This window comes from Talpa europaea (genome assembly GCF_964194135.1).
Source record: "Talpa europaea genome assembly, chromosome: 5".
NCBI lineage: Eukaryota > Metazoa > Chordata > Mammalia > Eulipotyphla > Talpidae > Talpa > Talpa europaea.
Window position 1 is genome coordinate 30,265,573 of NC_140071.1, and position 72,089 is coordinate 30,337,661.

At 38.2% G+C, this 72,089-nt stretch overlaps 1 pseudogene across 1 annotated transcript; it reads left to right on the plus strand.

The window, feature by feature from the left end:
- Nucleotides 1-41,011: 41,011 nt before the first annotated feature.
- On the plus strand, nucleotides 41,012-47,271 carry LOC311171191 (large ribosomal subunit protein uL6-like; annotated as a pseudogene). The gene is made up of 3 exons: nucleotides 41,012-41,078; nucleotides 41,182-41,510; nucleotides 46,572-47,271. The product of its transcript is annotated as a large ribosomal subunit protein uL6-like (transcript).
- The last annotated feature ends 24,818 nt before the right edge of the window (nucleotides 47,272-72,089 follow it).

Sequence of the window (72,089 nt, forward strand, 5' to 3'; positions counted from 1 at the left end):
GCCCAAGCCTGATACTTTTTACCTTACCCTACACCATATCATTTTTTTTTAAGATTTATTTTATTTATACAAGAGCCGGGGTACAGGTCAGATGTCCGGGAGGGTGAGAGGATTCACCAGAGACAGAGCCGGGAACAGAACAGGCAGACCGATGAAATACACTGCTGAGGGGAGCAGCAAGCGAGACAGGAGAGGTCTGCTGCTCCATGTGGGACCTTCACTGGCCGGCCGAGATCCAACCGGCGCTACAGAGGCTGCAGATAGCTTCACAGTGCTGCACTCAACTGCCTGCTCCACCAGGGAGGCCCCCAAATCATTCTTTTCTGCCCTGCCCTCCATGAGACCACATTTCCCTACAAATTCCATTTGCACAGTATCTGATCACACTTGCACAAGATTAAGGCAAGAGAGAGCTTCAACAGGAAAGAGAATTAGGTCCTGAGGTCACTTTTGGATTATCTACAGATCAAATAGGTATAGAACTGGATTAATCATTATCCTTACTGCAAGATGCATGCATTGATCAACATATGCCCCACATTTATTATTAGGTTTCTTAAATAATATCATAAACACCCTCAAACCCATCACACAAAACCACTTAGGATATAGACAAAACCTATTGTGAACCATATGGTAACACCAAAATTTGTAGCCGGGACTTTTCCAGCCTGGTTAACCACCACCATTAATTCCTTATTTCTTTTTCATATAAGTCTGTACCTGTACATATTTGTGTATTTCTTAAAGTAGCACTTTTAAAGTCTAGGGTATTTTTGTTGCAGAGAAGCATTGCCATAAAATGGGCAAGTTCCATGTTCTTTGTCCCATCTCATGAGTTGTAGAATTGACTGGCCAAGTGAAGCTATTTAACACAGAAGGCTCGTAGGCTCAAGAGACAGAATGCTTGAACACCTTGAGGATTTGCAGAAGAGAGATAACGAAGGAAAAGCATGGAGTCAAGATATGCAGAAATATTTGAGAGATAGGAGGGTACATGTGACGAAGAAAGACACATGGAGAAGAAAGCCTTCCTTGCTTCTTGACCTTGGACTTGCACCAGGGACCTGAGGTACTTGGAGGAGATACATGGAGAAAAAGACATATAAAGGACAATGCACTTGTTTCTGGTCTTTGCAAATGAACCAGGAATTTGGGAGACATGGAAGGAGACACATGGCATTGAGACATGTGGAACTATATTACACAGTGTATTATGTTAGGGCACATAGTTAGTAATAGTACTAGTTAGTAATAGTACATAGTAATTAGTACTATATATTGATGATAATCACTTATAAACCAGGTGTCACTATGAATCAGTTGTAACTACTGTTCAATATTTTATTGCATGAATTTATTACATTTTTATTTTCTTTCTATTTCTATGAAAAGTAGCAATTTGAATATTCTTGTATATATTTTAGAAGTTTGCTTCTGGCATACACATTTTTGAAATGTGTGTATGTATTATTGGTATCGTGAATAGAGATCAAGTTATCTTATGGATATGGAGAAATTAGTAGAAACAATTATCCCTTGAAATCTACAAGGGTTCCTGATTGGTTCTAGGAAACCATAGATACCAAAATCTGCAGTCACTCAGGTCCTTATATAAAATGGTGTAGTATTTTCCTATGCCATCTGCATATCCCCCTCCCATATGTATATGGAAATCATCTGTAGGTTACTTATATATCTAATGCAAGTAAATTCTGTGTAAATAGTTGTTATATTTTATTGTTTACACAATGACAAAAATGTCTATATATATTCAGTACAGAGACAACCATCATAAATGTAACTCCATAATACATAATTTTGAATAGTAGATGATTGAATCCACAGATGCAGAACCAATGACTACAGAGGACCCACTGTACTATAAAATAGTATATAAAACTGATAGTACACAAACAATTTTTATTTTATCAAGAGTCCCAGGTTGGTTAAAAAATTCATAAAATATAATTCATCACATAAAAATTAAAGTGGAAACCATGTGTGATCTCAAAATGTTTGGTAAAATTCACTACCAAGCTGTTCTTTAAATAATAAAAAGCTCTATTTTAAGAAGAAAAACTTTACTTTTACCTTACAAGACACTGTAAAAAAAAACTTATAAAACCAAACAAATTTAGCTTTAACTATATTCTAAATATAGAAATTTTACAAACATTCCCTTTAATATCAAGAATAAAAGAAAATACTAGCTAAACCATTGAGAGTTTAGCATGCTGACTTGACTGCTTTCATGATCTTCTAGATGTACCTCCAGAGGGCATGTTAAATAATACTTTTCTATTATAATTCCCTTAGGGTCTTTTCTTTAATATGCTTTACCATCTGAGAACCCAGGCTCTATTCTCAGCTGTTCTTTTAATCATACATTTAAAATATTAATTGTTCTCCACTAATGTTCCAGACTCTATTACTGGGGAAAATCAAATATATTATTTGGTGCCATTCTTGGTACTGATACCCTCCTACATTAAAATTAATGCTTCCCAAAAAGTTTATTTGGCTCCTCAAGTAAATAGACCCTCACATAATCATCTAATTACTTCCTTAAGTGTAGATACATCTGTCCATTTCTAATTCACATTTAACAAAGCTTATCTTATACTGGACTCATTCTCTCTCTCCTCTTTCTCTCTCCATACACACACAGAGTTAAAATTTAAAGAGGTTTTAAGGAATAAAAGTTTTATTTTCCAGAAAAGAAAAAATTACAATACTGTGAAATGTTGTATAACAATACAAATGAGTTAAACCATGAAGATTCATATAGGAGATTAACATTAATGATTTGATGAGCAATGATTTGATCAGCAATTAATTCTAGTTTCTCTAAACTATATAAAATCTCTATGTAACTGAAAAACAATTGCAAAAGGAACAATCAAGATAACCAGTTCTCCTATAGAAATCATAAACTTTTTCTTATTATTTGTGCCATAACCATATGTAGGAAATATAACAATATTTCCAAAAATAGAAATGAGCATATTACAGGCAGCACAAATAATGCATCTTATTGTGTATCTTTAATACTTGACTAAAGACAATTAGGTAGCACAGCTTAAAATTTAAGTAAGAAGGATAAGTAGAATATCTAAAGAGCCAAATGCTGCTACACTTTCAACATATGCTATACATTTATAGGGCACAGAATTGATTAGATAGCTCAATGTTTTAATCAAGAAAGTCCTCTGATGTGTATGGCAAAATGAGTAACTGATTCAGGATAAGAAGCAGAATTACATTATTTTAAAATAACAGTGGCAATTTTAATCAAGTTTTTTGCCTAAATTTGTGAGCTAAGTGAATAACTGATTACATAATAATCAAAAAAGTAATCTTGTTAGATGGTGATGCCCAAGTTTTCATATGTCTAAAAATAATCACTTAAGTTTTCTTTCCAATTAGATCTACCCACATGTTAATGAAAAAAGGACAGATGTTTTCTTCAAAACTAATTCTTATCCATTGAAATTAATGATGCAAATGTGACTGCATTTATATAATTACACATTAACCTGAAAAGAATATTTTATTTTTTTTAAGAATTATCTGTTGGTTGACTCCTGTTACATAAAAAATTTCCCCATGATTGAGTTGTTTAAAGTAATATTTATTTGATATTTTAGAAGTCTGTGAGTGCCAGGGCAGTTCTAATGATCTGGGTAAGACTTGGCTGATTCACTCGTACAGGTAGTTGCTTGACTGCTCCTCCAGGAAAACCTCAGCTAGAATGATTTGGTTCTAGTTCACTTGGTCTTATATCTTCTTGATCTACGCTTATTTTTGGCAGTGACCAGAATCCAAATGTGTGAGCATAAGTGTGAAAGTTCTGTTAAGATCTAGGCTTAGGAATGAAATCTATTACTTTCAAAGTGGGCTATTTCCTAAAGCAGGATAAAGATTGCCTCAGAGAAAAAGGGAAAATATGTAACATCTGTGTCATGGAAGCAGTTGCAAAGACATACTGAAAGAAATATTGTAGGAGGAAGGGACAGAATTATGGTCATTTTTGCAATCAAATTGTTGTGTTTGGAATAAACAAGAAGTTTCACTGAAAACTGACACTTAAGTATCTGTGTGTGTATATATATATGTATATGTTGTTGGAAAGAGCTCTGAAGTTATCTTGGGAAAGATCATTCCCAGGAACATACTTGGATTATTAAAACAAAAAACAGGAGGTGATTTCATGTTTACCAAGTGAGGAAAGTAGAAGATCCTGTAACTCATGTCAAGGTATAAGTGGTAGTGAGGTTAGTGTTTTAATGATTTCAAAATTGAAAGCAGTAGTTTCATGATACAAAAAATGCATCTATCCTCCAGCTCTAGGTCAGAAAAAATATTTCTCATTTCCAAATTGAAAGAATATTAAAAGCAGTGGATTTCAAGCTGTTTTAAACAGCTTATCCATTTCAATACAATATTTTATGGAAATACGATATGTATAAATAAACAGAACTAATTTGTCTGAATGACACAAGAAAGGGCCATGTCCAGCCTCTGCTTTACCTTTGTTGTGTATACTTGGGGCTCTCAGAAACGGTTTTTAATATTAGACTCTATGATTTTTAAAATCCTGCCATAACTAAGGTTCTTTAAGTTAATAAAATGTCTCTATAACTGCCTAAGAGTCAGAAAATTGAGCAGTTAACTGATTCTTCATCCCTAGAAACTCCTTTAACAAGTATTGTACTCTGTCACAAATTTAAAAAGAAAAAAGTTGGGGCCTCCCTGGTGGTACAGGGGTCAAATTCTCAGCACTATCAAGCCTCACCAGCCACTAAGTCATGAGTTCAATCCCCAGCCAGGGAGCTGACCCACATGGCACAGCAGACCTTTCCTTTTTAGCCCGCTGCTCCCGTCAGCAGTGTATTTCAGTAGATCTGCCTGTTCTCTGTCTCTGGTGAAACCTCTCACCCTCTGCACCTCTGGCTAGGACCCCAGTTCTTGTATACATAAATAAATAAAATAAATCTTTAAAAAAAGTAAAAAGGAAAAAATCAGCTGTACAAACTCTTTATTTTTGTCTCTATATTAAAAAAATCCTTAAGCAGTATATAAATGATATATATATGCTTATTTCAGAATTTCTTCTAATTACTGTTTTATAAATTAAGACAATCTTTCCTACAACCATTTTCTAAGAACCTCAAATAATATGTTTCTGCTTATTTATGATTCGTTTAGCTCCTAAAAGGAAGAAAAACTATAACAAGTAGGAAAAATTACTCATTTTTAATATTATAAATTTATATTTTATAAATTATATAATAGTTTATTATCTGTGGGATAAGCTAAGAATTTTTAATTTTTGTTCCAATGCAAACTTTTATAAATACATTGGCATGGGATTCTTGACTATATTCACTCAGGGCTACAGGGGAGCTCATAGGGATTGTGATATTTTCTATTTCTCTATTTAGCCACTGGGTTCCATATATGTGTGTTACGTCACACATAAAATTATAGAGGAAAAACATGATAAGATCATGAGGCCTTCAAACATTTGCATATTAGTCATACAAGATTTACTTACATTATGGCCATAATGTCTTATTAAATTATTCAGTGCAGTCAGCATGTGATTTAGACAATATCTAAAAGTCGAGGTTTTTGCCAATCACATTTCTGTAAATATTAGCCATGTTATTGTATGTAATTAAAATATGCTTACAGCAAAAACATTATCATTACCTAAACATTTTCATGATTTCATTCCATGAACAGTTCACCTGAGGAGTGATCTCTCATGCCATACCCTATGTCAAATGCAATATAATGTGCTTTTGTAGCACAATGTCATTCTCATAGTAGTTAGCTGTTGTGCATTTATATTGTATAATTATCTCTGATAACTGGACACTACGCTGCATGAGAGTGGCCATAGCATCTGGTGTCTATACCATTTCCATTATTTGGTATAAAACTTGCACATCTTAAGTTTAAAGGTATTAATACATTAAAACATTCTAAGTTGACTAGTATATCTAACTCAATCATGCTTTAAAGATCATTTTTACATTATGCATCATGCTATAATTGTGATAAAACTTCCTATCCCCATTTATTCATATAATATAATGGGATGGTGCTGTAACTACGCTCCCATCATCTTGTCTTAAGATGACTTAGAAAATTAACCACACATTCTACCCAGAATAATGTTAACTTATTAATATAGCTTACTCTGAGATTATTGTCCCACTACTGAAATGAATATAAAGTATTATAAACTTAATTTAATGGATTCCTTGAATAAAAACCCACTATGTTGGGTAAAAAAGATTTTATTCTCAAGTCCCTGCCAACTATTCTTTGGATGACAACTTTATACTACATTTCTTTTGAATCTTAGTGCATATTATTCATGGGGTAGGGCTAAGGGTTAGTGAAAGAATTGCCAGAATGAAGTTAATTAGACTAATTTAGTACATCCTTTGTAATTACCCAGAATTCTCAGACTCCAGAAGCTTCACATATTATTTTAATAAATACTATTTTGGAGATGAGCTGAATTTTTTAAGTAGACAAGATTTCTTCTGTTCTATTACCTAACTCAAAATATTTTCTGCACCATTAACTACTTAAAAGAAAACAAAATTTAAAAAGCTTGGTGAAAAAACAGAAACAGTACTGTACCAAGAAATACCATGCAGTAGAACAAAATGCTTCACTACAGTGAACATGACTTGAAGTTTTAATGTAACTTACAAACAAGCAATTGGCTATTTGTTAAGAAGAATATTTTCTAAACTCTGCTCCTCTAGATGTATATGTGTACTAAATGAATAATATGTTATAACATTGAGGGCATTGCGTACACCAACAATGGTAAATGTAGATTTAGTAGCTGAATTATTTAATATTGTCCTTTGGAGGGGTTAAAGACAGCGCGATCAATTTATCACCAACTACTGCTTCATGAGTTTAATCCCAGGCCAGGGATCTATCCCACTTGGCACAGCAGACATCTCCTGCCTCGCCCACTGCTCCCCTCAGCAATATTTCTGTAGATCCACTTGTTCTGTCCCTCACTCCCCCTGGTGAATCCTCTCACCCTCCCTCACATCTGGTTTATAACCCAGTTTTTGTATGCATACATAAATAAAGCTTTAAAAAATATATTGTTTTTTAGAGTCACAAGTGGCCCTGGTCTGAGTCAGAGCAGGAAATCTAGTCTTCCCAGTGCATGTGTCCATCTCATTGAGCCATTAGATTTGTGTTGGAGCGTTGCTCTGGAGTAAATGCAACGCCCAGAACACTCTCTCAGAGCCTGACTGGGTTCTTTTTTTTTTTTTTTTTAAAGATTTATTTATTTACTTATACATACAAGCGCTGGGTATAGTCAGAAGTGCGGGAGGGTGAGAGAATTCACCAGAGCCAGAGTGGGGAGCAGAGCAGGCAGAAGGACCGAAGTACACTGCTGAGGGGAGTAGCAGGTGGCAGGATAGGTCTGCATGCCATGTGGGACCCTCCTCCAGTGGCCGGGGAGCAGCCGGGGATCGAACCAGCACTGCAGAGGCTGCAGGAAGCTTCGCAACCCAGCGCTCAACCGCTGCGCCACCGGGGAGGCTCCTGACTGGGTTCTTAATCTCTGTATTGGAGGCATGAAAGTTTTATTTTTAGTTGGGCAATAATTTATTGACTTGATTTAAATTTATATGCAAATATTAAACATCTTAATGCTCATAATGGCATTTATGATGTTTAATACAGTAAGGTTTGTGCATGTGGTTTAGAGCTCTGGCTACTTTCAGATACATTCATTTTCTCAGGTACATACAGAACAGACTATCTTTTGCTTAATTTATACTCACTGAAACAGAAATCTTTCCCAATTTATTTCAGATATCATAATGAATGCTGATGATAAAGCCATATGAAATCATAGACATGCATATGACTAAAATTTCCCTTTTATGTTTTTTTTGTCATTTTCAAATATTGCCACTATGTGTGCTTGAAATTTAATCAGAAGTACATAAGGAAAAAAAAAAAAGAAAGCTTCACATAATATCCTGTCTGCAAAATTAGTAAAACCTGGAAAGCAATTTTCATTTTAGTATGTGGATCAGGAGATAAGATACAATATTGGTTCATTTTCACTGTGGCAAAAGAAAGTGTAATTTTCAGTACTCTTCTAACTTCTATTATCCACACGGGAGCTGTTATTATCTGCATAATGTACTGAGGCATTTGCAATTAGGCTTACTGTTCAGATTAGTCTCCCTTGGTTTCAAGACACTTTCACTTGAAACGATAAAATTAAATTAGCAGTCTTACCCGGGTCAGTGTGAAGCTTCTCCCGATGGATTCTGTAAGCTATTGTTGCTCTGTTACAGTTTTAATATCATAATATTAGATGCAATTGGAACACAATTATTTTTGTCCCACTTGTATGGATTTTTTTTTTAAAAAAAAGCAATCTATAATTTTATTTAATTCCATTTCTTCCATTTAGCTTTTTCTGAAAGTTTAAGAGAGCAATAGAATGCTTTACTTTGGAGTTAATGATACACTTTTCTTTTGGTGGTTCAGCCTATTTAATGGGGTTTATATTAAAAATTATAATATATTGACAGAATAATACTGAATCCCAAATGTAATGCAAATTGCATTTTCTTTGTTTTTTTTTATATTCCTACAAATTGTATTGTCTTCCTTTAAAACAGGAGGTAGTTGTACTAAAATTATGTGTAGTAAAGTATAAATCACTTTCTTGCTTTCATCTTTTCTACTTTTATATTCTTTTATTTTCTTTCTTTTCCCTTGCATATATTTATTAACTATAATCAAATAGTTGTTTTGGCAGGGTTTTCTTTCTTTTGATCTTTTCAGAATGTTGGCAGTCCAAAATTTTTATTTTATTTTTTTACTGAAAGGGAAAATAACTAGAGCAAATACCTATATAATACTATTTACATTCAAATAACACTGATATATAACTGAGAAAAGGGGAAAAAAACAACTATGATGTAGAATTGACAACAATTTGAACATTCTTAACAATGGAAGTGACTATATTTTCGCCCTGCTTCTTTGAAGCAAGAATTCCCTCTCCCCACCCCAACTCTATTCATATGTCCCTTAATTATACTTGACTCCTCAGTCTTGCTTCTACTTGGAAACCCCTTGTCCCATACATTGTTTGACTAGTCTTCACTCTTCCTTCAAGTCATTGCTTTGTCACTCTGGACTTCCAGAAATGCTTCCTGACAATCCTCAAACTATATTGGGTGCACATCTTTTGCAATCATGCAGCACACACTCTCCTCTGCATGGTAATTGTGCATCATTGGTTTACCTGTAAAGAATGAACTACCCCATTCATTTCTGTTTCCCCAGGGATTTATATTTATTCTTTTTTGTAGAACAGAAATTGACTCAATAAAGGAATGGATAATTAAATGATAGATTAGCTATTTTTTTAAGAAGTAGAAAATAGTGGCAACAACATAAATGCTAAATATGAAAGCTAAGGACGTTGCCATAAATCATTTATAATTATTTTCCATGTTTCTTTTTAATATTTATCTGCATTTTATGACTCAAATTATGAAAGACACAACACACACACACACACACACACTATACATAGAAAGTACCCCATATTCAGTTCCCATTCTCCCCTGCTCCCTATTGCAGCATGTCTATCTGACCCCTCACACATTTGTGGTAACTGACTCACCCTAAAAAGTAATCATTTGAATTTGGAACCATGTTTTATCACTCACTGAGGAATAACAATGCTCTATAACACTGGTAAATTAAACAGGAAATATTTGCTTTAGCCTGGTGATTTTTCCTTAACTTTGAAAATTCTAATATTTTGATATATTTACTGCTGCTTTTCTTTACTTAGAAGCTCAATTTAAGTGTAAACATCCAGAAAAACAACCACAGGTTTACAGTCCTTATCCAGAATTCTTAAAATCAAAAATTTCTGTATTCACAGTTAATCCAAAGTTGATCTGACTACAAAAACTTGCTAGAACTAATATAAAGATAACTTTGGCCTTTATTTACTCTACTTTAGTGTGAATATTTGCACATTTTTCTACAGAAATACATAATGACTGCAAAAAAGGAATAAAAAGAAACACCTGCAGCTGGCAAAGAAGGGATGTTGTATTTAGTAACATTGCTAAATAAGACACGAAGGTGTGACACCTGGGGAGACAGCGGGGAGACAGCCGCTATCTTGGTGTGGTATCTCCTTTTGTTCCAGTTCTTTGGCACCTGCCTTTATCCCTTTTCTTGCTGTTCCCCACCAGAAGGCTCGTGACAAATTTTTGGACTTCAGCACCTCTGCTTTGGGCTGACCCTGTTTGGCTGGGCATTTTTCCAGGAGGAGATGGATGATTTTGGAAGTGTTACTGGGAAACTTTTATTAGGAATATCCTTCTCCTTTCTCTATACATACACTCTTCTATTAAAGATCCTCTACACTGAATCTGCTCCCTTTGTCTTTATATGGCAGATGATGGGGCTTTATTTTATAGCATGCACCTCTGAAGTTATGGGGTCCCTGGGTGCCACTTGGTCATACCCTAAAGTATCTACCTCACATATTATCATCCTTGATACCAACTAGGATTAAGATACTGGCTAGGATTAATAAACATGGGAACTTTATTTGTTGATAGAGCATAGTCTCTACAGAAGTAGAGGCCTCCCTCAACATACACATGTGGCAAATAATGATACCTTACCGAGGATAGCTTACTGCTAGTTAGAAAAGGTGGTGACCAGTTGACCATGGCATGTGGTACTCTCCTTATCATTTTTCTCTTTCACACCATGGTCAACGTTTGTTGCTCTAGACGCCCAAATATTATGACTGGAAATTGAGATATTCAAAAGAAAATGTAGTCCATGAAAATATAGATATATTACTTTAAGCCCTTTTTTGTTTGTTTTGATCATGTAAATTTCACATGAGTTAATCTTCTTATTATATCCAAATAGTATGCCTCTTTATATGCATCTGAATTTTATCAGCTTGGTTTCAGAGACTTATGACATTCTCCTAAGGACTTTTTGTAAAACTTGATGGTAACTTGGAAGACACAATATTCAGATTCTATAGAGGAAAGCCTAATGTAATTTAAATTTAAAATTAACAAATTTATGCATGTGCACAAACTTAGCTAGTTGTACTGAATAGTAATTAATTTTAAAGGTCATAAAAATGGGCTAATCACTAAAGAATTATTTTCTATAAAAATGATATTATTTGCTATAATACTGCCTAAATTATTTCCTGCAACTGATTGACAAGAAGTGTGCTCTACAATCCACAACATGCTCCAGGTCATAGCACAGCTACGTGCTATGGGTCAGACCCACTATATAGTATAGACCCACTATACTAGTGGGTCTGAATTTGTAGTAGGAGCTCATCACAAAAATAAGATTTCTGAGCATGCTGAAATTTTCTACATGTTTTAAATGTGCACCTTAATACAGAAAATGTGGTGTGTTTTTATATACCTCACACCAAACAAAAAAAATAGAACTATGAAAATTTAGGGCTCTGGGGCCTCCCTGGTGGCACAGGGGTTAAAAGTCTCAGCACTAACAAACTATTGCCAGCCACTGCAGCAAGAGTTCCATCCCCAACCAGGGAGTTAACCCACAAGGACAGCAAAACTGTCCTCTCACCAGCTGCTCCCCTCAGGAGTGTATTTCAGTAGATTCACCTGTCCTGCTCCCCACTCTGTCTCTGGTGAATCCTCTTACCCACGCACACCTCTAGCCTACAGTCCAGTTCTTGTATGCATAAATAAATAAAAATAAATCTTTTAAAAACATTTGGCCTCTTGAGGAATGCAACTTCTTACAACATGAAAGGAAATACTCAGTCAATTGAACTTCTTTCCTCAACAGGTATATCAGAAGTTCACTTTATTTAGAACTGCTAATGTATTAGTTTAATAGGTTTTTATCCTGCCTTCCCAAACTTTCTCCTAGACCAATATCTTTCTGAGTAGTGCTGAATTTTAACAGAATCAAGGCACTTTATATGTAGAAATTGAAAAATGGCTAAGGCATTAGAAAGTCAAATGACAATGACATCAACGAGTTGTCCAAATGTGTTGGGGTAAAACAAAAACCAACTATTTATGAATCTGTTTTATTAAATCCTGTTTTAGAGAAATATATTTATTCTATATATACTATATGGTTATGGAAATACCCTAACATAGTATGATAAAGTTCATTCCAATTCCTTCTTCTGTACCAATCATTCCAATAAAAATTTAATAATGAAGATGTTCTAAAATTTAAAATTTGTAAATAATGTGAACTCCTGAACATGGACAAAATCAGTAGATTTTATTCTGACTACATGTATGATACATTCTTCATAGGTTATTGGAAAAATAAAATTAACTGGAATTCTATTATCTTTCAATAAACTCTATTAGTGTTCCTTCCCCTATTATTTTTTACTTAGACTTTATATTCTTCATCTTAACTTCTGCAATTATACAATGCATGCAGTTGTATTATAATTACTTACAATATTTATATATTTTAATTTAACATTGCAAAGTTTGGCTCTACTGATAAATGGTAATTCTACATGATTTGAGTTAAAAATCCTTATATTGAATATATAATATCCTTAGAAAATTTTAAAAAGAGACTATAGTGAATTTTGATTACTCCAAAGTACAGCTTGACCTATCTTTCCCCTATATTCCTTTTTCCTTGCCCTGCATACCATTTTTTCTCCTCATTCTACATTTCCTTCTACTTTTTTTCCTTCTAGTAAAGTCAAATATAGACTCTTAGAGTTCAGCTGACTCTTTACAGTTAGCTTCTCTAAAGGATGAAATTGTTTGTGGGTGGTTTTAAGTTATGATCTCTACCAAAATTGGTTATTGCGGTGATTTTTCCAAACATAGATAAGAGACATAAAAAAAATGTAGGTTAGGATAGTTCTAGGATGGGGTTGACATCATGATACATGCTGCAGTTCTCCCTTCAGGAATTAAGTCTTGACTGGGTCAAAGTCAATGAAGAACAAGCCTCCCTATGATGTCCAAAACAGGCCTTCCCAAGACCTATTACTTTGGCATGTGGATTATTTTTAGTTAAAGTCACTTGAGGGCCTCCCTGGTGGCGAAGTGGTTGAGCACTGGGTTGCAAAGCTGCCTGCAGCCTCTGCGGTGCCAGTTCGATCCCCCGGAGGGTCCCGCCTGGCGCGCAGACCTCTCCTGCCACCCGCTGCTCCCCTCAGCAGTGTACTTCAGTCCTTCTGCCTGCTCTGCTCCCCACTCTGGCCCTGGTGAATTCTCTCACCCTCCCGCACTTCTGACTGTATCCAGTGCTTGTATAAATAAATAAAAAAAACTTTTTAAAAAAAATAAAAAAATAAATAAAAAATAAAGTCACTTGAGACCCTATAGGCACAAGAGAAAATTTACTACTCCTTTAGCCACCTAGAATAATGAAAAGTGGGAGTATTACCTAGAATAAGGACTTTTTCTCTCTTTTTTAAAATATTTATTTATTCAAACAAGAGCTGGGGTACAGGCCAGACATGTGGGGGGGGGGGTGAGAGGATCCACCAGAGACAGAGTGGAGAACTGAACAGGCAAGACTGACTGAAATACACTGCTGAGGGGAGCAGCGGGCGAGTCAGGAGAGGTCTGCTGCACCATGTGGGTAGCTCCCCAATCAGGGATCGAACTCACCCTGCAGCGTCTGCGGACAGCTTCACAGCGCTACGTTCAACCACCTGCACCACCAGGGAGGCCCTGTTGAGACAAATTTAATGAGCTAGTACATGTTCAATTTTTGCAAAAGTTCCAATGAAACAGATTGTGGACTTTTAAGGATCTCACATACTTTGTTGTAAAACTTGATGCAATGTTTGCTTATCCTTCTGCCTTTCCACCTTCTGATTATTTCTGACCTCTGAAAAAATCCCTTATATTCCTACCTGTGAAATAATGCATTGAAAAGAATTGTTTAAATTTTTTATCCACCTTGGGTGGCCTAGAGTAAATGGTGTGGTGGTAATTGATTAAAATGGGTGCAAGAGAACTTTTCAGGGTGATAAAAATGCTCTATATCTTGAGTGTGGTATGGCTTTCTGACCAAAAAGATTGATGATAGATGATTATAGGTACATAGACAAATAGGTGATAGAATATAAAATTAAATTCAATATATATTCATGATTATATATAATAGTAAACTGTACACATAAAAACTGATTTATAATTGTCTGTTTTTGCTTTGTTGTGTTTTGTACTGTTACTATTTTTTTACACTGATGTCTTATTTGGTTCCCCTATATCCCTGCTATAAGTGAAACCATCCAATATTTTTCTTTTCCTTTCTGGCTTATTTCACTGTAGGTCAATAAATTTGATTTCAAAAATACTTCAGTAGTTTTAGTAGCTATATTGGAAGTGAATTTGTTCACTATGTAGTTAGTCTGATTTAGTCAGATAAAAATCAGGTAGTATATAGACTGTCTAAACTGATTGAGAAACCGGTGAATGTAGGTATCAGACACAACAGTGGAAGAAATCCTCCTTGGTGGATATTCTATCTTCAGGTGAAATAGAGACTTACTGACCCTTGCCCCCTCAAGCAGAGAGCTGCAAAATGTGGCAGCCCAAGGATTGCAGGATCCCACTGTATTTCTGGAAATCTCTGATTAAAACAAAATATTAAAACTAAGGCACACTGAGATAACATAAATTTGACCACATGCCCCAAGAGGAACAAACAAAAAGAATTTAATGTATAGTACTAATTGTGAAAAGGAATTCAGGTGGCATCCAGGTTAGATTGTAACTCCTTAATACTCCATTAATGTTAATGAGGAAAGAGGGAAGGAACTTGTGCTTTAGAGCATATCCACTGAATAAAAATGTATTGCTGTGCCCATCATTTCAAAAACACTGCCCTGCAGGATGTCAAGTTTCATTTCCTATTGCACTCAGTCTCTGCATCCCTTCTTAGGCTACTTCTCACAACAGGACAAGTTGCAGAACTACTACAATCAACCAGGTGGTATAGGTCTGAACTAAGGCACCAACACTAAAAATAGAAAAAGACTGAGAGGGCCTCCCTGGTGGCGCAAGGCGTTAAGCACTGCATTATGAAGCAATCTGCACCTCTGCAGCACGTGTTCGATCCCTGGCCCACCAGAGAGAAACCCACATGACACAGCAGACCACTCCTGTCTCAACTGCTGATCCCCTCAGCAGTGTATTTCAGTCAGTCTGCCTGTTCTGTTCCCCACTCTGTCTCTGGTGAATCCTCACCTCTCCCCACACATCTCTGGCCTGTATCCCAGCTCTTGTAAGCATAAATAAATAAATCTTAAAAAAAAAGAAAAAGACTGAGAAGTGAAGTGGAGAATGAATGTACTTGACTTAATTTCTAATAATGTATGATCTCCATTTCTAGAGAAAAAGGCATAAAAAGATCGCCACATCATAACATTTATTACTTCAAATTAACATGTTTATATTAAACAATTCACATTAGCTGATCGGGCAGAATATGGCTTAAGTTTATATTTTATTATTATTTTTCTAAGGAAACAAAAGCTTCTTCCAAGAAGGAAAATAGAAACTGGAGTCCGGTGTCTCTGATACTAGAATGCCAAGCAGCCTTGTTTCCCCTGACCAACAAAACGAAACAGAGCTTGAAGAAAAAGATTTTAGTAGTTTAATTTGTTCACTAATTGAGGAGGGCAGCAGACTAGCATCTGAAAGATCACAGTCCTGCTGTTTGGCAGAGTGCAGGGGTAATTTTCTAGAGTTACAAGGAAGTAGAAGGAGGGAGAGGGAATGGGTCTACTTGTCCAACCTTGCATTCTGGTTTTGTTATTACCTGGCGGTGAGTAATTCTGCTGTTATCTTTGTAGTGAGGCTCTTTGCCATTGGAATATAAAAAAAAAAAAGAAAAATCAGGGTTTATTAAGCCAAAAGGGAAAAGAAAGAAAAAGACTGACATATACTTTGTTGTTGTATCGTCTCTACTTCTCTTGAAATACAAGATGATATAAGGGAAGAGCCTGCACTGAGTTTAGCTATTTTATTTTGTGGTGGGCTAGGCCTGCTAACCAGTAATAAAAATAATACAGTCTCTGTTTCAAGCCTCACCATCCTTTTGAGCCATAGGCAAGAGGAGACCCTCTTAGGGTCAGAATAGAATAGGAAAAGTCTTGGAGGAATAAGGAGGGTCCAGGGATAAGCGCAACAAATTTCAAAGGAAACTAATCAAACACTCCAAGGCCAGGGGCAACAGGACACTTTGGAACAAGGATGATAAAGAAAAGTTTGCTAAGATTAGTGTTGGGATGTTAGTACAGGGCTCACCAGCAGAGGGACCTGGGGTAGTGGTTGCTTCCGCTCAAGCATGATTCGGCAAAAGCTGATGCAATAATAACCGGATGTCATAAGATCCACATAAAGCGCATGTGCAGACTTTCCTATATATATATATATATATATCCCTGACCCTCGGTAATAAAGAGAGTTCCTGCTTCCAGCCAAGTGAGTGTATGCATCTTTCATCCCCAGCCCCTCCTCCATGTTCCTGAACCCCATTGGCCTGCAGGATGGACAGACATTGGGACGCAAAAAATTCATTATGAGCACAGAGCATTTAGGCAGAGTGAATGAGACCACTGAGAACTAACCAATCACAAAGAGACTGGTGGAGCTTTAGAATAATCAGGGAAAGAAGGTGCATATTCCCCGAGGCATGACTCCACTTTGGCTCCCTAGCCTCTCCTTGGCCTGGTTCCATGGCCTGGCAATCCCACTTTATTTCTGTTCCTTTTCTCCTTAATACACTTTTTCTTTCCCTAAACAAATCTGCCTCTTTTCACTTGCTTGCCTGAGCGTCAGCAAAGTTCCTGCTGAGGCTTCCTGAGATACCAACCATGGTGGTCTAGTGGCTGGGACTCAGCACTATCCCTGCAGCCTAGGACCCATTCCTGGCTGGGAGAGTAGGCCTGAAAACATGAAACTATGGTATCACTTTCAGACCCTATTGTTTTCCATTGGATTTAGGTATTGCAATAGAAATTTTTTGATTCAACAAAAAAATTTGTTTTCAACAAAATTAAATAATGGACCAAGAAAGATACTATGAAGGAAAATCTATAGATAGCAACAGTGTCTATCATTCAGTGAATGAACTATAATTGCTACCCTAATTAGAATAATGAAAATGCCAGCTTAAATATGGATCAAATTCAGACAATCTTCAACAAGACCTCTCTAAGGAAATATATGTGCACATGTGTTCAGGAATGAGTATCCAGCAGCAATACTAGAAATTTATTCTGTAGTTAATATGCTTAAAAATCGCTGCCAGTTCTAGTGCTTTACTCAAAGTTAAAGTTAAAGGGAACAGAAGTTGCCACTCAAAAATAAAATTTTTGACATAAAGATTATTGTCAAAAAATAGCAGACAGGGGAAAAAGAATCAAAACCAGTAGAAGGTAGCCCTTTGTAAGAGATATTTACATTCCAAAGAATAACCTCCATCTGTAAGGAAAGGGTCTACTACCCAGCCAATACCAGAAAAAGGATTGTTACAGGGCAGCCCCGGTATAAAACGGGTTGCCTGACTGTGGGTCCTCACCCATCCGCTTAAAAGGGACTTAATACCCCACTGCAGGAACACACAAAAAGGTTAATAAAATATTTATTCACAAGGGAAGGGGAAATGCAGAAATGTACAACTCAGGGAGAAAAGTGGGAGATAAGGTCGTAAATGCTTCCTACCCGATCTCCTGATCTGGAATCCCAAATGGCACTCTGAGAGCTGGCCACGAGATGAGTCATGAAGCCAGGAGGTGAGCAAGAAACAGACCCCAAGACTCACATGTCTGGTTTTTATACCAAACCTGGCTGCTTAATTCCACCCTCAGGTCCCAGCAAACTTCCCTTTGGTGGTGATGGGATTTGTCATTCCCAATGTCTTGATGGCTTTGGTCTGGAGAGGGGGTGGAATCCACAAACATCCTTTCCCCCTAGCAGGATGACTTATCAATTGAGAAACAATGGCTTAAATCTGTATTATAACCTCACCCTTATTTATTGTGCTTTTCCTGATAATGTCCCATAACTGGCCTCCCCTTCCCACAATATACTCTTGTCTTTGGCTAGAAATGGTATTCAAGGGGATCACTTGAACCTTTTCAGAGAGTTACTCAGTTTTCCTGGGTGTCTCCACTGTGTACTGATAGTACAAGTTATTAAACTTGGTTTACATCTTCTGTTGCTCACCTGTCTTTTATTATAATGGAGTCTCTGTCAAGAGTGGTAGAGGGAAAATTATTTTTCTTCCTCTACATATTCATCATACTGAAAATTAGTGACACTGTGGAAAATTAATATATATTGAAAAATATATATTCTCAAATCTCAAAGGGACCATGGATTAAATGGGCATTTTATTCAGTTTGCAATGAGTAGTTGTATAAAAGATGCCTAAGGATTCTGCAACTGTTATAGGGCAGCCCCGATACAAAACGGGGTGCCTGACTGTGGGTCCTCACCCGCGCACTTAAAAGGACTTATCAATGCTCTACTGCAGGCACACATGAAAGGTTAATAAAAGGTTTATTTACAAGGGAAGGGGAAATGAGAAAATGTACAACTCAGGGAGAAAAATGGGAGAAAGTTTTAAATGTGTCCTACCGATTCCACCGATCTGGAATCCCAATTGGCTCTCTGAGAGCTGGCCGTGAGCCAGGAGCCATGAAGCCAGGAGGTGAGCGAGAGAGAGAGAGACCCCCCATGGCCCACATGTCTGGTTTTTATACCAAACCTGGCTGCTTAACTCCACCCTCAGGTCCCAGCCACCTTCCCTTTGGTGGTGACAGGATTTGTCTTTCCCAATGTCTTGATGGCTTTGGTCTGGAGTAGGGGTGGAGTCCACAAAGCCTGCATGGAATTAGCTCAGGACATCCTTTCCCCCTAACACAATGACTTCAACAGCAATAAGACTCACCATCATTTTTGACCAGGTTTCCTTGAGTGTGGGTAAGTGAACATTTGAAAGAATAAAATTTAAATTACTAAGTTGGGGCCTCCCTGGTGGCCTAGGGGTTAAGTTCCGATGCTACCATTGCAAAGGCCTACTGAGATAGCCTGAGTTTGATACCAGGCCAGGGAGTTAACCTACAGACCTCTCCTGTTTCATCTGCTTCTCCCCTCAGCAGTGTATTTCAGTAGACCAGCCTGGTCTGCTCCCCACTCTGTCTCTGGTGAATCCTCTCACCTCCTGCACCTCTGGCCTACATCTGTTCATCTATGATGAAGTTTGTAGAGTGTGTACCGGGTCCTTGGGTTCACTCGGGGAAAGGTTTCACCAGAGCCCCCGTTTCAGCAGCATGCGGCAAGTTCCCCAGGCGAGTTTCTCCACGAGACAGAGACATTAGTTATATTTAAAGAGCAGGTCTATTAGGGAAAGGAAAAAGGGACAAGTTTCGCTAAAAGAGGCCTGCATGGTTGCAGGCAGGCGGCCTTGACTGGTCACGAGCAGGCAGAAAGCTGCCCAGCAGAGGGAGAGAGTTGGTGAAAAGAGGCACCTGCATAGTCACAGGTGGGCAGTGGGAGTGCTGCCCCCAGCCTGTGCAGAGACTGCACTGATATAGTCCTTTTCTCTTTGGGAGGGGTCACTCCTCTGTGGAGTGGCTGCTTGTTGATAATGTTGGGTAACAGGCAAAACTAGAAAGGGACCAGAGATTCCAGGGTGGGCCCAATCTCCATATCTTTACCCTCAGGCCACTCCCTAGAGCAGTCTGATCCTGCTTGGGTCTCATGCCTTGTGATAAGGCACTGGTGCCTAAGGGTCATGACCTCTACAGCTGGGTTAATGGTCATGTTCTTCCCCTCGACCCCCCACCTCCTTGTGTGAGTTAGGTTTTAGTCTTGTGAGGCCTCCTTTCCAGTTTTTCTATTCTTGTCCTCCATCAATCTATGCAAAAATAAATAAAAAATTGGGCCTCTCCTGTGGCACAGGGGTTAAAGACACAGTACTATCAAACTATCACCAGCCACTGCAACTTGAGTTTGATCCCGGTCAGGAAGTTGACCCACATGGCTCAGCAGACCTCTCCTGTCTCACCAGCTGCTCCCCTCAGCAGTGTGTTTCAGTCAGTCTGCCTGTTCTGCTCCCCACTTTGTCTCTGGTGAATCTATTCACTCCCCACATCTCTGGCCTACACCCCAGTTCTTCAACACAAAAAATAAATAAAATCTTTAAAATAAATTAATTGCTAATTTGAAAAGTTGCTATTAATATAAAAGAAAAGGAAAATGAATTACAGTCATGACAAGTTGAGTTTCTGTTCTGTGAGGACAGTTGCATTGTACCTATAAAATGCATGTATAAGCTATTTTTCTTAGAAAGGTAATAATCATAAATACAATATTCTAAGACAGAGGGCATTGCATTTTACTATTTACCTTTTCAAGAATCAGCATTAATATATCGCATTGTAACAGGATGGTCCCCAGGAAAGGGGAAGGCTCCAGGTTTCCTGCCCCACCTAAAGGAGGGTGGGACTAAGCAAACAAAAGAAGCTGCAGAGGAGACTGAGGAAGGAAGGAAGCAGGATGGAGAGTCAGAAGGAGACCTGGAGGAGGCACGTGGAGCAGAGAGACATGTGAAGAAACTACGCTTGCCTTTTGGTCGTGGACTGAGTGACACAGATGTGGGTGAGAGACCCGTGGGGAGGTAACAATGGTGGGTTTTGTCTTGATTTTGATTTTGCTCTTTTCCTCCTAGACTTGTCAGGTTATTTCTAATCCTTTTCTGTGGGTACCCACTGTAAGGTGCTTTAGACTTGTGGCAGGCTTTCGGGCCTTGTTCTGGGCCAATCCCGCTTCAGTGGACTTTTACCCATGAGGGGTTGGGTAACTTTGGTTGCTTGATTTAGAAACTATATTTGTTGCCTTTCCTGTATTGTTTACTAATTGTATTAAAGTCTTATATGTTTTGTGTTGATACAGCGGATGGCAGAACTTATTTAGAGCAGGCAGGTTTGGGGGTCTGGGGTGCCCCTCTCCCTGCCCTGTACCAGAACTAAGTGGGAAGGAGACTTGCAGAGAAGCCAGAGAAGACTTGGAGACACATGGAACATGTGTTGTGATTGTTTCTCAGCTTTGGACTTGTACCAGGGACTTGTAGAACACAGACGAGACACATGGAGCTGAGACCTGTAAAGACCTTTGGAAGAGGCATAGGTTAGAGACCCATGTGGAAGCTGACAATGGCAGCCATTACCTTGGTTTGAACTTTGATTTTGCCACTTTTATACCAGATTTTCTTGGCCCCTTCTGCCTTTTCCTATCGTTCCCTGCCAGAAGGTACCTTAGACTTATTGCAAGAGTATTCTTTGTCTTTATGTGGCAAATGGCAGAACCACTTTAGAGTATGAAGTTTGTGTTCCTGGGGTACCCATCAGTTTGCATGATAAAAACATATCAATACTTAGTGGAGAGATGGGCTGGATTTCTAAATTAATATTGTATATTCCTAAAAATCTTAGCTATAAATATCCACTAATTAAAGAATTAACGTTTTTTCTTTAGCATCGCATCTGTAACCTTAATCATATTTGAGCTATGTCAGCTTTTTCAGAAAGAGTCAAAGATGCTTAAATCAGATCAGATCTAAATTCTTAGGGTGGGTCTCCTCATGTCATGCTCTTGTGTGCAGATTATTTTGAGCTGAAGACAATGAAGACTCTAGAATATTAAAAACCAAACTGCCCTTGTCCTTCCCTTAATCTTTTTGTACTTTTCCTAGTCAAGGAAGAAGCAATTGTCACTCTTCAAGCCCCATTCAGGAAATGTGGAGGACACAGCACCACTTCCTGTGGGAGAGGCAAGGCATGTTGGGACCTGTTGTTTGCAGATTATTCTTACATAGGTATTTTTCTAGCCTCTTGGTGTCATTTAAGTAGGGATTCTGTATGTTAATGTTCACCTCACTCCTGGATATTGTTAAAAATTTATTTTAAAAAGCCCCAAAATGGTATTTTGATGTGGACCCCACCCAGTCTTAACATCTGTTAACTAAAAAAACAAGTCTCAGGAATAATTACACAAAAAGTTCATTAGAAAATCAAGGTGTGAATTCAAACCCTGGAAGTAGCACAAATGGATCTTACTTACTCAAATAAGCATACTTTTAACTTAGCTTATATAGCCAAAAACAATGAGTCATCAACACCAAGAACACCAGCTCTAAATTGCCCTAATTCAAAGATGTATTGACATTAGAGCAAGGCAAAGGAGGGTCCAAACATAATCTTACCCACAGAAGGCTACCTTAGAGAGATGCAAAGTTGGACAACCATTGTTACTTTTATTTTTTAATATGAAAAGACTGACTCACACCTTCAAGCGGAATATTTTTATGTACAAATTGGAGCCTGTAAGATGACTTTTCAGTTTGCCTCCAAATCAGGAATAGGATCCCCAGAAAATTTTATATTGTGTTTACTTACCTACTGTAATTTCAATGTCTCCCTGTAGGGGGCAGGAAGGGATGGAGCAGGTTTTCTATGATTCCAGCAGATGTGTGAAGGAGGAGTCCTAGAGCCCTCAGTGGATTTTGCAGACCTTTATTGGGATTTACCAGGTACAAGGCAGGCAGGCAGAGGTGCTGGGGGCGGGGGCGGGAAGCTGGCAGGCCTCCCAGCCCCCAGCAAGTCTTCACTTTAAAAAAAAAAAAAGATTTATTTATTTATTTATACAAGCACTGGGTACAGTGAGAAGCACGGGAAGGTGAGAGAATTCACCAGAGACATAGCAGGGAGCAGACCAGGCAGACTGACCAAGTACACGGCTGAGGGGAGCAGTGGGCGGCAGGAGAGGTCTGTGCACCATGTGGGACCCTCACCAGCGGCCAGGGATCAAACTGATGCTGCAGAGGCTGTGGGCAGCTTCGCAGCCTAGCGTTCAACCTCTGCACTACCAGAGAGGCCCAAGTCTTCACTCTTTCTGGGCTCTGGGGCGTTCTCTAGTGGTGACTGCTTCTCTGCTCTCTGCTCCTTGTGGTTCTTCTGCTCCTGGTTCTGCTTCTCTGCTCTATTCATGGTTTTTCTCTTAGTACTGCTGGCATCCCCGTGATGCGGCCCTTATAAGCCCAGTGTCTTAGCCCAGGTGTACCTACTCACGCATGCCCACATCCTATTCCAGGTGCCCACCATCAGGCATGCTTTCAAGGAGCGCAGATCCATCATTAATCCTAATGGCAGGAGGGCAGAAAAGCCTGATACTTTTTACCTTACCCTATACGCCCCAAAACATAATCCTAATCTAATCAATCAGTCATTTCCTACTCAGCACCAGTGAAGAATCTAAAGGATAAAACCCCTCATATCTTTCCCTATTTATGAAAAATAACATTTTATTTTATTAAGAAACTTTTCCCACCTCTATCTTTAAATATCCTCCATTTGGTCTGTCCTCTTGTAGTATCTAGATGAGATGTTGTCCAATTCCTAAATCCTTTCATAAAGCCAACTAGAGCTCAACATTTATAAATTTTGTTTTTTTCCTCTTTGTATGGCAATGAACCCAGGATCTCCAGTTTTATCCTATTTTAAGGAATAGAAGCAAGTGATCCTGCTTGACAAGCAGTATATTTATTCTACCATTTTAAGCATTAAAATACTTATCTTAAAAATACAACTATTCACACCATCCTTTCTCAATAGCATACTTACACTGAGAAGCAAAATGTAATTTTGAGCAATAGTATTTGTAAGATTTGGATATTTAGCCTTAAAACTAAATGAGTGTAGCACGAGCAAGGCACAGGGCAGGTTCTCTATGATCCAGGCAGACAGGTAAAAGGTGTTCTGGAGCCCTTGGTGGCTTTTTCAGGCTAACCAGGTACTCAGCTGTCAGGGGGGCTGGGGGACCAGGAGGCTGGCAGGCTTCCCGAACCCCTGTGTATCTTCACTCTTTCTGAGCTCTCTGCGGTCTCCATTTCTCTGCTACCACTGTACTGCAGCTGGCATCCTGGTTATGCCGCCCTTAATAAGCCCACTCTCTCAGCCCAGGCGCACCCACTCAAGCACACCCACACCCTACTCCAGGTGCTGCCATCAGGCATGCATGTAAGAACACAGGTGTGAATCTTAGACACCAATGATGGTGTGGCGTGGAAAGGTGTAAGTGGGCACACCTGAGCCTCGAGGCTGAGCATATAAGGGCAGCATCACAGAGAACAGTGTGTGGCAGAAGATGGTGCAGCAGAGAGCAAAGGACAGCAGTGGAGAGACCAAAGAAAGAGGAAACATTTGCTGGGTTCTGGGAAGCCTGCCAGTACCCCTACCTAACCTGCACCTGTTTGCTTCTCTACAAATAGTGTGTAAGATCATTGAAAGCCTAAAAAAAACCACTGAGGGTTCCAGGACTCTCCTTTACCAGTCTGTCCAGATCCATAGACAACCTTCCCTGTACCTTGCTGGCACAATTCCTCCTAAAATTTGTAGTCCACAAATATCTGATGCTAATGCACTTAACTGTGAGGAATGACGAATTCCTATGTGTTATTTGAAATTATATCAAGTCTCCAATGCCTATAAGATATTCCAACTGCATGAAGAAAAAGTAGCATCCACTAAGATACTATGGACAAAATCAAATCCAATTTTCCATTTGTCATTACAAATTGCTGTTTGGGAATGAACTGGCTATTAGTCTTAAAATACAAAGGATATGTTTAACTTAGAAAAACTGGTTGACATACCATTTTATTTAAAATGTATAATTTCCCAAATGGTAGGAATCACAAAGTATTTTAAAATCATTTACATGCTCTATATGCAATTCTAATATTTTACTGTAGTAAAAGATTTTGACATGTTTGTTGCTGTTATTGAATTTAAGTAACATGTAATTGTTTTATAATTGTATAATAACATTTTACAGCATAAAGCTATTATACTGTAGTTTAAAGTATGTGCAATCAAGCAAACACAGTAAAATATATTTTAAAATCATCCAAGAGTTTATTATTAAGTGAATACTATATAGTAAAGCATTTGGTAAGAAATAAAATATTTTATTTACATAAGAAGTCATTAAATATTATTTATGACAGAGTAAACATGACTATTCTCCTAATTAAAAATCAACTCAATGTATAAATTAGAATGTGTACTTGTCTCTAATGCTCATTGGTAAGAATCAAAGATTTGTTTCTAATCCTGGGTGTTGTGCACATACTGTACATTTATAAATATCTCCCTGCTAGGAAGACATTAACCAAATATAGAGTAGCAAGAAGAAAAAAGTGTTTGAAACATTATTATTAGATACAGTTTACTAATCTCCAAGCATAATCTTGCCTGTGATTCACTTAGGAGTTAAATATATGTCAACCTGGCTGAGGACATAGAGGTAACTACTATTGTAACAGGGTGGTCCCCAGGAGAGGGGGAGGTTCCAGGTTTCCTGTCCCACCCAAGGGAGGGTGGAGCTGAGCAGGGAGAGAAGAAGCTGCAGAGACTGAGGAAGGAAGGAAGCAGGATGGAGAGCCAGAAGGAGACCTGGAGGAGGCACATGGAGCAGAGAGACACGTGAAGAAACTTCGCTTGCCTTTTGGTCGTGGACAGGGTGACACAGATGTGGGTGAGAGACCCGTGGGGAGGTGACAATGGTGGTTTTTGTCTTGATTTTGATTTTGCTCTTTTCCTTCCGGGCTTGTCTGGTTGTTTCTGACCCTTTTCTGTGGGTCCCACTGGAAGGTGCTTTAGACTTGTGGCAGGTTTTGGGGCCTTGTTCTGGGCCAATCCCACTTCAGTGGACTTTTACCCACGAGGGGATGGGTAACTTTGGGTGCTTGATTTAGAACCTATATTCTTTGTCTTTTTTGTATTGTTTCTTAATTCTATTAAAGTTCTTTCCCATTAAAGTCTCCTATGTTTTGTGTTGATGAGGCGGATGGCAGAACCCATTTAGAGTAGGCAGGTTTGCAGGGTCTGGGGTGCCCCTCTCCCTGCCCTGTAACACTATCACATGTTATGTCTCAATTATAACTGAGACACTTTCAGTGAGTTTTTCCTTAGAGGTTTATTTATAAATTTGACTATCAAAGAGAACAATGCAAATTCAGATATTTAAACATTTACATTTCCAGAGCTCTGTGTCTGAAAATTAACAATTTTTGTAAAAAGTGAGCCATTTTTACCAACAAGGCAAATTTAGAGAGCATAGAAAAAGCATGTTTTTCCCCAAGCATAAGAAAATCTTATCCTTTAAATTTTAGAGCTGCTAGGGATTTTCTTCTGGGAATCCTAGCTGAGAAATATTGCATTTGTTGTTCTCAAGTGCTTTATAGTGTTACTAATAATAGTTTTTCTATTGAGAACAGGATAAAGATAGAGATTTATTTATTTGTAAGTGTATTTTCTTTCGTGTTTTTGAAATACACAAAGGGTAGGTGTTGACTTTGGGATTTCTCTCACTATCCTAAACCAGAACTGTGTGGGTACATTTAATACAACTAAAGGGCTACAAACTCTGCCCCCACTCCTAGCCCAGCAGGAAGGTTTGGGAGGCTTGAATAAATTGAATTGATACGGTTGCTTTGGGAACCAGGCCAGACCTGGTCAAAGTTCAACACTAAGTCCAGACATCCCAGCAAAAAAACTGGACCAAACCAACTCATGAAAAGTCAGTGAAAACAGATGATAAAAGGGAGACACTAACCATTCTTCGTATACAGACCTTTTCTGTCTAGGCCCTTGCTCCCTTGCAAGGTATTTCAATAAATCGGCCTTTTCCTGTTCTCCACTCTGTCTCTGGTAAATTTTTTCACCCCACACCTTTGGTCTCAGCTGAAATTTTCCCCACTGTAAATAGAACATTTTTAGAAACTGAAAACAATCTGTTATAGGGCAGGGAGAGGGACACCCCAGACCCCGCAAACCTGCCTGCTCTAAATAGTTTCTACCATCCGCTGTATCAATACAGTACATACGAGACTTTAATGAACAAAAACTTTAATACAATTAGTAAATAATACAGGAAAGGCAACGAATATAGTTTCTAAATCAAGCACCCAAAATTGCCCATCCCCTTGTGGGTTAAAATCCACCCAAGTGGGATTGGCCCAGAGCAAGGCCCCAAAGCCAGCCACAGGTCTAAAGCATCTTCCAGTGGGGACCCACAGAAAAGGATCAGAAACAACCAGACAAGTCTAGGAGGGAAAGAGCAAAATCAAAATCAAGACAAAAAACACCATTGTCACCTCCCCATGGGTCTCTCACCCACATCTGTGTCACCCAGTCCATGACCAAAAGGCAAGTGTAGTTTCTTCCCGTGTCTCTCTGCTCCATGTGCCTCCTCCAGGTCTCCTTCTGGCTTTCCATCCTGCTTCCTTCCTCAGTCTCCTCTGCAGCTTCTTTTGTTTGCTCAGCTCCACCCTTCTTTGGGTGGGGCAGGAAACCTGGAGCGTCCCTCTTTCATGGGGACTGCCCAGTTACAATACCACTGAGAAAACTCCAAATATGCATTTGGTGCTTATTCATGTGGCAAGTACTGCATTATATCTTTTTTAGTGATTTAATTTAATTTTTCCAAACTCCCCCCCAAAATAGGTATTTTTACTATCTGTTATGCAGATGAAGGCTCTAAAATACAGACAGGTAAGGTAATTCGCTTTTTGGCCCACCTTCTCACATCTTTAACCACTAGTCAATATATAGACAGAAAAAAAAGTGATGATAGTGAGGCACATAGTAAGGTATAAACACCAGGTCGATTTGCACTGGCAGGTGACCCTACCAATTCCTGTTAACAGACTTCAGCAGGGTCTGATGTAGTGTAGTCAGAAGCCAGAAGCCTATGAAGAACAAGATATATAAAGAAGCCTGAAAAAGCATTCCTCAGGTATCTCACTCAAGAACCCCTCCCCTTCGGAGCTGTTTTCTTTACTAAATAGCTGCCTACTTCTATACTACATGGAATCCTGTTGTCCCTTACCAACACCCTTAGTAGATCATTCCATTCTTCAGAATGTGAGCTTCCAAGAACTCCATTGGACAGATTAGTCAACCTTCCCTGGTTTCATTCTGATTTCAATATATAGATTTTAGATAGATAGATAGATAGATAGATAGATAGATAGATAGATAGATAGATAGATAGATAGGTAGGCAGACAGATATACAGACAGATAGGTAGGCAGATAGATACAGGAAAGGGGAGGTTCCAAGTTCTCTGCCCATCTCAAGGAAAGGTGTAGGTAGGCAGGAGGGACAAGCTTGAAAAGACTGAGCAGAGGAGGAAGACTGCAAGGAAGAAGAAGACTGGAAGAGGGATGTGAAACAGAGACAAGTGAAGAAGCCAAGTTTGCTTCTTGACCTTGTACTTGCACCAGGGACTTGAGGGACATAGAGGGAGACACAGACATGGATAAGAAACCCATGGAGAGGCTACAATAGCAGTCTTTATCTTGATTTTTATTTTTCTCTTTTCCTTCAAGACTTGCCTGAGCCCTCTGCCCCTTTCCTATGATTCCCCACCAGAAGGTGTCTTAGGCTTATTGCAAGCTTTGGGGCATCAGAGGCCTTAATCTTGGCCAACCCTATTTGGTTGGCATTTACCTAATAGGAGATGGGTAATTTGGGGTACTTGATTTGGAGACTATTTTATCTATTCTTTCCCTTCTCTTTATTGCTCACTAATTGTATTAAAGTTCCTTTCTTTTAAAAGTCTTACACATAGAGTATATTTGTCTTGAGAGGCAGATGGCAGAACCTATTTAGAGCAGGCAGGTTTGGGTTCTGGGGTGCCCCTCCCCCTGCCTGGTAACAATATCTACTTTCAAATCTTTCCTAATATAGATTATATTACTGAATTTTTAAAAGAAAATTTTCCAAAGTATGAGAGACTGAGCCGGTAACTCATTCTTTGATTCAATCCACTAATCTGGTGAATTTTTTTGTTACTGCTGTGTTGTTCTCTATTTTTTTCCCTCAAATGTGACCATTTTCAGTTTTGTCATGATTTCCTAATCTATATGAGTTTCACTGCATGTTCACATTTCAACCGAGTTGATTATAAACCTAAATAAACTGCCTGCACTCTTCCCATCTCATATTTGGAATCATTTTTCTATAATCTGTGACTCCAACTATCATGTAGAAGAATTGCTTCTCCAACCTGTCTTGCCAGTCCAAATTTGTCTTCTGATTTCTAAAATTTTGTTTGGATGTCTTACACAATATCTAAACCTGGATAACCCACAGATTGTTTAAATTCAATAAATCTCAATCTGAGTTCATTGTCTTTTTATGCCCAGCCTCCTTCTCCCTATGCTCAGCATCCTAGTTAGTAATGTCACTAAGCCAAATGACACATCTGAGATCCCCAGCCAAATTCTCCTCATTCTCATCCCACACTCAACCAGTCATAGTCACATCTCCAAAAATAAATTTAGAATGTGTGCCTACCTCTCCAACTCCATTTCTGCCATCTTCCATCACTATTCTAACTCTAATTTAAACTGTCTTTGTCTGACACTCTAAAGGTTTTTCTCAGCTTTTGTTCCATATTTATTTTCTTTAAAAAATGATCATTTTAACATGCAAATATAACTAGATCCCTCAATTGTAATCAAGGCTTCAAAATGTTGATCCCCTTTCCATAGTTTAAATGTGTGATATTGGGATTTCAACACATTGGAGTTTTCTTTGTATCTGGTTACAAACTAAGTCATAATTTTTGTATTTTAGATATATCTGCACAAACCATGTATGGATATGCAAATTCACCCTGCAATTGTGGGACTTTATCTCTTACATGCAATCCCCTTCTCCCTGGATATTTCTCTATGCTTATCTGCTTGGGATACTTCTACTCAGACGATAAAGCTTAGCTCAGTGGATTCTAAATTCTTTCCTGATTTTTCCATTAAGTTTTTATAAATTGTGTCTAACATCTTTTGAACACATTGTTTAAATGAATATTCACAATTTTGTCGATGCAATCATTTTCTCTACTTGATGAGGAACTAAAATTCAGAGCAGTTAATTACTTTATCTAAGATCATACCAAGTAATAGCAGAGGCAAGAACTACGCTATGCTGCCAGATGCTAAATCTTATTTTTTACCTACCAAACATCACAATTTCCTAATTTAGGTTGCCTTTACTAATACGGCAACTGCATTTTGTTCATATCTCCATTTAAGTATATTACCATAACATATCACTTCAAAAATATTTTTTGATATCATATTAGGTTTTAAACCTTTGACAGCATGGGCCTCATCATTTATATACGCAAAAACTATCACTTGTCACCGAGGAGACATTTGGTAGATATTATTTTAGTAAAATGGCATATGTACATCTAAATGTTATACTAGTTTGCATAAAGATGGAAGAAATTAACATATGATTGTAATGCTATATATGGCTAAAGTCAGTTGTACTGAGAAAGTTTATGTCCTTTGGACTAGTATACAAAAGATATTTTTCCCTTAATTCACACTCTGTTGATCTGCTCAAACTTTAATTAAATTTGAACAGAAATTTAAATCAGTTTCCTTTTCCTGACTGCCTTATTCTATAACCATCATTGACTTTTGTTCACAAATACAGAGCAACTCATTTAATTTTCTAATCTTTGTGATACTTGATTTGCTTTCTTATAATGATTTTTTAATTCCATTAAACATCCACCAACAGTCAGTTGATGAATATTTTCTTGAATGGAAATGCCTCAATAAATATTCACAATTCCTATTTCTTTCTCATAGGCAGAAAAAGAGATTACATTTCCCAGCTTTCCGTGCAGTTTAGTTGTAACCATTTTGATGGGATCTGGATAGGGCATATTAGCAAAAACAAATACATATTGCTTTGAGACCCTCTCAAAAAACTCCTTGTCTCCTCTTCTTCCATAGCAACATAAAGAGTGCATAAAAGTTAAGTGGCACAGTATCAAAAACAGAGCAGTCACATTCATTGACATTGCTTAGAAAATAACCAAAAGGATATAACTGACCATCACTAGACTGGTATAAAAAGAAAATAAACTATTTTGTTAAGCAATGAGATTTGGGGAGTTTTAATAATATGTTGTATATCCTACCTCAATTAATAAATTGTTTAAAAATTAACCTCTGATCTTCCAAATTGAGTTTCTTCATGAAACAACCAGAAGACAGCTTATTGCACTTTTAGATAATAATTCATAATTTATTCTCTACCTGCCAATTCAAATAAATAGTCTCTATCCCTTCAATCTTTTAAATTCCCCCTTCTTTCACTTGTTTCTAAGTGTGACATATGCATATAGAGTGATGCAAATATACTCGTTAGTAATTTGGCATAACCTACTTTCTGGAAATTCATTCAGCATCAATGCAATATCATCTTTTTTCACCATCTCTCTTTTTTCCATCACTTTATATTGTTTGCCTATGTTGCCAAGAAACTGTATGGAATGTTTTTAATAATACTGAATTCAAGCTTTAATCTGAAAGAAAATGTAATCCTTAGAAAGAGTTGTAACCATCACTGGTTGCAAGTTTATTATTATTGAAGTAACATTGCAATCTAACATGTAAGTTTCAGGTGTTTGACATGTGTATGTACATATTCAGTTCACCACTAAAAGTCAAAATATATTCTTTATCATACCATTTATCAGTTTTCCTGTCCCTTTCCCCTCTGGTAATCACCAATTAGTCTCATAGTCCAGTCCAAATCTATTTCTGTTTTATTTAGTTCATCTGTTTGTATGTTTTCACTATAAACCATGTATGAGTGATATCATAATGGTATTTGTCTTTTTTGTCTGGTTTGTTGCACTAATAATAATTACTTCTGGGTCAATCCATGTTTCTTCTAATTGTAGAGGTGAAGAGTGTACCACTGTGTAAATATACCGCATCTTCATCCATTAATAGAAGGACTTAGGTTGTTCCTAGTTCTTGGCTATTGCAGATATTGCTGCAGTAAATATAGATCTGCATACACTCTCCAAATAATTAGTTTTGCAATACTTTGTGGAATATCAAGAAATAGGATAACTGGATTTTATGGTTTGTTTTTTTTTTAAGATTTATTTATACAAGTACTGGGTACAATCAGAAGCGCGGGAGGGTGAGAGAATTCACCAGAGCCAGAGTAGGGAGCAGAGCGGGCAGACTGATGAACTACACTGCTGAGGGGAGCAGCGGGTGGCAGGAGAGGTCTGCGCCCCATGTGGGACCCTTACCCAGTGGCCGGGGATCGAACCAGTGCTTCAGTGGCTGCGGGCAGCTTCGCAACCCAGCACTCAACCGCTGCGCCACCGGGGAGGCCCTTTATGGGGTTTTTATTTTTAATTTTTTGAGATACCTCCACACTGATTTCCATAGGGGCTATACCAATTTACATTTACATTGACAATGTAAAAGCATTAACTGTCCCTTCTCTCCACATCCTCTCCAATACTTGTTTCATATACTTTGAATTATAGTCATTCCACAGGTATGAGGGGCTAGCTCATTGTTGGATTTTCATTTCCCCAAAAATAAGTGATGGCGAACATCTTATTTGGGTTATTAACTTCTTGTGAGACATACGAAATGAAAATAACTCCCATTCAGTGGGATATCTTTTTATTTTATTTTTTTAAAGATTTATTTATTTGTTTATACAAGAACCTGGGTACAGGCCAGATTCGCGGGAGGGTGAGAAGATTTACCAGAAACAGAGCGGGGAACAGAACAGGCAGACTGACAAAAGACACTGCTGAGAGGAGCAGCAGGCAAGACAGGAGAGGTCTGCCGCACCATGTGGGACTCTCGCTGGCGGGCCGGGATTGAACCGGCGCTGCAGAGGCTGCAGACAGCTCCACAGTACGGAGATCAACCGCTTGCACCACAGGGGAGGCCCTATCTTTTCTTTTTGATCCAAGTTTCTTTTCCTGTGCAGAAACTTTTTGTATTGCTATAAACCCATTTTATTAATATTTGCTTTTGTTTCCTTTGCCATTAGTCCCTAAACACATCTCTAAGCCAATATCAAGGACTTGTCTGTTTTCTTCTATATCCTCTATCACCTCAGGTTTTGCATTCAATTATTCAGTCTAGTTGAAATAATCATTCTGTATGGTTTTGTAGCCTAATTTCATTCTTTTGCCTGTGGTCACCAAGTTTCAGACATCTTTTTTTAAGAGACTTTCCTTCCTTCATTGTGAGTTCTCGGCTCCTTTGTCAAAAATCATGTCCTCTTCTGTATATTTTTATTTCTGGACTCCCTATTCAGATCCACTGTTCTGTGTGTTTGTTTTTATTATAATACCAAGATGGTTTAATTACTATATAGTTTGCAATATAGTTTGAAGTTGTGGTATGTGATTTCTACATTTTTGTATTTTTTTTCCTCATTGTTTTTACATTCAGGGTCTTTTATTGTTCCCAATAAATCTCATGATTTTTTTTTCTATTTCTGGGAAAAAATATCACTGAGATTTGGTAAGTATTGCATTGAATCTATATATTGCTTCAGGTTATATCTCCATTTTAATGATGTTAATTCTTCTAGTCCATGACCATGCAATACATTTCAGTCTCCATGTGTCTTATTTCTTTCAGCGATATTTTATAGTTTTCAGTTTACCCTTACTTCATTTCTTTGGTTAATTTTATTCAAAATATTTGATCTTTATGATGCAGTTATAAGTAGGAATTATTCATTCTTTATGCTCCCTTATTTGTGCATAGAACAAGAACAAATTTTGTAGATTAATTTTGTAGCCTGTCACTTTACACTATTTGCTAATTATTTCTAATAGCTTTTTACTGGAGTCTTTGGGATATTTTATGTATATTACAAATGGTGATAATTTTACCTCTTTTTCAATTTGAATAGCTTTTATATCCTTTTTTTATTTGCTCTTTCTAGGATTCCCAACACTATATTGAATAATGAAAGTACTTATATTCTTCCTGATCTTTGAAATAAAGCTTCAATTTATTGCCATTAAATATGATGTTAACTATGTGGTTGTTGTATACTATCTGTATTATTTTGAGGTATATCCCTTCTATACCCATTTTGTGGAGAACTTTTCATTATAAAAGGATGTTGAATCTTGTCAAATGCTTTTTTCTGTATTGCAATGATCACATGATTTTTGTCCTTCCTTTTGTTGGTGTGATATATTACATTTATCAATTTGTATATAAAGAACCACACTTATACATCTAGAATAAATCCATGTGAATTTGTTGCATGGTTTTCTATATTTATCGCTGTATTCAATTTGCCAAGATTTGTGGAGGAATTATTTATCTAAGCTCATTAGATATTTTCATCTCTTTTTTTTTTTTGTTTGTTTGATGTCCTTATTCTACATTCAAATATAGGGCAACATTGGCTTCAAAGAGAATGTTTGGAACTTTTCCCCTTTTCAATTTTATAGGAGTTTGAGTATGATGAGTATTAATTTTTTTTGGTGGGGGTTTGATCACTGCTGCGATTTCATGATTTATGAAGGGTCTGTTCAAATTTTCTATTTCCTGTTGAGTCAGTCATAGAATGTTGTATGTTTCTAGGAATTTTTTCATTTCCACTGGGTTATGCAATGTGTTACCACATTATTACTCACAATATTTTCTTTTAGTACTTTCATTCTTACAGTATCTCTTTTCGTTCTGAATTTATCTAATTGTATTCTAGACTCCACTTTTTTTCCACTCCTAAGGCTGATTTTTATCTAAATTATGTGATATGTTATAATTTGTGCTGTTCATATATATCATTTTCCACCTCATATTGAAATATTCTGAAATGAGGTTAAGGCTGATAGGTGGAAAATCTAAAAAAAATTAAAATGAAGTAACTCAGGGCTTTTTCCAGCTTAAGAAATAAAATGCTTTATCATTTCCAAAAGTGGAAATTAAAAATCTCTATGTTGGCTGTGTTTTAAAAATTGAAGCCTGCCCCCTGCCATGGGAAAGCTCTATATTATGAGCTCTGATTCACTGAGACCTGCTAACAAGCCTCTAGCTCTGCTACAATTCTGAAAGTAATATTTTCAATTGTATGATTTTTCAACATTTTTCATACTAGTTACCATTGTTTTCTAATTTTATTTATGCTTTATTTTAATGCTCATATTTTCCTCATTATGATTCATGCAATCTAATCCCGAGTGACATTTTCACAACTCTTCTAGGAGCTTTAAAATAAGCACATACTCCAGGGTGGGAGAAGGGAGTAGGATCAAAACAAGGGTGGGAGAACACAAGGAACCATGATAGTAGTTCATGGGTGAATGGGTGGAGGGAATTTGACAGGGACTCTACCAAGATGAAAATGCATACATTGTATAAAAATGAAAAAGATGTAAAAAATATATAAAGTAACAAAAAATAAAAACCAAAGCATTAAAAAAATAAGCACAAAATAAATAGTACTATGGACCAACTGCCCTTTTTGAGGCTCCAGTTTTGAAACTATGTCTCTGTCTATGGGAAAGCAATACTATCTTGTGGTTTGGTTACTACATATGTCATTGACTCAGCCTTTGTCAAAATGGTTTCTATTTTAACATAAAGGAAAACACAGCCAAACATTCAACAAAAGCAAAGAGCATGATGAGATATGTCTTAGGGGGATGATTCTGTCTGAAATGAATTGATCAAAAATTAAAGCATTGTTCCTGGAGAAAGGGACAATGATTGAGAAATTCTCACAGGGCCTTTTCTTGATTGTCAAAAGTTTATAACATCAAAAAGAAATAACTGTTCCAGGGCATAATGCCCTGCTTATGTTTGGGTGATTAAAAAAAAAAAAAAACAATTTCTCATGTATGGGTGTCCACGGATCTCTGGTGAATAGTAGTTTTATGCTCAGTTGGCGTCCATGGAGCTGCTAGAAGTGGGAGGTCTCGTATAGCTACTCGGCTGAGTGTCTGAGAGGCAGCTGGTGGCAGTACAATGTCTCAGGTGAACTTCATGATGTTGGGATCTGGCACAATTTCTAGGCTAGGCATCTGAAGACAGCTGGTGGCACACAAGTTCGGTGGTATAGCTCATGGCAGTGAGGGAACTCACAAACCTTTGAGGCTGGCTGTCTCAGAGGTGGTTGTTGGCAGCACCAGATCAGCTTTGGGTGGCAAATCAGGCACAGGGAATCAGCTGAGTGTCTGAGAAGCCACTGGTGGCAGAACCAGGTCCCATGTGCAACTCATGGTGGTGGGGCCTGGCATTATTAGTTGTGTGGGTTTCTGAGAGATGTGGGTTTCTGGTGTCATCACCAGGTCCAGATGCAAGCTCATGGTGCTGGGGTCTGGTGAAAGTCCTTGTCTGGGTGTCTGAGAGGTGACTGGTGGAGCACTGATTTCCAGATGCAGTTCAAGGCAATGTGGGAAGGCACAAGTGCTAGATGCTGGATGTGTGAGAGGTGGCTGGTCTCACCCCTCTTGCCAGATACAGCTCATGGTTTTGAGGTCTGGCTCAAGTTCTCTACTGGCTCAAGTTCTCTCCAGCCATCTGAGAGATGGCTGCTGGCAGCACTATGTCCATGATTCAGCTCATATGCTGGGGTCTGACGCTGCCCTATGCTGGGTTTTTGGAGAGGGGGGTGGTGGAGCACCAGGCCCTTGGAGCAGTTCATGGCCATGTTGAAAATGCAAGTCCTAAGGGCTGAATGTCTGGAGGTGGCTGTTGACAGCAACAGTTCCTAGATGTAGCTCATTGTGTTGGGGTCTTGTGCCAATCCTAGGCTGGTTTTCTAAATGGCAGCTACAGCACTACCAGGTTACTGATAGAGCTCATGTCAGTGTTTGAAGGTGTCTTAGGGGCTGGATGTCTGAGCAGTGGCTGGTGGCAGCACAGTTCCAAGATGCACTCATCGTGGTAATGTCAGGCAGAACTAAATGACTATGTGTCTTGAGCAGCAGTTGGTAGCAGCAGTAGGTCCCAGATGCAGCCATGTTACCAGGGATGTCAGAGCTACTCTACTGGATTTCTGACAGGCAGATGTTGGCAGCATCAATTCCCAGATTCAGCTCATGGTGTAGGGGTCTGGCACATGTCCTCATTTGGGTGACTGAGAGGTGGCTGTTGTCAGTACCAGGTTTAGATGGACTTCATGGTGCTGGAGTCTTGCAAAGTTAATTGGCTGGCTGTCCAAAGGCAGCTGGTCACAACACCAGATCCCAGTCACAGCTCATGACTGGGTAGGTATGTGAAGCCTTAAGGGCAGCATGTGAGAGGTATCTGGTGGCAGCACTAGTGCCAAGGTGCCTCTCATGGTGGCCAAGTCCTGCAGAGCTAAATAGTTGTGTGTGGGGGAGGTAACTGGTTACAGCATCAGCTCAGGTAAATGGTCAGAGATGCCTTTATGGCCTTCAGCCAAGATATGGTCTTCCACAGATCTTGCTGGATGTACATTCAAAGGCCATTGTTGAGATGGTAATTTATGACAAGCTAAGTGAAGTTACTCAGGAGTTCAAGGAAAATGCTGCATTATTCCAGGCTAAACTTGCTGAATTCATGAGAAAATATATTAGTCTGGACCCAGAAACTGCGGAAGGACAGCCATTGCAGCAGTCCGCTTCCTTAGCCAGTTCTGCCCGATGTCAGGTACAGAGATTAGATAAAGGGCCTCTAACTCCTTGCCCCACAATTTTGGACATGGCCAACCTTCAAGATCTAGGCTGACAAGAAAAAAAGAAAGGGAGAAAGACAAGAGACTGGTCCAATATATTGCAGTGTTATTTCCAGCTCTCTGCCACCTTAGACCCACCCAATAGCCCATGTGCCCCTGGGCATTGGGGGCCTTGACCCCTCCAAGGGCTCCTAGTCTATCTCCTCTGCCGACAACCAGGACACTTCAGCAGCGAGTGCACAGACACTGGAAGAGGGACTGCCCCATTCTCCAGAGAGAGGGGCCCAGCCCCAAACCAAGAGCCAGATGGGACAAGATGGCCATCGACTTCCACTGACTATTGTCCTTGTCTGTGAAGAACTTGGTGCAGGAGGAGATAATCTCCTTCCCTAAAGGGGCTCAGAAGTGAGGCAGGCTCCCTTTTTCATGATCTCTATGGATGAAGCTTGGGTAACTGTAGGGTAAGGAAAAATGTCAGGCTTTTCTGCCCTCCCACCACCAGGATAGATGGTGGATCCTTGCAGTCCTGAATGCATGCCTGATGGCAGGCACCTGGAGTAGGGTGTGGGCATAGGTAGATGGGATTCACCTGGGCTGACACTGGGCTTTTAAGGGCAGCATCACGGGGACGCCAGCAGAAGCCGAGAGAGAAGCCATGAAGCAGAAGCAGAAATCACCGGAGAGTCCAGATAGAGTGAGGATTTGCTGGGGGCTGGAAGGACTGCCAGCCTCCCAGCCCCCTAGCACCCTTGCCTGCTGTCTACCAGGTAAATCCCAATAAAAAACCTTCAAAAACCACTGAGGGCTCTGACTTCTCCTTTACCCGGTCTGCTGGATCATAGAAAACCTGCACTGTGTCCATTCCTGCCCCTGCAGTAACCCTGGAAGTGGCAGACAAAACTCATCTTTTTGGTGGATGTGAGAGCCACCTACTCTGCTTTGCTCCAGTTCTCCAGACTGACCTACTGGTCGACTGTCCTCATTAGTATTAATTACCAGTCTAAAGCATGTTGCTAACAGCACTGCTGCCCTGCTCATAACAAAGCCACAAGTCTACACATTCACTTTTGTCTTGCTTTCCTTCCCCATTCCTCTATTAAGATGACACATTATGACCAGACTAACTTCAGTTAATAAAGTCTCCACAGCCACTATTGGCACTCTGAGCTGGCACTGCAGGTGCATTGGACTTATGCAGGGACCCAGGAACTCGCTTATTACCCCATCATGACTGCAGCACCTCCACATATCTGGGACACTGCAGTCCCAGACACAAAAGCACAAATGGCCACAGGATGTCTAGCACTAGATGATGAGACTGCACTCTCCAGACAACTGACAGCTTAGTTTGACCCTCTGGTCCTAATACCCTGGCATAACTGCTTTGTGCCCTTTCACTCCATTCCCTACTCACCAGAGATGACATCACTTATGTAGGGACATCTCTACAACCCAAATTCAGCATCAAGCATCTACAGAAGTTTTTGATCTCCACTCCATGTCCAAAAGGAGAGAGGTTCATAGGCAGATTTTTCACTAACATGCTAAGCAAATATCACTTAGCACAGTCACTTTCATGGACAGATGTTTATTTTGTTCCATGCCATTATTCAAGGTGGTTTCATGCATGTAACTTTGACACACAAGTCTTGTATGTCTTTGTGGATTTCACATCCATGGAGTTTTTCCAGCTTCTTCTGCTTCTTCTGCTCTAGGGTATGGCATCCTCCCTGCCTCACAAGAAGACCAAAAAGTTAAGGGCTCCCCAGGCCATAAGGTCCCAGTTCACCTGACTGAAGATGGTCCCGGGCCAAAGATCTCTGATCCAGGGGCACACCAGCACCTCTGCACATTGAGCCACCAGAAGACTGTGCTCTGAATGGCCCCAAGTTTCAGCCAGGTCCCCTCTCCTGGCCACCAGCCACTGCCCTGCTGGATCCTGCCAAATATAGGCATATACAACACCTCATCAGGCCACATCCCTGGAAGAAGGATTGTAAGCAGGGCAGTAGCTGCTTCTGGGGTTGGGTCTTGCTTTTCTGGGCATTGGAACCTGGAGTCAAGGATTAATTGGCTGCATGTCAGACAGATGGCTTGTGATGACTCCAGTTCACAGGTGCTGCTCCATGCAGTGTGGTCTGGTGCAAGACCTACATCTGAAGTTTCAATGGTTGCAAATGGGGGCACAAGGTACCAAGAGCTCACAGTAATGTGAGGGCTAAGTCCTAGGCCAGATGTTCCAGTGGTGACTGGAGGGAATACTGGGTCCTACACATAGCTCATGGTGGTATAAGAGGCATGTACTAGACCAGATGTTCCAATGGTGGCATGTGGGAGAACCAGGTCCCACACACAGCTCATGGTGGTATAAGTGGCAAGTAGTAGACCTGATGTTGCAGTGGTGCCAGGTGGGAACACCAGGTCCCAGGAGTCCATGGTGGTATAAATGGCAAGACCTAGGCTGGATGTCCCAGGGCTGACTGGAGGCAATACCAGATCCCATGCACAGATCATGGTGGTATAAGTAAAACATGCTATGCCAGATATTCCAGTGGAGGCTGGTGGAAGCACCAGGTACCAAGAACACCTCATGGTTGCATAAGTGGCAAGTAGCAGACTTGGTGTTTCAGTGGTGACTGGTAGAAGTGCCAGGTACTGAATAAGCCTCATGGAGGTAGTACCCCACAGAGCTGATGGGGTGGGTGTCTGTGTGGGTACTTGCAGCCACACCTGGTCTGAGGTAAAGTTCCCGAGTTTGGGTGTGGCAGAGGTCCTGGGTGGGGAGTCTGAGCAGGGACTGGCAGCAGCCCCGTGTACTACTGGGTGGTGGTTGTATCAGGGCACTAAACATGGGATCCCATGGGATCCCAAGTCCTAAGGAAACCCCATGTCCTGCCATGGGTGCTAAAGGGCTGTGAGGACAGTGGTTTGGGAATTTGATGCACTGGTAAGTTGGCCCCTGACATTCCCCTTCCCAGTGAGCTACTGACCCTTTAAAGATGGAAACCAGTAGGTGAGCAGTTTGGCACAGGCCATGTGACACATAGTGGGTCCTGAAGTTGCCTGGTGCAGGTTTGAGGGCTCATCAGACCACAGAAAAGTTTAAATGTGGGCGCCAGAACAAAGGTCAACTGCAGGCTGTGGGCTTATGGCCCGGAGCAGGCTGGGTGGGCCTGGAGCAGGACGAAGTCTGGGCTTCAGGCCCAGGTGGAATAGGAGGCCATAGCGCAGATGACGGCAAGGGGCAGGAGCAGTTGCTGTGAAAGAGCCATCTCTCCAAAGTGAGGGCTAGGCCCAGTGACCAGGCTCTATATACCTGCCCAGATGGAACTCGTATGAGTCGCAATGCCTCCTCTGAAGGCACCCTTATGCACCAGCCAATTGTCAGGCCTGTCTCAGCTGGGTCTGGCTGGTACAACCAATTAGTAGGCACTTTGACCAACCAATCACCACGCATCTCTCACGTAGGCTTTCCTAGCTTCTCTGCCAGCCCACTGTGTGGACCTGTGTTCCAGTGCGTCCTCGCCCATGGCTGCCAAGCTCTCACTGGGGCTGTGAACTGCCCAAACAGAATGCCCCATTCCGGGCTCCCAGGACCCAAGGACCTGTAACCAAGCAGGGGACTTGCTGTTCGTCATGTCATGCACCTCCTCTTTGCCCCACCCCCACCCATGTTTTGCCCAGGGGTTTACATGGTGATCATAATGGAACCTTGGATGCTAAGTTTGTAACAGCTCTTTTGCCAACTGCCAGTTTCCTACTGGCAGCTAGAGGGCAGGATCTCAGAGATAAAGGGCAGGATGGAGGACCACAGTTGACCTGGGGCAATGGCAGGGGAGGCAAGGTGAGGAAGGGTTCTTGAAACTGGGCCAACCTGGGGTGGAGGGCAGTGCCTGGGTGGGGCCTTACCCACAGGTGTGTCACTGAAGGACGTAACCCAGAAGCAAACACAGTGTGACATAATGAAAACAGGATTTGTTTATACAGCAAGAGGGAGAGAGACTGAGATGGGGAGAGTAATGACAGGTTGGCCCATGGCACCTGCCCTATCCATAGAGTCTGCTAAGCAGAGACCAAAGCTGTCCTTGGCAAACTTGCGGCTCCTACGCAGATACCCCTCCTGAGCACCAGTGGTTTAACTGCCAAAGCCCCAGCAGCCTAAGTGCCCCCAAATCCCAGTGGTTGGTTGGTTTTTTTCATTTCTCTCTTTTACCTGAAATTTTTTAAATAATTATTATTTTTTTTATTTTTTACATCATTGTTCATATTTAAACATTATTTACTCCCCCTTCACCCCCCTCAGGTATATGAAAATGCCTGCAGTTTTAACTGGACAAGAGCCTCAGCAACTTAGCTGCCAAAAGCTTCAGTTTTGCCCATTCTCCATCAGCCTCCAACTGAGGGGCAGATGTGAAAGGCTCGACCTTCTACCATCAAGTTGGCTGAGTGCCACCCACCGGTTCTGAGATTGCTCCTTATTGTTCCTCTTTTGAGGACAAGGGAACGGAAGGCATAACTGTCCACCTGACACCCTCCTACACAGATGCCTGCCCCTTTCCCAGCACAGTGGTCTTTGTGACAAGGTAGAGCTTAGCTCCTCTTGAATATTTATAATAAATTTTGAGAAAAGAAATGACTTAGAATTGTTAAAAGGGATGTAGAACATAAAAATTTGGACAATTCCCAACCTATTTATATTGTAAAGAGTGAGTTCAGAAGTGAACAGTAAGAGTGAGGTCAAGTGACCCTTTGATAAGAAGATTAGTATAGGTGTGAGGCAGACTTCATCACCCACTCCTGCAGGAAAACAGCTGAACTGAAATGAAGGACAAGAAAACACAAAGGAATAAAGAAGGAGGACTTGCTGAACTTCTTAGGCTTTACAGAACTGGACCACAGAGCTATTAGAGTTTTGATTGAGGGGTACCCCAGGGCCCCCAACTCTGTCTGCTCTAAATGGGTTCTGCTATCCATCACATAAAGATAAAGCATACTGAGTGTGAAAAGTTTAATAGAAAGAACTTTAATATTAGTGTGCAGGGGCCTCCCTGGTGGCACAAGGGGTTAAAGCACAGCACTGTAAAGCTATCTGCAGCCACTGCAGCATGAGTTTGACCCCTGGCCAGGGAGGTGACCCACATGGCATGGCAGATCTCTCCTGTCTCGCCAGCTCCCCTCAGCAGAGCATTCCAGTCAATCTGCCTGTTCTGCTATCCACTCTGGTGAATCCTTTCACCCTTTGTACCTCTGGCCCCACCCAGTTCTTGTATGCATAAATAAATAAATCTTAAAAAAAAAAAGTGTGCGAAGAGAGATAAAAAAGGATAATAATTCCCCAATGAAACACAGAAAATTACCCATCTCCTCCTGGATGAATAACCAGTTAAACAAGGTTAGGCCAAATATGGCGATGAATCTTAAAAGCTTACCACAAGTCTAAAGCACCTTCTGGAAGGGAATCATAGGAAAAGGGTAGAAGGGGCCAGGCAAGTCTGGGACAAAAGGAGCAAAATCAAAGTACAAATCAAGGTAAAGGTTACCATTGTCATCCTCCTCAGGGGTCTCTCACCCACTTATTTTCCTACAGTCTCCACATGTCTTGACTCCATGTGCCTCCTTCCATGTCACCCAAGTCCCTGAGGCAAGTCCAAAACTGAGAAAAAAGCAGGACTTCTTCACATGTCTCTGTTCCATGTGCCTCCTCCTGCGTCTTCTCCCAAGTCTTCTCTAACTCTTCTTCTCCAGCTTCCCCTCACCACTTAGCTCCACCCTTCACTAGTTAAGGTAGGGAACCTGGAACCTTTTAATGGAGATTACAGTTATTCTATTAGGCTCTGAATGTGCGATGTTATTCAAGATAAGAGAGGAACCCCAAAGGTGATTCAGAGATCATCAAGACTGCCTCCTCAGTCTTAGACAAGCCCTGACTTTCAGTAGGTAAAACAATCTCCACACAAAGTTCTAGGGTGATGACCTTCAAGCTGTAAGGGAAGGTTAGCTGCCCAACAAAGCCAAGGATCTTGGCTAACCCTACTTAGATTTCGGAGGATGGAGTCACCTCAAATTCTTAATATGCAATAAGCTACTCAGAAGAGTGGGGCTGCTGTAGGGAATTTTTTGTAGGACAAAGCTCAGTAGAGTCATGAGGATTGGACACCATTGGCATGTGATAGCAGAGTAGGAGCCCCATCGGAACATCACTGCATGACTATAAGTGCTGCCATGTGGACTGTGTCCAGCAAAGCCATGGTAGCAGGAATATCTTAGTATGCCTGGAAGATGAGTCACCCCACCCATCCACCCACTTGTGTCTGACAGTTAGAGCATAAAGTTAAGTAGATAATTCTCAAACATTAAGAGTTGACATTGTCCTGTGAGATTTTGGAGTTCTTGAAACCTGTCACTTCTTTCTTTTCTATTTCTTTCTTTTGGGATGGCAGTATTTATTCTATGCTTATACCATAATTGTATTTTAGAAGCATATAAATTGCTTGTTCTCGCAGGTTCATGGCTGGAGTCTCACCCATATAGCAGAATTAGATAATAATTATATGAAAATTTGGTTTTAGAATTGATGCTGGAATGAGTGCAGAGTTTTAGGGTTAGCATGCAATGGATATTTTATTGATATGATAAGGACATAAATTTGGGGGAGGAGGGGCCTAGGGGTGGAGATCTATGATCTGAACATTTGTGTCCTGCCACAGTCATATGTTGAAATCCTAACATCCAATGTGATGGTATTAGGAGATGGGACTTTTAGGAAGTTCAAGGTTATAAAGGGGGAGACCTTACATGTGAGACACCATGCAACTCCCTCTCCTTCACTATGTGAAGACACAAGAGCTGATAACAGTCTGTAAACTAGAAGAGGCTTTCACCAGTATGAGACAGTGCTGATACCTCGAACTTGAACTTCCCAGCTTCCAGAGCTGTGAGAAATAAATTGTTGTATACCAGTCTGTGGCATTTCATTATAGCAGCCTCAATAGACTAAGAAAGCTACTGAAAAGGAGGGTACTGTTTAGCAGAGCATCTTTGTTCTCCTTAGAGGAAGTCAACAAATCCCAAAATTGGACTTTATCAAAGCTATTTTATAACATTATATTTTTCCTTCAGTTACTTTTCTTTTTAGCTAGGCTACAAAATGCTGATTCACTGCTTATCTCTGGGAAATTTCTGTTTGCTCCTTATTTCTAATTATGGAATCTGAAAAGATCAGCCTATCAGAGCCTTTCTGTCATAGATGTGTAGGGCATCATGATTCAGTTACAAAGAGTGTCATCATTAAGAATGTTCTATGTGTAAACATTCAAAATAAGATTTATTTTTAATTGTCATGTTCATTTAATTTTCCTTCTGCTTTTCTTTTCTTTGACCCTGTTATTGAAATTGGTTCTTATTTTTGCCACAGTGATAATGATAGAATAGTGTATCTTAAGACTTTATTACTGAGTTAACTTCTATTTTCATCTCTATAAAGTTATGTTCTAGTGCCCTATATTCCCAGAATCATCATCTTTGTTGGTGCAAATAATTATCCTTAATACAGAGTTCTTGTGTCTTAGATCCCTATATGACTTCTGATATTTAACTTTTATTTTTATATTTTCCTTGGTCTGAGAGAATTGAGTTAGAAATGGAAGAATGGATAGAAAGAAACGTATTGTTACAATAATTTTCTTATACTTTAGCTCAAACACAGCATGCTATATTTAATTTCTGGTAAGATTCAGTCACACCGGTTAAACAACCTATGTATGCAAATGGAGTAAGAGAAAGTCAATCAATTATGAGCATGTGTGTTAGGGTATATTTATGGGTTGCTTCATTCAACTTAATGCAGAATTTTGTTTTGTTTTGTGCTGGTATTATCTGAGAAGCCATGCCAAATCACCTCATGAAATATCAGTATAAGCTGACATGTTTTCATGATTTGATTTAATTACATGAACATAAAAAAGTGTGCACTATAAAGACAACAAAAGAGAAAATTATCCAACAGGATTAAAGCCAGCAAAACCCTTGGATCTAAAATTTCTAGTAGAATGAATTGAGTAGAATGAATTATAGAGTGTGTGTGTGTGTGTGTGTGTGTGTTACTTTGAGAAGAAATCTTACTATAATTTGTAATATTAAAAATGAATGGCTATCAGCTTTTTCTAATGCCAAATACTAAATGAGAGGTGTAGAGGGAGACCCATATGCTATCGCAAATTAATATCAATAGCTACATAGGATGTACTTTTGAATAAAAAGGAACAAAGTCTTAAACATAATCTTTTTATGAGCTCTTATTCACTAAAACTAGACAATGTTTATTCTGGGGGTAGGGAAATGATTTTGACTCTTGACACCATTGTGCTAATAATGACTAGCCCAGTTTATAGAAGACACACAGCTAAATACTGTCATCTTCAGATTTGATAGGGTTTCACTTTTTATTTTCTAGAAATAATTGTTGTGCTTAAAGAAAAAGGGAAATAACAAAGGAAGGAATAAGGCAGGCAGATGAGAACAGAAAAGAAGATAAGAAAGGAGGAAATGAGTGAGGGGAGGAAAGAATCAGTAAAATAAGTAATTTGGATTTAAGTTCTTGTTTTTTCCCCCTCTCAGTAAGTTTCATTCAGTACTATTTGTTTTCAAATATGCTCATTCCTTTATCAGTTCCTTAATGTATTATCTTTGCTTCAAGTACATCTGATGTGGATTTACAAAAAGTTGTCAATTTGAACAAAAAGTACCTGTGACTGCCATTACTTGTTTTACAAAAGATAAGGTTTAAAAAGTGTAATTAGCATACTGGGCACAAATATACCTGTTACTCTAAAAATTGGATTTTTCCATGCTTTGAAGGAACTGGTCATGGAAAAGTAATACTAGATATAAAAGTTGTGAGAACTAGCTCTTTGCAGCATCTACTGCGAGAATGAAGACCATTCTCAGCAGACTGTCGACATTCCAGAAAATGTTGACATATCCCTGAAGGGTCGCACTGTTATTATGAAGGGCCCCAGAGGCACCCTGCGGAGGGACTTCAATCACATCAATGTGGAACTCAGTTTGCTTGGGAAGAAAAAGAAGAGGCTCCGGGTTGACAAATGGTGGGGAAATAGAAAGGAACTGGCTACTGTTCGCACTATCTGTAGTCATGTACAGAACATGATCAAGGGTGTTACACTGGGCTTCCGTTATAAGATGAGGTCTGTGTATGCTCACTTCCCTATCAACGTTGTTATTCAGGAAAATGGGTCTCTTGTTGAAATCCGAAATTTCTTGGGTGAAAAATACATTCGCAGGGTTCGGATGAGACAAGGTGTTGCTTGTTCAGTATCTCAAGCCCAGAAAGATGAATTGATTCTTGAAGGAAACAACATTGAACTTGTATCAAATTCAGCTGCTTTGATTCAGCAAGCCACGACAGTTAAAAACAAGGATATCAGGAAATTTTTGGATGGTATCTATGTTTCTGAAAAGGGAACAGTTCAGCAAGCTGATGAGTAAGATTTAAGTTGTCCAGCTACAGAGCAGCAAGTTAATGGATGATTTCTTAGACCTATTTGTGATACATCTTTAAGATGCAATAATAAAAGTCGTCATTGATTTGGGACTTTTTTTTTCCTTAAGCTGATTATCCTTTCAAACTTTTAAGCAAATAAACAGTTCAAGTCAGTAAAAAAAAAAAAAAAAAAAAAAAAAAAAAGTTGTGAGAACTAAAGAAGTTCTGATAAAAAATTAGTCATAGGAACAAAAAGTTTTCTTAAATTTCTCATTTCTGTCTAGTGGTCAGAGTATTTGTTAACCTTTCTTATGGGTCCTTAAAAGACCCAAGTCTAATTTACTGTTATAGAATCACAGATGTTATCCTATTCATGCTCCAGAAAAGTCTTACTAAGCATTCTATATATTTTTTTCCTGAGTTGCTAATAATGTGAAATTATTTGTTGTTAAAAAATACAAAATAATCTTATTTTATTTTTAAAACAAACTAAAATGTCTCTGCTATATTTCCCCTCATTTTAAATTCATGCATAACTATAATACTGTTGAGTTTAATGTGGAGAATGTAAGTCAACTATTCAGGATATAAATATGGAGTAAATACTTTAAAAGTAAGTAGTTTAGGGCCTCGCCCCTGGTGGCGCAGCGGTTGAGCGCTGGGCTGCGAGGCTGACCGCAGCCTCTGCAATGCCGGTTGGTTCCCCGGCTGCCAGCGAGGGTCCCACAAAAAAAAAAAAAAAAAAGTAAGCAGTTTATTGCTGAGTTTAAAAAAAGCAACCAAGGGGGGTAATTATTAGACAATGCAGTTCCAATTGAGAATGCCAAGTCTTATGTTTAAAAATGATATCAAGAGTACATATTAATCTTAAAACAATTATATTAAAAGTAGAACACCAGAAATAAATGCTGATGAACCTAAGATGCTTACATTTTCAAATCCTATTCACTCTATTTCTTCTCTGTAAAATAAGGGTGATAAAGGGTTCTCTTAATCATCCTAACTTGTCTTTAGTAAAAAATGCTCACATACTTACATATACAAAATTTTTTATATAATGCAAGTAAAATTTTCACTGATAGAAAATATGTATATACATGCTCATCAAATATGAATTGTTAATGATCACCTGATCACAAACATCTCTTCGCTCCCCTTATACATAATATATATAATTTGAAATCATCTTTCATATGAATTTTCTACTAGAAAAGTTCAGTCCATCATCACCTATTTCCCATGGTATTGAAAGTAGAAGAATCTTAAAAGTAGAATTTGCATTTTAATAACTAGGAATTAACAGGATCTACGTAGACTAAAGAAGTTCATGAGATGTCCTAATTCTATTGAACTTAGTTCTGTGAGCTCAAAGGCTGGGAAAACCAATAAGCCTACTTCACAGCAAACAAAAATATCATATGCAATTGTATCTCATAACTAGAAATGATGTCCTTACAGTCATGCTAGCAATTAGAAGCACTTATTATTCGCTTTTCTTCTCTTGCCTGGATGACCAGAAAACAAAAGTATGGCTAGTTCCAGTTAGTGGAATATAAAAAAAAGTTATAAGTATCATTTCAAAATGAGATGTTGAAAAAACTCTGATCTACTGTCTAGCTTGCTCAAAACCTTACCATGACACTGGGAGCTCTATGTTTTTACTGAAAAAAACACATGATAAGATCTTAAAAAAATCACTTGAAAGGGAAATCCTCCAGAGATGTAAACTTAGGCATTAAAATTTCAGGGTTTGGGCCTCCCCAGTGGCAAAGCAGTTGAGCGCTGGGCTGAGAAGGTGCCGGCAGCCTCTGCAGCACCAGTTCAATACCAGCCGCTGGCAAGGGTCCCACATGGTGCGCAGACCTCTCCTGCCATACCTGCTGCTCCCCTCAGCAGTGTATTTCATCAGTCTGCCTGTTCTACTCCCCGCTCTGGCTCTGGTGGATTCTGTCACCCTCCCACACTTCTGACTATTCCCAGTGCTTGTGTAAATAAATAAATCTTTAAAAAATAATAAAATTTCAGGGTTTATTTGATAGCTAAGAACAACTTAGAAGCCATTTTGATTATTTTAATTAATATGTAGTAGGTAATGGAGATGTTGGAAATTAAGTGATTGATTTGGCTAAAGGATTCTAAATGTCATTTTGCTCCACCATTATTCGCAAGTTATATTTAAGACACTGGCATTGCTTTCAGTTCACTATGTTACAGTGTAAGATGTCACACTTTTGAGTGGGCATTGAACTCAAAATGGTACTTTTTTGCTGGTACTTATGGTAGTTATTTAAAAACAGAGTGGGGTTTGTTTAGCAAAAAGCCACAGCTGACCATTAACTACACATTTTCAGGCCAGCTAATTCCAGAAACTATAACAATTAATTGTTTCCCCTTATCACTTATTTTCTGATATGACTGAAAGGAAGTTGTGTATTGTTAGTTACAAAATCTACCTAGCAAGGCAAAGTTTAATGCCTTTTAAATAGTGAAAGTGAAAACTTCTTTAACAGACTGTAAAGATGTATACTCTATAGGGAGAGGCAGAAGTTTCTAAATAAAATAGTATAAATTATTTAGCCTTACTTAGTGCTAATGGATAAACATGGGAAAAAACTGAAGCTATTTCTGGCAAATGTGCCTAGAATAAATACTTATAAACATCCATTATTTTCATCAGTATGAAACATTGCTAATGGTTAACACTAAGATATTTATGCCTCGAATTACAAGATGTTTGGAACAATTGCTTAGTTATCACAAAAATAACCAAAATTATCACCAAAATAACATTATCACCAAAATAACATTTAAATCAATGCTCATTTCTCCAAAGACGTACAGATGACCAGTAGGCACAGGGAAAAATGTTGATCATCACTCATTGTAAGGGAAATAGAAATCATGACCACGACGAGGTTTATCTCACACCTGTGATAAAGGGCCATATCAAAATATTGCTAAGTATGTAGAACCCTTTTGCACTGTTGGTGGGAATATAGGACTGATCCCACCTCTATGGAAAACATTATAGAGGTTTCTCAAAATATTAAAATAAATCTACCATATGATTAAGCAATTCCACTCCTCGGTGCTTACTAAGAGTGTACAAGAATACTAATTCAAAGGGGTATATGCACTCCCATGTTCCTTTCAGCCCTATTGACTAATGTAAGATATGGAAACAGCCTAAGTGCCCAAAGACGGATGAATGGATTAGGATGATTTGGTGTATGTACATAATGGGGTACCTATGTTCATTGCAGCACTATTTACAACAGTCAAGTAATTGAAGCAATATAAATGTCCAAGGTGTAGGACAAGTGGATTAAGAAAATGCAATACTACCATTTATAAAAACAGATGAACTCTTGCCACTTGTGATACTATGGATAGAACTAAAGGAGACTACGCTAAGCATAAAAAGCCGGAAAGAGACAGGTTAAAAAGAGATGGTTTTGCTCACAAGTGTAATATACAGAAAGAAGACAGAATCAGACAACACCAGACCAAAATCAAACCTAGAAATTTGACTTATAAACTAAAGCTACCAGAGGGTGAAGGGGAAGAGAATTGGGAATGAGCACAAGGCACTAATGCCTGTGGACTATGGGTGCCTTGGTGATGGGCATGGTGTAGTTTCTTACACCTGAAGAGGTGAGAGTCTGCCTGAATAACATACGATGTGTAAACCAATATTACCTTTAAAAGTTACACGAAAAATATACACACAAATAATCAATGCTCAGTATATCTTGTAGAATGTTAAGTACATTGTGCACCCAGCAAAAAGTTCAACACTTTTCATAAGCATGATAATAAAGGCAGTAATTGCTAATAGATTTTTGCAATAACCTAATGTTGAACCTCTAAACAATTGTGCATAGACTGCCTCAGTTACTCTTAGACGAATCTCAGAAGGTGACAGGCCATTTTTAGTGCAAACTGGCATTCAATTTTGTTCTTTGTTTAACTAACTATAGTGTTTACAAGGTCAATTTGTTTTCTATATACAAAATACTAAATCTTCCTTATCCAAAGGAGACAAGAGAGTGTTCCTGCCTTTCTGTAACTAGAGATTGAAATCAGGTTAGCATCTTGGGTAGCAATCCTTACAGATAAAGATGTGTTGTCCAGCTGAAAGGGAATATGGAACATTGCTATAATCACAGAGCAATAGACTTTGGGAGTGAGAATATCATTTGAGAGGAATTAATTTATCTCCACAGAGTAGAGAAATAGGTGGAAGTTCTTTCACCAATCAGTAGGGAAGCAAAAGCATGAAGATCAGTGGACACAGATGACCAAACAAATAAGAACGAGACTTCACACATCTGTTGTCATGCACACCATTTTTAACCCAAAAAAAACAAGCCTTTCTACATTTAGATTTAAGTCAAGTTCAAATTTTACCCATTGTTTATTATGAAATCACATAAACTCAAACAAAACTTGTTTATGCTGCCCTTTATTGCCCAGACAGATGGTGATCAATGGATTTATGGAAAACCAAGTCTTTTCATTGCTTCCCAAGCAACCTCTTATGCATATTTTTAGTATTTCCTTAAGCATTCTAAATAATAATTTAAAGCAATGAAAAAATAATTAAGTAGACTACTTGAGCCCAAATTTTGGTTTCTCTCCAAATACTATATATCATTTAACCTCATTTAACCTCTGAATGAATCTTCATGTGTATAGTGAAGATAAAACTACCACCTATTTTACAGTATTGCTGTAATTATGTGCTAATGAGTAAAATAATCCCCAGTGGCATATTTTTATCAAAGAAATCAGTAGAAAGAAAATGGAAAATATTCTCACCATCTGATTATATGTCAAAATTTATGAGAAATGTCAAAAGTCTCACTCACTGAAAATACTGAAGATGTCAATTTATACTTGAAGTGCTTACAAGTAAGATAAATTTCCCAACACATTTATGTTGATTTTATAATATTGGTTATACTTTGCTGTGTGTCATATGCATTAGCATTTAATGCAAGAAACACAGTATGTAGGAACAGATAGACTGAGGTTGAACCTGTCTATATGCAAGTTGTCTAACACCTCTCTGTTCTATTTTTTTGATATCTGTAAAATAATGATTCTTAAGATTTTTATGAAGTTTAGCATGAAACTCTTCTTGCTGGCAAATGTGTTACAACAAACACATCATATTAGTTAATTTCTGTTGATGTGCATTCTTTCTAATACTATTAATTTCCATGTCAGATGTGGATTTCAGACTCACCTAAATTTCTTCTAATGAGACAATCTCAGGTCTTAAATTCTTATACTTAAGATATGATACTTTAAAGAAGTGGTTCACAATTTGTAGCCCTGGATTCCTATTGGAACCCAAGTTTATTTCTATTAAATCATATGCACACACATCCTAGTCTACTGATTGCATGAACAATGAAGCACACACACAATTTTTAACTATGTCCACAGTCATTTCTGTTTTTATATACTTTTTAAAGAGATAATAATAGTTTTTAATTAACTTAGGAGATAATAAAATTGTCAAAACCAGTTCTAATGTTGAAAACCTGGAAACCACTAGTCATTACACAAACTAAAGCATTTCAAAGTTATTTTTAATCTCATCTGCTTCCCCCATACTCTGGTTATTTTTATAGCTCCCTTTTTGTGCTCTTATTTTACAGTGTGACTGCTCATGTATATTTGTTCCAGGGCTAGATTTCTAATATGCTTAGAAGTGTGTACTATCAAGTTAAAAAGGACCTTAAAGTCATCTAGTCCAATCATCCATCAGATGCATGAATTGCTCCTACTTACATCTACATCTGCTTTGGCAGTACCTTAAATATACTCTAGACATTAGCCTATAGCCAAACATTAACTCTGACTCCAAATGGAAATGTTAATTCATCAGCACTTTTAAAACTTCCCACTTGTAACAAAAATCCAAATTAAAGTGTATTTAACTGCTACTTTCTCAAGATGACTGATTCTCCATAAGATATAGTGAGCAGGCTCATCATGAGTACCCAAGTCATTCTCATGTATTAAATTAGATGCATAGGAGCTATATTAACTCTTTCAAATCATTAGGGCATTTAGTCTACTAAGTGAGTTAAGTGTAGTAGAGAGTTATTCACCAGATAGAGGCATGAATAATAGATTGACAAGAAGTAAAATATATGGAGTCAGAAATAAATGACCTATATAAAAATGATGCATTTTAGTACATGTTAAATACAAAAAGAAACAGATTATTAAATACTGTGAGCCATCATCTAAATGGATTTCATCAGAAATTTAAATCTATAGTCACTCACTCTTTGAAGTATCACATTAAGAGAGAATTGCATTGCCTGTTATAGACCTCATATTGACTGAGAGGTTGTGATAATGACAGTCATTAAAAATAACTGCCTAGTCACACTTAAAATGATAGGCATTAAATTTGTGTTGATTAACCATTAACTTCCTTCCTTAAGTTTTTAGCGATGCAAAATGAAAACTACTAAATTTAAAATTTCTCTTTCCTTCCCTTCTTTTCTCTTTTTTCCCCTTAAGAGTCATACACTATTTTTGCAACTTTAACAATTAAACAATGCATGATTAAAATACTCTCTGTACTTAGACATAATGGATCCATATCCAATAATTTTGGATATTAAAATAAGGAATATTGCTTTTCACAAAACATTTTTTTCAATCTTCTTGCATTCATTGCTTTTGAAATTAAGCATGTCCTATATAATCTAGAATCAACATAGGCACTAAGAATGAGCTGGCAATATGTCTTTATAATAAAAACAGTATAAATTTAGAATTTTCTAGTTCCTATGAAATGAATTAAATTATAGTTTCTTTAAATACACAAAATAATGTCACTTATTAAAATAGGTTATGAGTATTTGAAATCTCTAAGAGACTAGTTGTGGTAGTTCCAAGGAATGTAACAGATGTGCACAGTTCTCACTAAACTTGCCATATAAAGTATTCTGTATCTGTTTTTTATTACAAATTATCACAAGTACAGGGACTTGAAAAACCAATTTATTATCTTTCAATTCTGTAGGTTAGAAGTCCTGATATCCAAAATGGGTCTCACCAGGCAATAATCAAGGTATGTATACACTGCATTTATCTTCTGGGAACTCGACAGAAGTCTCCACTTACTGCTTAATTGGGCTATTAACAGAATTCCATTTCTTGAGATTGTAGGATGCAGAGCCCTGTTTCCTTGCTGCCTCTTGACTTAGGATCTTCCCAGAGGCTACTGTCTAAACTTTCTTCCTCCATTCTCAAAGTCCCATTATCAAGTTCATCTCATGCTCAGATTTCTATTCCTTCTTTTTCCATCCATGTCATCTCTCTCAGGAAATGTTTCTCCATTTTAAGGATTCAGGGTTATATTTGATCCACTACATAATTCAGGAGAATTTCCCCATTGTAAAGTATATATTCTAATTACCTCTGCACAGTCTCTTTTGCCTGGAAGGTAACATTGTAGGGTAAAGAAAATATCAGGCTTTTCTGCCCTTCCGCCATCAGGATAGATGATGGATCCTTGTCTTGAATGCATGCCTGATGGCGGGCACCTGGAGTAGGGTGTGGGCATGGGTAGATGGGATTCAGCTGAGCTAAGACTGTGCTTTTAAGGGCGGCGTCAGCAGCAGCAGCAGCAGCAGCAGCAGCAGCAGCAGCAGCAGCAGCAGCAGCAGCAGCAGCAGCAGCAGCAGCAGCAGCAGCAGCTTTAAGGGCGGCGTCAGCAGCAGCAGCAGCACCAACACCAGAAAGCCCAGATAGAGTAAAGACTTGCTGGGGGCTGGGAGGCCTCAGCACGAACGCCAGAAAGCCCAGATAGAGTAAAGACTTGCTGGGGTCTGGGAGGCCTCAGCACGAATGCCAGAAAGCCCAGATAGAGTAAAGACTTGCTGGGGGCTGGGAGGCCTGCCAGCCTCCCAGCCCCCCAGCCAGCACCCCTGCCTGCCATATGCCTGGTGAACCCCAATAAAAGACCTGCAAAACTACTGAGGACTCTGACTCCTCCTTTACCTGGTCTGCATGGGATCAGAGAACCTGCACTGTGGCCAGTCCTGCCTTTACAAACATGTATACAAATTCTGTGGATTTGTATATGGAAAAACATAGAGGGACATACTTCTACTTACCATGTTGTAGTGGCACGATGGGCCACTGAGCAGGTTTTCTGATCCAGCAGACCGGGGTAAAGGAGAAGAGAGTCCTGGAGCCCTCGGTGGCTTTTCAAGCTTTTATTGGGATTTACCAGGTACTTGGCAAGGCAGGGTTGCTGAGGAACCGGGATGCTGGAAGCCTCCCAGCCCCCAGCAAGTCTTCATTCTATCTGGGCTCCCCAGTGTTCACTGGTGGTCTCTGCTGCTCTGCTCTTTCGTGGTTCTGCTTCTGCTTTTCTGTTTCTCTGCTTCTACTGCTTCTCGTCTTCTTCTGGTGTCTCTTCTTTTTCTGATGTCGCCCTTATAAGCACAGTATGAGCCAAGGTGAATCCCATCTTCCTATGCCCACACCCTACTCCAGGTGCCTGCCATCAGGCATGCTTTAGGGACCCCAGGGTTCCATCATCTATCCTAATGGAGGGCAGAAAAGCCTGATACTTTTACCTTACCCTACACATTATTCTATGATGGTAAGTTGAAGTTGTTGAATACAAACACAGGGGTGATGGCCTATAATCAAATACTTCAAACTTATTTGTATGATAAAAGAAATTGTGTAAATAGTAGTGTGATTTAAAACATCTATTTAAAATAAAGAGGAAGGGCCTCCCCGGTGGCGCAGCGGTTGAGCACTGGGTTGCGAAGCTGCCCGCGGCCTCTGCGACGCAGGTTCAATCCCCGGCTGCTCCCCGGCCACCAGAGGAGGGTCCCACATGGCGCGCAGACCTCTCCTGCCGCCCGCTGCTCCCCTCAGCAGTGTACTTCGGTCCTTCTGCCTGCTCTGCTCCCCGCTCTGCCTCTGGTGAATTCTCTCACCCTCCCGAGCTTCTGACTGTACCCAGTGCATGTATAAACAAACAAACAAACAAATAAATAAATAAAACATGCCTCTATTAAAAAAAAATAAAATAAAAATAAAATAAAGAGGAAAATTGAAGTATCATGATAATAAATTGATTCTGGTTGCAATCCCAATATGTTAGGAGGTTTCTCATAACAACCAATTAAACAATTATCAGATACAGCTGGGTGACCTATAATTAAAAACATTCTTGAAACTATTTACTCTGAGAAAGCATTAGATTCTACACATGAAATACTCAGTCCCACAAGACTTCACTTAACTTCAGATGCCAATCATAGGTTACAAACTCTGCTTCTGAGTGACTGATTATGAATCAGAGGGTTCCATGACCTTCTCCTTGGGTTTGATTAATTTTCTAGAGTGGAACACAAACTCAATAAACACATTTACTAACTAGATTACTGTTTTATTATAAACGGTATTAAAGGATACAAGTCAAGTCAGATGAAGAGATAGGACAAAGTATGGTGACAGTATGAAGCTGTCATTTCCTCTCCTACCACCCCATTCTCCTTCATGTCCAGGTGTTCACCAACACAGACTCTCCAAGCCTTGTTCCTCTTTTAAATATTTATAATGACTTCATTATATTTGCATAATTGTTTAATGGGTATCAGCAACTGATTTAACCTTCAAGAGACCAGGAGGCAGGGCTGTAAATTCCAACCCTGGCAACCAACTTTTAACCTAAGCTATCTCATTAACATAAATCTAGTTGTGGTAGATCGGGGATTATTATGAATGCCAAGTCATCTGTTTAACCAGTATGGCTTCAAAAAATATTCAGGAACTGAGGACAAGAGATCAAATAGATTCCGATATCACATTTACCACTCGATGTATTTCAAGAATCTTTGGAGCTGTAAACCAAGAAACTTGGATGAAAACCAAATATATATGAGAAATTTTTAAGTGACCAAATATACATTTCTTATAAATCATAAAGTCACACATAATAAAAAAAAGTCAACAGTACACATTTTTGTTAATGATATAGGAAGAATGGAAGGCTAATTGGAGTATTTACAGTGGATATTCATCCATTTAGCCATTGAGCATCTGATTTGATTATAAAACCAAGTCCATTTTTTTCCTCTTGGTAACTAAACTCTTTCCTCACTATAGGGATCAGGAAGACCACAGTGCAGGTTTTCTATGATCCAGCAGACCAGATAAAGGAGGAGCCAGAGTCCTCAGTGGCTTTTTGCAGGCTTTTATTGGGGTTTACCAGGAACACAGTAGGCAGGGGTACTGGGAGGCTGGCAGACCTCCAGCCCCCAGCAAGTCTTCACTCTATCTGGGCTCTCTGGCGTGCTCTCTGGCGTTCTCTCTCTCTCTCTCTCTTCTCTCTCTCTTCTCTTTTTCTCTTCTCTCTCCTCTCTCTCTCTCTCTCTCCTCTCTCTTTCTGCTGCTTCTTTCTCAGCTTCTCCTATCATCCCCATGACACCACCCTTAAAAGCCCAGTCTTAGCCCAGGTGAATCCCATCTACCTATGCCCACACCCTACTCCAGGTGCCCGCCATCAGGCATGCATTCAGGACCGCAGGTTTCTGTCATCTATACTAATGGTGGGAGGGCAGAAAAGCCTGACATTTTTTCCTTAGCCTACATTCACTCTCGGTTCAGATGCTTTGAAATAAAACAGAAACTAGGCCTCTGTTGGCTAGGCTTGAACCAAGTGGCTAGGCTTGAACAATTCAATGTAATCCATCCACTTAGTCTCTTAGCTAAGCTTATCTTTTATGAGGTCTACCTAAATATTTTTTTAAAGATCTATTTATTTATTTATTTGTTTGTTTGTTTATTTGTTTGTTTATTTATACAAGCACTGGGTACAGTCAGAAGCGCCGGAGGGTGAGAGAATTCACCAGAGCCAGAGCGGGGAGCAGAACAAGCAGACTGATGAAGTACACTGCTGAGGGGAGCAGCGGGCCGCAGGGGAGGTCTGCACACCATGTAGGACCCTCGCTGGTGGCTGGGGATCGAACCTGCACTGCAGAGGCTACAGACAGCTTCACAGCCCAGCGCTCAACCGCTGCACCACCAGGGGAGACCCAGTCTATCTAAATATTAAAAAAACAATATTTTGAATATTTAGATTTTTTCCTGACCCTCTCCTCAGAAAAGATGAAACATCGACTTGTTTTTAGAAGTCACAAAATTTGAAGGTATTACAAAATGATTATAAACATTTATGCAAAATTTTAAATGAAAACTAGCAAATGAAATGCATTAAAATAATATAACACAATTAGATTTATTTGATAAATGAGAATATGACTTAAAGCTAAAATACATTGGGCCTCCTTGGTGGCTCATGAGGTTGAGCTCGGCACTCTGAAGCTGTCTGCAGCCTGTGCAGGGTGTGTTCAATCCCTGGCTGCTCAGGGAGATACCCATGTGGCACTGCAGACCTCTCCTGTCTCGCCTGCTGTTCCCCTCAGCAGTGTTTTTGGTCCATCTGCCTGTTCTGCTTCCCACTCTGTCTCTGGTGAATCCTCTCATCCTCCAGCACCTCTGGCCTGTACCCCAGTTCTTGTATGCATAAATAAATCTTTAAAAAAAACTTAAAAATATTTCAATTTAATTGTTTTATCAAATATCTGTCTCAAGAGTTTTTAAAGCTCCAGAATATATTGACTTTGAGCATAGGAATTATTGGGCCTAAAATTGATTTATGCATAATGATTTTTTAGTAAGATTTTAAATGAAATACAGCATAGTTACATTACATACAGTTTCTTTAAAAGAAAACCAATGAAACTTCACAAAATGAATGTACATATATAACAAGCTCAGAGCCATAAAAATATACTATCAGCACCCCAGAAACTACTTTCCTGACACTAGCAACACACCTCATCATGTAAACTCTATCCTGACTTCTAACATCATTAATTAATAGCATGTAAGAAAATTGTGCAAGTGCCTAGTGATATATTTTCCCCCAAGGGGTATTTATCCTTTCTTCTCATTGAGTGGTTGTTCCTCATTATCTAATCAATAATGAATTCAGGATTTTATTTACTTCTCCTTCTGCTTCTCATAAAATTACAGTTTCAGTTTCGAGGGCTTCACTTTCCAGAATTGCTAGCTTCCTTGTATGTTCTTCAGTGTTCTTTTCCTAGGCACAACCTGAACTCTCCAGAAAGACTGCCAAGTCACCATTCTCCATATATAGTATTTTAAAACCCTAGCCAGAAAGTTTCAAACACTGGAACATATCTTCAGGAAAAAATGATCACACGTTTGATAAATCTCAAGTGCAATTTTGTTACTTCAACCATATAGGACTTTAAAAACAAATGAACAACATCATGCTTATTTCTGTTGCTTCTAATGGCAATGCTTTCTCCTGGAAAAAAGCCAAGATGATCAACCTCTTGATGGCACTCAGAGTCAGAAATGATCACAGCAAATATTGGCTTTCGATTATCAGTTTGACTCTGAGGTTCTCCACACTCTAGAATCTTAATGCTATTACTCTTAACTTCAGTAGCATTCTAATCTTTTCTTTCTTTCTTTTTTTTAAAGATTTATTTATTTATGCATGCAAGATCTGGGGTACAGGCCAGAGGTGTGGGGGGTGAGAGGATTCACAGAGACAGAGTGGGGAACAGAACAGGCAGATTGTGGACCAGTGATTGAACTCACGCTGCAGAGGCTGTGGACAGCTTCATTGGTTGCGTCTTAACCCCTTGTGCCACCAGGGAGACCCCTAATCTTTTCTAACATAAACTTTTCAGTTTGTTTTTGTGAGAATATTTGACGGCATGTTGTGAAATACCATTCACTAACATGGAAACCTCTATGTGTTTTATTTTGTGTAAATGATACAATTCCATTGACCTTGGCTTGTTTCTTATTACTTTGTTCAAAGGATATTACAATTTTTTAATGATGCCAAAGGTAAGTCTGATTTATTATTTTTGACTATTGCATACTAATTCATGTATGCATTCATTATGTTTTATACATTTACCTATACATTTCCTTTATGAAGAATAACTAAATGGTAGTTCTTCTTTAATATATCTCTTCATTCATCATTTTTAGATAAAATTTGTATCTAGAGTCAAGGATAAAATTGCTTTATTAATGAGCTTTATAAAAATACATCATATCTTACATTATTTTTTCTGATTTACTGATTTATGTTGCTTTTATAGCTAGCAAACCTGCTGCTACTCTTTATTAGTTTCTTTTTCTCTGATATACAGTGTCAATGTTCATTTCCTCCACAAACACTGAAAAATCTTTTCTCTTACTTTTCTTATCTCATATTCTCAATTTCTCTTATTTATTTAGTAAGTCACAACTTTCACTTTTTTATTTATAGACTTGAAGTATTATCAGATATTCTTTTCTTATTATCAAATGAATTAACATTTTCTCCATGAAGTATGGTATTTAATTTCAGTTGGTGAGTTGAGATAAATATTATCAAACTAAGGAAATTCTATTCTATTTCTAATTTAAATTTTTACCCTAACTACTTTTGATTTTATTGTGTCTTTTCTCCATTATTTCAGACAATCACATGATTTTTGTTTCTACTTCAGACTGTATTGAATGAGATTATACTGATAGGTTTTTGGCTATTAAAACATCCTCACTTCTATTTGATCATCATGTACTATTGTTTTCATCACACTGCTATTTCTAGTCATCTACTTGAGGTTTCTAAAGAAAATGAGATAATTTTTGTAAGTGAAATGTTCCCACAAATGTTTTACTTATACTGCTTTTATAAAATGGCTTATTCAGAGATTGACTGAAAACTTTTATTTCTATTTTCTGAAATTGCACAAAATTTGGTAGCATACACCTGCTGAACCATTTTTTAATTTGGGGAAGTTTGGTTCAGAATATTTTTATTACTAATTTAATTTTTTCCAGGATATGAAAATAATTATTCAAGTTTAATAATTTTGCTTTGTAATTTAATAGCATCTATTTGGATAGATTTTCCTTGCTCATCTTCCTTTTCAGTATATGTAGATAATTTTTACTTCAAAAGTTTCCAGTTTAGTTCTAAAAAATACTTTGTATTCTTTGTGCTTCTTGATATATGTCAAAAAGAAGTCCTTTAACAAAATCTAGTAAGAGTCAACTCTTTACTATTTTTGTTTTAACTTCTTCCCTCTGATGCCTTAATATTCATACATGAATTTATTTTTCTTTGTCTTGTCATGAATGTAAAGAAATGGGAATGAGGAATAAAAATATAGCAGCGTCTGCTCCAGAAGGTGGGTGGTTAAAAAAAAAAAAAAACAATAGAACAAACACGTAAAGTCTAATTTCTGTTCTGAGAAACATGGAGGAAGCAGCTGTGCTTCCAGGTTCCTGACCTGCAGGTGGCAGCCCTCCAAACAAATTGTAATTCTCTCCATGTCTAACAAAACTGGTAGGAGGGCAGGACAAGGTTCTTCATGATTATTTGATTTTATTTGTTTTTCTAGGCATTTTGTTGGGTTAGTTTGTTGATTGATTTTTACCTCATGCAAGGTGACAAGGCAAGTCCTATTTGATAGGTTTTATCTTGACTCTCACCAGGCCATAAGAGCAGGAAGTCCTACATTTGGAATTTAACTGTTCTGATAGTTGCATGATACATAATCTGTAGCATGCCTTCCCTAGCTTGTATTCTTTTTTTGTTTCTGTTTTAATTTTTAAATCTAGTACTTTTCTCACATTGTTGGTAATTTTTGGATAATATACGATTGTTTCCCTCAGGTGTGGTCACTGTAGTTCTCCCAACACTGAAGCACCCATAGTCCATCATCATCACTATATTCCTTGTGCTCTTCCCCAGTATACCCCTCCCACTGTGTTTTCACCCTTCCTGTACTCATTCCCCTCCCTCCTGGATGCCTCATATCTATGGTTAGCTTTCAAGCATGCCTTGTATTCCTTTTTTCTTTTTAAATATATATATATATATATATATATATGGTGAACCATCACCATAGTCTCTTGTCCTCTTCCCACTCCTCTTTTTATCCCTCTCCTTTCCTCTCCCCTGTTGAAAGTCTCCAATATATAGTTGCCTACTAGTTTTTTTTCCCCCCTGATCCCTTATTTGGTTCTCCTATATCCTTCCTATAAGTGAAACTGATATTTTTCTTTTTCTTATTGACTTATTTCACTGTGCATAATCCCTTCCAGCTCCATCCATGTTGCTGTAAATGGCATGTTTATCTTTTTTGATAGTTATATAGTATTCCACTATATGTATGTATGCATATATATATAACATCTTCTTGATCCATTCATCTATTTTGGGGCATTTAGGTTGTTTCCATATCTCACCTATTGTAAATAGTGCTGAAATAAACATCAGAGTGCATTCTTACCCCTGGGAAGTAGAGAAGAGTTAGAGGTAGAGACAGAAAATGTGCCATTGTCCTTAAATATTTCTCATTTCTATTTTCTTCTTTTAAAATAGTTACTATAGCCTTAGATAAACACAACACAATAAAATCATAAAAATATGAAAAGATAAGCCATAAAGCAAAGTATTGATTCCACACATGTCCCTCTTCCTCCAGTTCACTCTCACCATATACTAATGCTGCCAGTAGTTTGTGATTACATAAGTACATACATATATATTTTGAATTAAAAAATTAGCATATTATTCTGTTATCAGGCCCTTGCCCTTTATCTATTTACAGTGTCAGGTCATCATTTGTATCTGTAAATTGACCCATTTGTAAACAACCAGTAAGCATGCATCCAATTGTTTGTTTATTACATAATATTTAATCAATATTTTACCAGGGAACAATTAATTTATTTCAGATTTACAAATAAACTTAGAGTGTAGTACTGTTCACAACTGTTTGTACTTATGTAGAATTACATTTCTAGTATAAATTCCTAGGAGAGCTGAGGGATCAAGTGGCAAATAAATTATCACAATTCTAGCCAGATCTTCTATATAAATATTATGTTAGTTCACACTTCATCTAACTAGTGTGGGAGTATTTCTTTCTTTAAGTGTTTGCTACAAACAAAGGTGGTATCATCTACTGCTTGGATATTTGCTAGTTTGATAAATAAAAAATTATTTCATTTTTTTATTTGAAATTGAAAATATTTTAAATTGAATTTAATAAAGTATAATCTACATAGAGCAGAAGTCTACACTGATAGACGTGGCAGTGATGTCACTGTGGCAGTGACATAAGTGACTGTGTTAGTGATGTCACTAGGTGATAGGAAATTTGGGAACACCATGGTTTATCTGGTCCCCTTTTGACCCAAGTGTCATTATAAAGTACATGACTATATTTTCATGTTTAGAATTACAGTTTTCCTAAATTTTTATCAAGTTTTGTTTCTGTCCTTTGAGAATTTTTTAAAGTTAAATTATGTAAACTATTAATATTTATGTAAGCTATTAATATTTATTTGTACTAGAAACAAACTTTTTATTTTTTATTTATTCTTTTTTATTTTATTATATACATATTTTATATATATATAAAACATCATTCTTCATTTTTGTACAATGTTTGCTTCCTCCTCTCAGGTGTAGTCCCTGTGTAATTCCCACCACCAATTCACCCATGCACCATCACCTTAAGTTTTTCTATCGTATGCCTTCTGAATATAGAATACTCTATATTATATATATTATATATCTAATATATACAAAATTATTTCTTATCAAGTCTTTTATGGTTTGCTTGTAGTCAGATGTAGTCCCCATAGAATTTCCTTCACCAATACACCCCTGCAACATCACCACAGTCCCCTGTGCTCCTCTGTCCCTGCTTCTGATCCCTCTCCCTCCTCCTCCCCTGCAGTATGTCTCTGATTTATAATTGCCTATTTTTGGTTTGCTTCTATTTTTAATTTAAATTGCCATGCATTGAAAGAAGTAAATGAAAGATTTCTCCTATTAGTAAATCTTGCTGCCTTCTTCAGCTTTCAATTTTCTTCATAATAATACTAATTTTCTTCAAATATTTTCTACATCAACAGTAAGGATGTCAACTCCATGGGGTAGGGAGATGTATTATTTTTTGTTTACCAAGTGATCTTAAAGAATAGAAGATTGGCTAACATTTGAAAGAAATTCAGCAAATGAATGAATACTATGATACTATTTTAAGCACAAATAGTCTTGGTAAATATGCCATCATTTAAGGCTACTATGTATTATTATTATTGTTGTCCCTTTTAATGTTTTTGCTCTTCATTTAATCTAACTCATTATTAAGATTATGACTTATAGTTTCTTGAGTTTACATATTTCTTAATTTTTACTCATTTAACTTTGTTTTCATTTTCTTTCAATTTTTTTAAGTTATTCTGTTTTGATGTGTTATTTGCAAACAATATGTAGTTGAATTTTTGCTTCCTATTCTAATTTGAATGATCTTGCTTTCCCTGTAAGTGAATGATTTTACTAATTTACATATGATGATTTGAATGAGACTGTTTTTTGTTCTATCAACTAATGCTAAGTGATCCCTTTTGTTTCTTTGTTTCTTTTGCATTTTAAAATTTATTATGTGATTTTTTTCTTCTTTTTTTTGTTGAACGATTGTTTCCTCTAATAGTTCACATGGTTGTAATCCGCCATGTTCTTCTGGTCATAATATGTGACTACTCTGTTTTTAAAATAGCAAATATTGAAGTAATATTTCCTTAATATTATGTTATCCTTTACAAGGTAGCAATTTCAATTTGACCATCACAAAATCATACACTATTAGATCTGGAAGGAACATCAGTTCAACTATCTCTAGTGAAAGAATTATTTCCACATCATCCTTGACAAATGCACACACAACCCTTGATTAATCTTCCCTACAGTACAGAGAACTCACCATTCTGAGACAGCCCATTTTTAATGTTGGGTGTTCCAATGTTTATCGTGTGTTTTCATCTATTAAGACAAATTCAGCTTCCAAGTTATTTTCAGCCTCTCACCCTAATTCTTATTCCTATCATGTAATCGGATAACTGGCTCAGATCTTCCACTTTCTTTAGCAGTTCTTCACAAGTAATGACAGAATGATCTTTAACTGTTCCAAACACCAACTTCTAGTATAGCCTGCTTTGTCAACGTTCCTTTTACACATAGCATTCAGAATAAAGTTCAATGCTATAAATATACGTTTGCCAGTAAAGAAGAGTGTGATACTTTTTTTTTTCATTCAATCTATACTTTATGTGTGAGGACAATCTAGAAAAAATTTGTTTTTTTCAGTCACCAAATTAAAAAAAAATAAAAAAAAACAGTAGTTCCAATCTGTCAGCAAAAATAATGTTAACACAATCTCTCTTTACCTTATAATTTAGGAGGAAGATAATAATTGCATGAAGTAGAATAGATTGCGTATGTTATTCCTGGAAGATAAGGAACAGATTGAAAACAGAAATATGGACCTAGTTCAGCTGGTAAGGGAATGGGCCAAATTATAATTTAAGGGCATTCCCCAGAAAATTTCCAAGTACAAAAATGTAAGACCTACAGGAAAATATGTAAGTACAGGGAATTCAAAAAACTGGGTAGATATAAGCACTTTGCAACTTCTCCACTATGTCACATATGAAGCTTCAGAAAGTAATCCCAGATGTCATTTAATAGAGATTATGTAATGCTAGTAAAGAAGGCACTGCCACAGCAGGTTCCTATGATTGTCACTGAGAATGACTAAGAGTCAACCTTCCTTTATCAAGTAATATTACCCAAAACAAAAAGAGAAAACTTAAGGTGAAAGGATCCAATCTGTGTTTTTTAACCATAAACTATTCAATGGAAACCAATTGGCATGAGTGAAGAACACATAAAGATAAAAACCACAAACGTGAAAATAGAATAAGAAGTAGGGAACAACCATTATTGAATACTATAAAAGTGTAAACATTTATTTAGAGAGCTGGCTTAAAACAATATGTTACGGGCCTCCATGGTGGCACAAGGGGTTAAGACGTAATCTATGAAGCAATCCACAGCCACTGCAACATGAGTTGGATCCCCGGCCAGCCAGGGAGCAACCCACATGGCACAGCAGAACTTTCCTGACTCTCCCGCTGCTCCCCTCAGCAGTGTATTTCAGTCAATCTGCCTGTTCTGCTCCCTACTCTGTCTCTGTTGAATTCTCTCACCCCCTGCACCTCTGACCTGTAACCCAGCTCCTCTATGCATAAATAAATAAATCGTTTAAAAAATTAAAAAAAAATAATGTCACTATTTGGAGAAAAATTTTGATAAAGAGAAAGAGATGATGAGCAAAAGATATAAAAGAAATAATTTAAAATGATATTTAGCATTTTATACTTGGATCTCATGTGTCTGCACATTTTGGTGGTTTCCACATTTCTAATTCATACTAGGATTACTGTAGGTTTTAGACAGACCTCAAAATGTATACATTTTCAATTTATATTTAAGGTTGCATCTTAGACCCTATACTTCTAGATAAATAGGTGACAAATAGGTAGAGACATACACACATACATGTATACATATATACAACCATATGTACATGCATTGAGTTGGAGACAGATATAAATAACTCCATCATTCTATCTATGGAAAAATTTATATGTCATTCTCTGGCTCGATATACTTCTATCTATCTATCTATCATTTATTTATCATCTATTCTCTGAGTAAGGCAGAAATTAATTATAAAAGGAAGAAACTGGAGAAGCAGGAATATCCAGAATGTGGTGAATCTTTTCAGATGATTGGTTAATAATTCTGAAATAGAGTTTAAATATTCCCAATTAGCTTATGATAGTTGTCTTAGTTTGTTCATATCTGTTCAGGCTACTATGTCAAAACACTATAGATTGGTTAGTTTATAAGAAACAGAAATTTACTTCTTACCGTTCCAGATCTTGGATTTCTAAGGTTGGAGTCCCAACATGGTTAGGTGAGAGCCCTTTTATGCATTACAGACATCTCAGTGTATCCTTACACAGCTTAAGATGGTAAGGGGAGCTCTTATGATGGTATTAATCTCATTAAAAGGCTCCCCCTTCCTGTCCACTCACCTCCCAAAGACCCCACGTCCTAATACTGTAACTTTGGGCATTAGAATTTCAACATATAAATTTAGGTGTCCACAAACATTCAGCTCATAGCAGTAGCATAGACAATTATATTTAAGATTTTATTAATTTTGTGTATACTAAACCTCTGTGGCCCAACCATGAAGCAGTCATACATCTGTATGGATTTACCATTCTTGTTTTCATGCTTACACCTATCCACTCACCTACCATCACTATGGTAAATACACCAACATCAGTATTACTAACAATCTGTGCAGCCAAACATCAATATAGAATATGATGAAATTGGACATTATATAATTACAAATAACATAAACTCAAACTTATTTAATGAGTGCTCTGCTAGAATCTCACACATATCTCTGAATCTATCTCCTCTTTACTCTTTACTACTTACTTAGCTTTCCATCTTTGAAAAACACAAAATTTTGAGGCAATGCCCATTCATCTCCCCAGAATAAAATTTGCAAATTTCCCTATTTCTGCTTTTAGCTCTATTTCTTCCCTTCCATTGAACACATTTTTTGTTCCCTGTAAAACACCCAGTAATTTTATTTTTTCAATCTTCTTTTCTCTTGTAGTTTATTAAAATTTCCCTTTTTTATTTTTCTTATCAATATATAAATCTGTTGTTTCCTAGATTAAATAATTTTAGGCTCCTTTGATTTCATATTGTTCACCAACAAATTTTCTCTACAACTTCTCCAGAAAACTGCTTGCATGCCTAACCTTCACTTTCTAACATCATATCACATCTCACACACTAAAAACTGACTTTCATTCACCCATACCCACTGACCACTTCTAAGATTTTGCCTCAGCTGAGATTACTAATAACTTTCATTTCTTAAAAGCTACTGTATACTTTTATGTTAATTTAATAACATAAAGGCATTAAGACAGGCTTTGAAAATTGCCTTTCTTTCAAGGTATAGCTCAAAAAATAATTTTAATTTCCCACCTAAATCTCTGCCTTCTCCTTCACATTCAGTTCTGAAAATTTCTAGATATTAAATAGACCTTAAAATGTGATCATTTCTTTAGAATTAATGTTGGCTCCACATTCTCTTTCTATAGATGTTGTCATTCTCTTGACATTAAATTGTATTGGCTTACTGAGGAATATGAGATTATTTTCAATTTCTCTTCTGAGGATATACACCTTAATACTTGAACTCAACATGTTCAGATCTGAACACTTCACTTTATACTAATCCAAACTGTAATATAGAATCTGTCAGTGTCTCAAGTAAAAAATATTCAAATTATTATTGAGCACGTTATCAATTTCAAGGGAGTAGCATACTGTTACTGTGTGTCCCAGTTACCAATCCCAGGGAAGTACTCTAGATATTCATTGCACTACATCTTGGTATAGGCATTGTAAGAAAAGCACAACACAAGAAAGCATTGGATGGAATAGCACTTCACTCACAATGAGAAGAGACAGAGCAAGGTCAGGTTCGGTAGTGGGAATGCATCCCCCATGGCCATTGGATCTCTTCCAGATGACCATGGCATACATTTGCACACACGCACCCCTTCTTTGTGACAGTAGTGAGGATCCTGTCCCCTCCCTTAGACAGTAGGAGTCAGACAGATGGGGTCGGACAGATGTCAAATGATTCAAATGGTTTAGGCAAAGGCAGTCTAAGAGCACTCATTGAGCCGGAAACAAAAACAAATTTTGCCACACAAGGTGATAAGACTGACACAAATTTTGTGGACTCTTTCTCTCTTGTTAAAGCAGTCTTCCAAGCCTAGCACTTATTAGGCTGATGTATGACAGCTGAAATATTACATGCAGGAGACTGTCTTTCCTAATGGCTATCCTTTTCCTCCCCTAACTTTAATGTAGCCTTGTTTACCAAAGATATATAATCAGGATTCCGTTCACTTTTTCCCACATCCATGGCCACAAACTTAGACCAATCTACTATGATTTCTGTGTAGATGGCCATGTAATCACTCTAATGGTATCCTCATTTCTTCTTTTCCTTTATCTGAAATTGACTCTACAAAACACTCAGACTGTAATTATATACTCACTCTCTCTCACACACACACACACACAATCAGGTTATATGAATCCCCTATGGAAAACAATTTAATTTCTCTTACAACAAATGTATTATACAGGCTCTGGGCTCTTCTGTCTCACAAAATCTGATCCAGCATGCTTTCTCTTTTACTCACTGTTGCCTAGTCACTCTAGTTTCCATTTTGATTTTGTGTGATACTTCCTTATCTTAATGTCTTTGAATTACTGTTCATGTGCCTGCAATTCTTTCGTGTAGATGTAGACATGGCTGAATTCTTATAGAGTTGCACTTTAAATTTTTACTTATCAGAAAGTTCCTCTACTGCAAGTTCTCCATAACTGGTACCCATCATTATCCACTTTTTACAATATCTGCAATTTTGATAATTTGAACTTAAACTTTAAAATGTTTACTTGTTATTCTTCCTCCACTTCATATTTAACTCTTCAAGAGAGGACATGATTGTTTCATAATCACTTTTTTTCTAACATAGTTCCTTTTGCTTAGCAGCTATCCCAAAAATACCTTTTTTATTAACTGATTTATGACAGAAATATGACCTGGAAAGTTAAACTATTAGACAATTCAGGACTAAAATAACCAGCCAAATAAAAAAAAACAATACTCCCAAATTATAAAATAACCCGGAGAAATGTTTGGATAATCTATCATTCTTAGATAAATATATATCTTTGTGCTATAAACATTCATAAAATTGTTTTTAAACTTAAATGAAGATGAGATTTTCTTCGTAAATTTTCATGTTAATGTTGTTATGTCACCTGATAAATATACCCATTTTTAGATTCAGTTAACATATTTTGTTTAAAATAGTAACAAAATGCTACTTATAAGACAATATTTATTTGAATTAATTTATGCAATATTTTGATAATTTAGAATTTAATTTGGAAATTGTGGAATGTGATAATGAATAGTTTTTGAAGGTGCTTAGGAAATACAGAAGAGTAGAAAATTGATTATGCAATGTTTTGTGTGTGAAAGAGGCATTAATATATAGAACACAAAATACAAGGAAACATTGCTGGAAAACTGGAAAATTTTCTTTGAAGAGTTGTCCTTTAGTTTTGCATGAAATTATGGAATCAAAACTAGCTCCAGTACCTCATTGTGTGACTATTTCATGAAGTCTTGAGTCAAATTGTTTCTTACATATACATAGCAACTCAAAAGTTATCCATAACAACAAAAAACAGACAACAAAAGAATTAATAAAAGAAAAAAAATACACTGTTAGAATCTTTTTTAAAAAAATATTTTATTTTATATAATTCTTACATCATTTTTCATTTTTGCATAATGCATGCATTTTCATTTTGCTTATATTCCGCATACAGTTCCCACCCCCCTTATTCTGACCCCAATCCCTCTTCTCCTTCCTCCGCCCCACACTGTAGTGCATCTCTGGTCTATAGTTGCTTGTTAATTTTGATTTTTACTTTATTGCAATACTTTTTTTCCTGGTCCCTTATTTAGGTTTTCTAAATTCCTGCTATAAGTGAGACCATCTGGTATTTTTCTTTTTCTTTCTGGCTTATTTCACTGAGCATGATCCCTTCTAGCTCCGTCCATGTTGCTGCAAATTGCACGAATTTACCTTTTTTGATTGCTGAGTAATATTCCATTGTGTATATGTACCACATCTTCTTGATCCAGTCATCTACTTTTGGGCATACTTCTCCAAAGAGGAAATGCAAATGGCCAACAGGCATATGAAAAAATGTTCAGGGAAACTTGTAATCAGGGAAATGCAAATCAAAACTACCATGAGATACCATTTTACACCAGTGAGAATGGCACATATTAAAAAAAAAGCAACAACAAGAGGGAAGGCCCCAGGTGGCAACAGGATGTGCCAGAAAGAAGGGCAGCTCACCCAGGAGGGCTGCAGACAGGGAGAGGAGAAGAGGGTGGGCAGGGCGCAGACCAGCGAGGGCAGGGAAGGCTTTAAGAAGGGTTTTTTGTGAAGTTCCAAGCACAGCAAGACCACAGGAAGGCTTGAGGCAGCAGAATGAGTGATCTGATTTATACTTTCACTCTTCAACTGGTTGTGGGATGGTGGATGTTCAAGGAAGGCAGGAGTAACACGTGAGGGAGCATAAGTCATGACCCAGTGACTTGCAGCCATCCCAGGCTACAGGGCACATTGTTAGTTCTCAAAGATGAAAGAGAATGTTGGAGACTTCTGTGGAGTTTTGCAGTCCCTTAAGGCTGAGATGGGGGTCGTGTACACAGGCGGCCTACAGAGCAGAGGCTCCCACTCCGAGAGACACAGAACAGCAGCTCCCCTCTGGCCAGAGTAGCTGGGGTGGGTGAACATCTATGGCTATGAGGTGGCCATGTAAGGCCTCCCTGGTGGCCTAGGTGTTAAGGCTCAGCACTCTCAATTCTGTGGACTGAGTTCAATCCCTGGCCAGGGATCGACCCACATGGCACAGCAGCCCTCTCCTCTTTCACCCGCTGCTCCGCTCAACGGTGGATTTCAGTAAATCCGCCTATTCTGCTCCCCACTCTGTCTCTGGAGAATCCCCTCACTCCTGCAACCCTAAGAGGCACCCTGGCTCTGTAGAAAATATTGGAAGCCATAGGATGGATTAGTTCAGTTAAGGACCGCAAAGCAAAGAAGGAGACATGCAAGCACATTTGAGAGAAAAACTGGAATGGGCATTGGAACCAAAACGGAAGAGGCCATAACTTGCTCTCTGTGGCAGCTCAGCAGCAGCAGCAGCAGCAGTTGGCAGGAGGGTCGTGTACACAGGCGGGCTACAGAGCAGAGGCT